The 72,089-nt window shown below is 45.7% G+C and overlaps 3 protein-coding genes across 4 annotated transcripts in view; 1 reads left to right on the forward strand and 2 right to left on the reverse strand.

Moving 5' to 3' along the window:
- Positions 1 to 1,921: 1,921 nt before the first annotated feature.
- Positions 1,922 to 11,647, forward strand: TRMT61B (tRNA methyltransferase 61B). Its single transcript, XM_075863451.1, has 7 exons — positions 1,922 to 3,193; positions 4,442 to 4,544; positions 5,005 to 5,195; positions 5,273 to 5,364; positions 7,346 to 7,572; positions 7,778 to 7,861; positions 10,696 to 11,647. The coding sequence occupies exons 1-7, from the start codon at positions 1,958 to 1,960 to the stop codon at positions 10,782 to 10,784; spliced, it is 2,022 nt and encodes a 673-aa protein (XP_075719566.1). The 5' UTR covers positions 1,922 to 1,957; the 3' UTR covers positions 10,785 to 11,647.
- Positions 10,596 to 50,364, reverse strand: SPDYA (speedy/RINGO cell cycle regulator family member A). 2 transcript variants are annotated; one of them, XM_075863452.1, is made up of 7 exons: positions 50,284 to 50,364; positions 39,246 to 39,457; positions 32,780 to 32,838; positions 27,973 to 28,058; positions 21,993 to 22,164; positions 16,902 to 17,208; positions 10,596 to 11,017 (listed from the first exon to the last, which is right to left on the reverse strand). In XM_075863452.1, the coding sequence occupies exons 2-7, from the start codon at positions 39,454 to 39,456 to the stop codon at positions 10,935 to 10,937; spliced, it is 918 nt and encodes a 305-aa protein (XP_075719567.1). In that variant the 5' UTR covers position 39,457; positions 50,284 to 50,364; the 3' UTR covers positions 10,596 to 10,934. The 2 variants fall into 2 exon arrangements, with proteins under 2 accessions (XP_075719567.1, XP_075719568.1); XM_075863453.1 differs by having other exon boundaries at positions 50,280 to 50,331.
- Positions 50,365 to 68,697: 18,333 nt separating this feature from the next.
- The window catches only part of PPP1CB (protein phosphatase 1 catalytic subunit beta), a 41,514-nt gene continuing 38,122 nt past the window's right edge, over positions 68,698 to 72,089 (reverse strand). Inside the window, exons 7-8 of the mRNA XM_075863454.1 lie at positions 70,541 to 70,671; positions 68,698 to 69,279 (exon numbers count right to left, since the gene is read on the reverse strand). Coding sequence (XP_075719569.1) covers positions 69,175 to 69,279; positions 70,541 to 70,671 — 236 coding nt within the window. The 3' untranslated portion in view covers positions 68,698 to 69,174. The remainder of the gene's footprint in view (positions 69,280 to 70,540; positions 70,672 to 72,089) is intronic.

Genomic DNA, 72,089 nt, shown 5'->3' on the forward strand with positions numbered 1-72,089 from the left:
AATTGAATCCAATTTATAATATTTCCTGACTCGTGAAAAAATAAAATAAAATTAGAACAATGTTTAATCACCTGCACACTAATTGTTTAACTAAAAAAATAATACATGTTTTGCTGGCAACACATTCCCTTTAAAACTATAAATAACGTTTTGGCCATTTTAATGCAATAAAATGTTTTGTGTGTTTATTTTTCCGCCCTGGGATTCACGGTCCATCACAAATCACACAATCATCAGGTCAGACATCCGCTCCTCACACAGGACAATCACCTCCCCTGTGGGGACATTTTTGCCCCAGGAGTTTTTCAAAAGGGCACCAAAAAAATGAGATCTGGCATCTGGTTGGTTGATATGGAAACTTCTTACCTTTTTCCTTTAAACCGGTTTTGAAATAAAATATATGTGATCCATTTCCTTTATAACCAGTTCAGTGCGGTTCTTAGGATTGGACTTACCCCTCTCAGACTGTCCGTCTAGATACTGAAGGAACTGGACTGTCCCACCATCAACCTGATCCTCAAGACGCCCTCCTCATCTAATCTGTCCTCCGAGTCTCGGTCACTGAAATGTATTTGAACTCCACCTTTACCTGGTTATGGACCGGGCGCTCTAGATTTACCGTCCTGGTCTCTGAATCCCGCCCTATAGCATTATTACAGCGGCGCTTCAGGGACTGTGCAAGCGATCACATGTACACAACTCTCTGCCCTGACTGTTGCCAATGGCACTGGACAGAAATCCGGGACCAATCTGTATGGTTCCTGATCATGTGATCGCTGTGAGAACTAATCACAGCGATCACATCTGTATTTGATTAGAAAACTTCTGGCAGCGAATCTTCTGCCTCTCTTCTCCTCACGCTGGAAGAGAGAATCCCTGACAGAAATACAGTGTGTCATAAAATACATTGTTTCACTTCTAATACATTTTCTTATAGATATCTTTCTATCTGATATATCTATCTTATCTCATATCCATCTATTTCATACGGTAGTGTTTTTTTTTTTTACCATACTGTATATATATTTAAAATCCCTGGACCCACATTTCTGGTGCTCCCCATGCGACATGCCGCTGCACCATTGTTCACATTGACGCCTCCTCTCATGTTATTATGTTGTCACTAACACGTCATACCACAGATGACATCATCACACCTCTGACCCCTGTTCCCCCAACCTGCTGAGAAAATCCACTGCACCAGACTATCAAATAAAAACCTTCTAGCCCAGCATTTGGGATTATACCGACATGCTGGATGAGGAGGATTTCTGGATCACTGGGTGCCAAATTAATGAAATTTAACCGTATGCATAATTTCATTGTAATTGTCCCCTTTACAAGCAGCAGTAATATAACATTAGAGGGATTTTCTGACCCCAAACAATAAACTCCAGCAAACAGAATATGATGCAGCAGGGACCGCGGTGTTGGCGCCATTTAGGCGCTAATTGGAAATTTCTTTAAACAAGGGATTTTCCGATCCCAAATAGAAAAACGGTGACTTCTGCGAAATGGCAAAAAATATCAAAGCGTCAGATACATAATCTGCGCCCCTGTCTGGTCCCTGCCGTGTCATATTCAGTTTGCTGGAGTTTATATATTAGGCTGGTGTTCCAGATGAGAATCCATTCTAACTATTTAGGATTTATAGGGAACGAGTCCTGTAATATTATATTAGGAAACTGCTCACAAAGCAATTCTATACGTCAGTGCAAATGACCAGTGTGATATTTAGGGCGATCTCTATCTTCTGTGCATATCTGAACAGCAAGCTGCCGGCTACACACCCCTGCAGCAACACCTCCTGTCAGTGCCCGGCGCAGCACATGGGGTTAGTCGCACAGCAGGAAGGACTGGCTGATCACCCACGTGTGTGCGGCTGCTGCTTCCTGCTTGTCGCCGGGTGATGACGTGCTGATTACGGATTTTGGGGAGATTTTCAAATCCCACCAGGATGTCAGCGCTGTGTGCAGGGAGCAGGCTGTGCTGTGCAGCGCTGTGGTGTCGGTCGCCCCCTGCCGTCTGTGCAACAAATCTGCTGACACGAAGAATCCCGGGGCAGGTGCAACATTGTATCAATTGCTCCTCTAATTCACGGGAAGGTCAGGGAGGCGGGGGCGAACCTGAAGCCCCCCAATCTAGCAGTCCCCTGGGTATAAGGACATGGAGGAGAAGTTCCCTGTCTCCCCTGGATAGAGTGAGTCGCCTCATCCCTCCAGAGTTTATCTCACAAGAGGTCAGAGATCTGCAAAATGTAGAACAGCTGAGACCCCCATCATCCTCCCAAGACCCCCTCAGCCCCCCAGAACTCCCATCATCCTCCCAAGACCACCTCAGCCCCCCAGAACTCCCATCATCCTCCCAAGACCACCTCAGCCCCCCAGAACTCCCATCATCCTCCCAAGACCACCTCAGCCCCCCAGAACTCCCATCATCCTCCCAAGACCGCCTCAGCCCCCCAGAACTCCCATCATCCTCCCAAGACCGCCTTAGCCCCCCAGAACTCCCATCATCCTCCCAAGATTACCTCAGCCCCCCAGAACTCCCATCATCCTCCCAAGACCGCCTTAGCCCCCCAGAACGCCCATCATCCTCCCAAGACCACCTCAGCCCCCCAGAACTCCCATCATCCTCCCAAGTAAACCTCTGCCCCCCATCATCCTCCCACGGCTACCTCAGCCCCCCAGAACACCCATCATCCCCCCAAGACCACACAGAGCATCTCAGCCCCCCATCATCCTCCCAAAACCACCTAGAGCATCCCAGACCCCCAGGACCACAATCATCCCTCCAAGAGAGTGGACCTCATGGAAGCCTTAAGCAGCGTCGCTCCCCAGAACCTTCAGCATCCATTGGAACGAACAATGCCCACTCAGACCCATACATCCCCCCTGAATCCTCTCCACCGCAAAATCCTGCGTCTTTACTGGGGACCCCTTTCCAGCCTGAAGATCTGCTCATGGCGGAGTTCAAGAGGCGACACTACTCAATGTTCAGGAAGATGTTTGTCCTGAAAAAATCTGGCAAACTCGTCAGCAACTGGGGGGCCATCAACAACAAGGACATGTTGGGAAAACTGCCCGGAGAGAAAATCAGGACTTCTACCGGGCACCAGTTCCTGCTGAGAAGACCCTCGCTGGATGAATATGTCATGTACATGAAGAGGGGGCCAACCATCTCCTATCCAAAGGTTTGCATCAGACCTCTTCACATCTCTTGTGGAAATACTGGCTGATTATCCTTGTGGGGGGAAGGGTGACTATGTCTTTTACAAATCCTCTTCTACTGTAAGGCTGGGTTCACACACCCTATTTACGGACGTAATTCGGGCGTTTTAACCTCGAATTACGTCCGAAAATACGGCTCCAATGCATCGGCAAACATCTGCCCATTCATTTGAATGGGCTTTACGATGTTCTGTGCCGACGGTTATTTTTTTTACGTGCCGCTGTCAAATGACGGCGCTTAAAAAAGACGCCCGCTTCAAAGAAGTGCCTGTCACGTCTTGGGACGTAATTGGAGCCGTTTTCCATTGACTCCATAGAAAAACAGCTCCGATTACGTCCGTAATGGACGCTGCGAAAAACGCCTGCACATGCCATTACGTCTGAAATTCAGGAGCTGTTTTCTCCTGAAAACAGCTCTGTAATTTCAGGCGTATCGGACGTGTACGTGTGAACATACCCTAATGGTCTCCAACCGGTGTCTCTCCAGCTCTCCATTTGGCCACCAGTTGTAAACCACGGTCCCCCTGTAATATCTGACCGGCCCCTTGTACCGTGAATGTAATTATCAGCTGAGAATTGATTGGTCCATTGGACAAAGCAATTCATGGCCGGCGGTCCAAAGTGTCCGTTAATGGCCAGGTCTATACCCAGATTTTATGTAGTGCAACAGAGTCAAAGCAAGTACATGCTGGCACAGGTGCAGGGCTTGTTACAAGGCAGCTGATCCACTCCGTAGCTGTGTGAGCAGGATGAGTTTTACTTTTTTGGATGTTATCAAGAAGGTGCTCATTCACTGAAAGCAAGCCGAGATCTTGAAAAGGGTGAGGAATTAAAACACATAGTTTTAGACCGTTCTAGAAGTTTGTTTATGGTAGGCTGTCAGCGATCGTGGGGGGTCTAACCCCCATTGATCAGCGGAACGAGGGGGGCATTTGGGTGGATGGAGCTCAGCTGTAATAGCAGCACAGCGGCACGTATGGATGAGCTGCTATGCCTGGATAATCATTAAAGGGGTAGGGCTCTGCTGATCAATGCGGTCTCAGGCGTCAGACCCCCCACCAATCACATTGATGTCTCCCCGCTCTGTCCCCTCTATCAGCAAGAATAGAGAGCTACAATGAGAGCCTTTCCCTCCGGAGGACGTAGCTCATCCACACATTACAGGGACGGAGTTTCCCTTTAACGCTGACATTTATTCCTGTTACTTTTAGGATATTGCCTCCATGTTGGTGATGATGGATGTGAATCCTGGGGATGTGATACTAGAGGCGGGATCGGGGTCCGGAGCTCTGAGTCTCTTCTTGTCACGTGCTGGTAGGTGCCTCATTACCTTTATTTGGACTCTGATCAGGCAATATACGAGAATGCGATTATCGCCAAAAATGATGGAAATATCTGAGATGACGAGGCGCACGGACTCCACTGTGGACATGTTACAGGCCTAATCTAAATATAAACTTGAGTCACTGTGTAAGTTCCATCATGTGTTATACTCCAGTCACATCCAGAGCTGCATTCATAACTCTGTCAGCTTTCAGGCAGCGGGAATTCTGATCACAATAATGCCCCGTGCTGGTTCAGAGTCCCGTGCAAGCTGTAAGGGAAATTACATTTATTGGGGGAAAAAAATGATTGTGCCTCTACCCAATACTTCTCCTACCTTTTTTCCCTTTATCAACACCCCCATCTTCCCGTTCCCAGTTACTGTTTTTAAAATATTTGAAAAATGTTAAAAGGAAAGAAAAAAACCAAATGCGTTGCCCTTCCTTTCCAGTGGGGCCCGAGGGTCGTGTCCACAGCATCGAAGTCCGTCCGGACCATCACCTTGTATCCAAGAGAAACTTCTTAAAATGGGTAAAAGCGTGGGAAATTCGAAGCGGACGATGTTGGCCGGATAACGTGACTTTTATCAACAAGGACGTGGTGGTCGCCATGTCTGACCTCCGGTCTGTAGCGTTTGATGCAGTGAGTGACATCCGGTCTCTTGTGGCGCCGGCCGTCGCCGGGTCATGCTCCATCATCTTTCTCTATGTGTTTTACAGGTGGCTTTGGATATGTTGAACCCACAAGTTGCGTTGCCAGCGATAATTGGGAATCTAAAACGGGGGGCTGTATGTGCCGTGTACATAACTAAGTAAGTGGGCGAGATCCAGCAGCAAATACCGATGATCACTTCATCTTAAATCCATAGTTCGGCTATGTTCATGCAACACGTATACACTGCGTAAAAGCACACAGAATATCCGCCCTGGGCACCGCAGGGAATTCCGGCTGAAAAACCGTACCCAAATTGTGGCACAGTTTTCAGGCCAGAATGTCCGCTGCGGAAATCAGTTCATAAAAAGAAAACAAACTTTTTATACTTACGTAGACATGGCGACTCGTCCCTCTGCAGGCCGGCCTCCTGGGATGAAGTTTCATCCCGTGTGACCGCTCAGCCCGTGATTGGCTGCAGCGGTCACATGGGATGAAACATCATCCCAGGAGGCCGGCCCGGATGAAGAAGCAGATAATTCTGGGTAAGCATAAGATTTATTTCTTTTTTTAGTTGCGATTTTTACGACGGAATCGTATCTTTTATGCTGCAAAAATCACAATATCTGCTGTTTGTTGCGGGTTTTACCTCCGCATTGAATTCAATGGGGAAAACCCGCAGTATTTACGTTACATGTGAACTTACCCTTACACTGTGACTCATCCGTTTTGTTAAGTTCATGCAAGCAATATATAGGTATGTGCCGTATACAGTGCCTAATAATTCTTCCCTATTGCATTCAGTGAGGAAAGTACAGACACATTTCCTCCAGTTCCAATCTCCCAACCGATCCAACATGGGGCGTGTAGAGACGCTAGTGCCCGCAAGGCGTACAATGCCTGGAGAATAACGTGCACGGGTCCGATCAATGATACTCGCGTACGCAGGATAATTGAGCTGGTGACATGCTGGAGTGATAATAACTTATTTCCTGTCAAAGTACTTGGCAGTAAGGCCCCATGCACCCGAACAAGTCTGCGGGTGAATTGTGGCCCCATTCATTTCAATGGGCCCATGCACATGGCCCATGATTTGCGGGCAGCCCGCGGGTGACACTCCGCGGTTGTCCGAGCCGAAAATCACGGCTGTGCACACCACTATGGTCGTATGCATGAGGCCTAAAGGTTGTAGTTGCAACATGGTTCCTATACTTGGGAAACCCAAAGACCTGCGTCTGCTACAGCAGCGCTATAAGTGGGTCATACCGGGGAGAGATAATGTTGGGGGAAATGTATCAAAACTGGTGCAAAGGGAACTGGTTTTGGACCCTTATCTCTTGGTCAGAGTGGAGAGCGGTTACATAGAGCGTCTCTCTTTAGAGGACCTGTCCCATCCTGTATTACACACACAAGACATTGATATGAATGCACACTGTGTAATACTTAATTTCTCCTGTGGTGGCGCTGCAGGTAAACTGAACACTTACTGCCAAGTTTCCCCACAGGTTACCGCTGATCATTGGGGGTCCCAGCAGGAGGAAACTTTGTGATCAGCTTATTGTCAAGGAATCTTTCCAACAAGTAGGGGTTGTCCAAAGCGGAGAACCCCTTTAATGACGCTATATACCATTAGTAGAGGTTTTGTACCAAAGCGTAGAACCTTTTAAAGTGTAGCTAAATGTTTGACAAACTTCTGACATGTCAGAGTGACGTTAGAAGTTTTAATTGGTGGGGGTCCCAGCACGGAGACCCCCACCAATCGGCTAGAACGAAGCCGCTGAAGCGCTAGTGTGAGCGCCCAGCCGCTTCGTGTCTATTCGGCTTTTTCCGGAAAACCGATGTATCGGAGGACGGGCTCATAGACTTTCTATTGAGTCCGTACACCGATACATTTATTTCCGGAAAAAGCCGAAAAGATACGAAACGGCTGAGCGATCACACGAGTGCTTCAGCTGCTTCGTTCTAGCGATTGGTGGGGGTCTCAGTGCTCGGACCCCCACCAATCCAAACTTCTGACATGTCACTATGACGTGTCAGAAGTTTGTCAAACGTTTAGCTACACTTTAAGCAACTCCCCTGCAGTGAAGTTTCTTGTCATTGCTTTATGTTTCTAATATAAGAAACTTCTTTACCTTCTATAGTATCACGCAGGTGATTGATCTACTTGAGGGGATTCGTTGTTGTGCGCTTCCCCTGTTATGTGAAAAGGTTATGGAGATCGGCGTTACGGATTGGCTGGTGGCCCCCTCCCTACGTAAGGATGGCAGAATCTCCAAGAGGGTTGAACCTCAGTGGAATTGGACTTCTGAAAACCAAACTCAAGAACAAGCAAATGATGACGATGACGACGATGAGAGTCAGACAGATGGTAAGACGTTATTTTCTAGGTTGCAGCTGAGGTCGCTGCTGGACAATAACTCCTGAGAAGCATTGTCATGAGCCGGGGAGTCTGTACAGGAAATACTCCCCCTGCTGGTCAGTGTGTGGCTGCAGAGCTTCACATTTTCTTGGATGTAAATTCCATTTGGTGATCTAGAAAACTGACATGATATTTCATCTACAATTATTTTTAGATGATGAGTTTGTGATCGGATCTCAGCCTTTTGGGAAGGTGCCTTATATTGCACGGCCGATGCCTTGGCAGATCGGACATACAGGTAAATATGGCGTCTTCTTTGTCCTGTTCTGCACCAGCATGGGATTGGATTTACTGATCTGGGACCTAATTTATCCACAATATTTTATCTCTTAAAGGGGTTTTCAGACAATCAAACAAATCTCTAAAGAAACCACCAAAAAGAACTTCGAGTAAGGCCTCACGCACACGTTTACAGTCTGTATATACTGCACGGACGGGCCGCGGAGTGTCACCTGTATTTGTAGACTGTGCTCACATTAAAAAGTATAGGAGCACGGTCCGTAAATGCAAAAAATAGGACGTCTTGTTCTTTGCGGGTCAATTCTACGTGCCGGACGCACACCCGTAAATACGGGAAGTTGTCCGTGGCCGATAGAAATTTATGGATCAGTGTTTTTATCCGCAATTACGGATAAAAATTACGGTCGTGTGCATGAGGCCTTACTAAACTTTCAAAAATGTTTTGCTATTTCATAGTGATATGTCAGAAGTTATGATCAGTAGGAATCTGAGAAATGAGACCCCCACCAATCACTAATACGAAGCGGAAGTGCTCGGCTGAGCGCTGTGCCACTTTGTTTCTGTTCAGCTTTCCTCGGAAAGACAAGCGAGTGGTGTACGGACTCAGACTTTCTATTGAGCCCATAGACCGCTGAGGAAAGCCGATCAGTAACAAAGCGGCACAGCGGTTATCCGAGCGCTTCTGCCGCTTTGTTTTAGCGATTGGTGGGGGTCTCAGTGCTCGGACCCCCACCAATCATAACTTCTGGCATGTCACTATGACATATCAAAAGATTTGTAAAAGTTTAGTTACCTTTTAACAGAAAAATTCCTCTTCCCCATTGGCTCCCGCTGCTCCAGTTTTATGATCTTGACACAATTGTGTATTGTCCATAACTACATCACATCATGTAACTGCAGCGGCCGACCACGGTGACATTACGTCCATTGTGGCGTAAGGTTCCACGGCAGTGGTTTACGTGCTGTGGTCACATGACGTCATTATGGATGGCAAACGATGGTGTCAAAATAATAACACTGTAGCAGTGGGGATCCACAGAGGTGGAGGAACGCAAACGAATATGAATTTTTTTTTGTCTGCAAAAGCTTAAAGTTTTTTGGGATTTGTTGAAAAGCCCCTTTAATTCTGTGTCCCAGTGTAAGATTTGTAGCCATACACAGACATGAGCATTGAACCGTAAAAAGCAGTAAAACTAGGACTGCTGAGGTCCCGTATAATCATAAATTGGATGAGTTTATATCTATTTACCTCTTCAGCAGTAATGGATCTGCATGATATCCTTGGCGACAGAAGCCACATTTTTAAGGGGACTCTGGCAATGCTGTGCGTGCGATGATGATACAGATGAGTGCCGGCAAAAACATGCCATTGTCAGAGCCTTCAGTTTAACACCAGTTTAGACAATTTGGAGCCCCTGAAGAGGTGAACCCCAGTACTAGGTATACGCTTTGGACTTGACACTGAGGGCCTGAAGTCCCAAACTATCTTCATTCTTTTTTCTGAATTATCGATGTTTCCTGACCAACATGTGCCAAACTGACGGCCGTTCAGGCCCCATGCACACGACTGTAAAAAAATTCTAATTGTGGACCGGCCGGTTCTATTGGCCTCGGACACCTTTCCGTACCGCTATGGATAGGTGTCCGTGCCGTAGAACCGTACCGGGAATTATGGAGCATGTCCTACTTTTCTATTTTTACGGGCTATGCTCCCATACTTTTGTATGGGAGCACGGCCTGAAAATGCGGCCCATGGCCATCGGCGGCCGGCTGTGCTCTCAATCATGGGCCGTGATAACGGGCACGGCCGTGGGCATGAGGCCTTGCGGTACTGTCAAATTATACGTTAACTCGCAAACAACCGTTCAGCCTGGGGAGAGGATGCAGCTGTAGTGTTAAATGAGATGAGTGACGGGAAGTGCTGAAATCTCCCTGCCCCCAATGATGACTACTTGGTGACACATCTCCATTACATATACAGTATAGGGATATGTAACATTATTGGAACTTTTTAAAAGCTGTCGCCTTCCGCATTTGTACTTTAATATTTCCCCAAGGGTACAAACACACAGCGCGTTCAGGGCGGATACGCCGCGTCAAGCTGCGCAGCGCATCCACCCTGAACACCGCAGGGAATGTCGTCTGAAAAATCGCACCAAGTTGTGGTACATACTTACCCCTCCCACTTCTGCACGCGCGGTCTGGCATCCTGGGATGATGTTGCAGGCCATGTTTCCGCTGCAGCGGTCGCATTGCATGATACGTCATCCCAGGAGGCCAGACTGGAGAAGAAGCAGGGAACTCTGGGTAAGTCTAACTTTTTTTTTTTTTCTGCGTTTTTTTTTTTTTTTTTTATCGATGTGATTCCGCCGCAAATGTTGCAACACACACCACTTTGCAACAGAAGAGCTGTGATTCCGCAGCATTAATTGACCTGCTGCGGTTGAGGAGAGCGCACCGCAGGTCCGTTTATGTGCCTTTATTTTCCGATTTGTTTCTAATCTCACCCACCCTGCTGCTACTGTAATACGCTGCAAATTTTCCGCAATGAATCCATTGTGGAAAATCCGCAGTGTTTACGCCCTGTGTGTTCGTACCCTAATATTGTTTGGCAATTGGCGCTTCATATTTTAAAGTCGTCCATAACCGACTGAGCTTATGCTTCGGGCATGTGGAGATTTTTCTCAGGAATATACAAACCAGAACTTGGCGAAAAAGCAGAACATCAGTCATAGGAGAAAAGACTAATTGTTTAATATTAGGAATACTTGGTTCTTCACGTGGCGCCGGCTCGTTATAAGATTGTCATTTACAAGTGTTTCTTACTTCTAGCTTTTCTCGTGCAGCTGAGGAAATTCAGTCCAGCAGCAGATCATACAGAACCAGGCGAGCGCAGCGGATGCCGAGGACATCACATATAATATCTTTCTGTATACAGCCGTGCTTATTGCCTGGTTTATATGTTTGATGTTATACACATTGATCTAAATTATGTCAAATATTATTTTCTCCAAACGTTCAACTTTTTACAGATAAAACTGTTGTAAATATTTGAGGCGCCTATAGCGACCTTACTCATCGTTGCTTGTGAACCACTCCATGGACTTGTCCTGGAGCCGAGAGCTTCGTCTTGTCTCGCCATTTGCTTGGTTATCTGAAGGAGGAGAGAGTAGAAAACAGTTTAGGCCTCCTTCACACTGACTTTTTGTGTGGCTTTTTTAATGTAATTTTTTTAGTAAAATGATACATGCGTTTTTCCAAGCAGTGTTTGTGTCGTGTTTAATCTGGCGTTTTCCACATCGTGATTCCTATTTGCAACACATGATTTATTCAGAAAAAACGCCATGAAAACACACATTGAAACATGCATTTTTTTTTGGAGAGTGAGCAAAAAAATTATGGAGATCTACAAGTGAAAAATGCCAAACCGGGCCCTGCCGCATTTAAAAAAAAAAAACGCTGCGTGTAATTCTACCCTTTGGCCTAGTTTACACAGAGTTTTTTGCATGCGGAAAAATCTGTTTGAAGGAATTTTGAGGAAGATTTTGACCTGCCGGCAGAACACTTGCCGCGTTTTTTGGCCGCGGCCAATGAGTGCAACGGGCAAAAACAGCAGAGAGAAACGCTTTCTCTGCCTCCCATTGATGTCGATGGGAGGTCAGAGACGGAAACATCTGAAAACAGGATGTGACGCTTTTTTTTTTTCCCGCGGTGAGCTCAAGGGAAAAAGTCTCCACCTCCCCCTGAAATCAATGAGAGGCAATTTCGACCCTTTTTTTTTTTTTTTTTTGGTGCGGTTTCCGAGTCAAAAAACTCAAGTGTGAACTCCCCCCTAAGGCTGGATTTACACAAGCGTTTCGGTCCAGGGAAATACTGCCGACATACGGTCCATATATCACGGACCTGACACGCTCGTGTGAATCCGGCCTTAGAGTGTAAATCAGAAAGCCGTTACGGTTTTTTTCACAGCAGATACAGATAGTGAGGTTTTGACTTCTTTGAACTGCGAAGTGGAGGACTAGATGTATGAGGTTCAGACCTGAAAATATAAAAGCTTGTAGAAGGAAATTAAATCATTTTCATTTTGATGAATTATGGAAGGATCTGATTTTTCTTCCAGCCGCTGACTTCACTGGAGAGAAAAATACCCACGATAAAAACCTCAAACAAGAGTTTACTCGCGGTTTTCACAAACACAGTTGTTAGAACGCTATTGGAAAACGTAACTTTTTCCCACTTCCAGACCCAATATGACATCACATGATGACTGCAAAGCCCCAGTCCTGACATGCCCTTACATCAAGACTGTCACGCCTATCGCATAGCAAGTACGTCAAAGGCATCAATGTTACATGATAGCGTGACATAGCAGTGTTAGGCCTTGTTCACACAGTGCGGATTTTGCATGCATTTCTCAAAACTAAGGGTTGTGCATTGCTACAGAAATGTGTAAAAACTGCATCATGGGAATCTATCCCAAAACACAATTTCAATGAGTTCTTGCAAAACGATCTAAAAAAAAAAAGCCTAACTCTAAATTCACACATTCCGTTTTCGGTGCAGATTTTAAAAACCAAAACTGGGAGTGAATAAAAAAAAAAAAAGGGGAAAAATATACAGGAAAGACTTAGGCGATGTTCACACACAAACTCAAAAACGTCTGAAAATACGGAGCTGTTTTCAAGGGAAAACAGCCCCTGATTTTCAGAAGTTTTTTTAAGCCCCTTGCGATTTTCGCTGCGTTTTTTACGGCCGAGTCAATGAAAAACGGCTCCAAAAACGTCCCAAGAAGTGCCCTGCACTTCTTTTTCACAGCCGGTCGGAACAGACCGCCGTTTTTCCCATTGAAATCAATGGGCAGATGTTTGGAGGCGCTCTGCTTTCAATTTTTCGGGCGTTTACATGCCGAAAATAGGGCGTGTAAACATACCCTTATACGTCTCCTCTCTTGTGTATCCACTTCTGACTTTGATCTAAAGGGAACGTGTCATGGTAAAATGCAGACTGTGTGAGAAAAGATTCAGTATAAGGGGGGATTCACACGAGCGTGTATTCGGTCCGTGCGGGCCGCGTGGTTTTCACGCGGCACGCATGGACCAATACAAGTCTATGGGGCAGTACAGACAGTCCGTGCTTTTTGCGCAGCGTTTGTCTGCTGCGCAAAAAGCGCGACAGGTTCAATAACTCTGCGTATTTCGCGCATCACGCACCCATTGAAGTCAATGGGTGCGTGAAAATCACGCGCACCACACGGAAGCACTTCCGTGGGACGAGCGTGATTCGCGCAACAGCAGTGAAAAGGATGAATGAAAACCGAAAAGCACCACGTGCTTTTCTGTTTCCGAACATCCAAACGGAGTGTCTTTGCGATGAGCGAAGCCGGACAAGCGTACCGAACTTCACCGGGTTCGGCCAAACTCGTTTTGGCCGATCCCGGCAAAAAAATTATCGGTACGCGACGTCAGGAGATAGTCACTGTCCATGGTGCTGAAAGAGTTAATCTGTTTCAGCACCATGGACAGTGACTTGCGATCCCAAAATACATTAACCTGTAAAAAAAAAACGAAGTTCTAACTTACCGATTACTCCTGTCTCCTTCCTGCAGTCCGACCTCCCGGGATGACACTTCAGTTCAAGTGACAGCTCCAGCCAATCACAGGCCAATCACAGGCTGCAGCGGTCACTTGGACTGCTGCGTCATCCAGGGAGGTGGGGCCCGATGTCAAGAGAGGCGCGTCACCAAGGACGCGTCACCAAGGACGCGTCACCAAGGCAACGGCCGGGAAGTTCTCGGTAAGTAGGAACTTTATCTTTTTTTTTTTACAGGTTTTTCGCTGTTGTGTTCGGCATTCACTGTCGAGGGTGCTGAAAGATTTAGCTCTTTCAGCACCTTGGACAGTGACGGGCGTTGACAAGCCTCATCTCTATGATGCCGGCTGCGCGAAAATCACGCAGCCGCGCATCAGACACGCATGACACACGCAGCTGTCAAATGGTTTTTGCGCTCGCAAAACGCTGCGTTGTTTGCGCGCGCAAAAACGCAACGTTCGTGTGAATCTGCCCTAACTTGCATTTTATTCATTTAAATATCTGCTATTTCTGGGATTAGGAGTCCAGTGGGTGGTCCTAATGAATGATTGACAGCTGTCTCTATGTATACTAATATGGGGAAAGCTGTCAATCACTGAGGTCTGAGTAGTACCTCCCACTGGACTCCGTATCATACAAAGAGCAGGGATATAAATGAATAAAATACAAGTTAGGCCTCATGCACACGACCGTAGCCGTGTGCACGGCCGTGATTTTCGGGTCGGCCGGCTGCGGACTGTCAGCCGCAGGCCGCCCGCAAATCGTGGGACATGCACATGGCCGCGGTCGTGTGCACGGCCCCATAGAAAAGAATGGGGCCGCAATTCTCCCGTGGATTTTAGGGGGAATTGCGGCCGCAAAAACACGGTCGTGTGCATGAGGCCTTATACTGAATATTTTCCCACAAAATGATATATTCATCTGTTCAGCTCCTCCTGCTCTATAACATGCTGCCTGTAGATTGGACAGCATTTAAGGTGACAGATTCGCTTAAAAAAAGAACCGCATCAAAGCTGAATGTGTGAAGCCGGCCTAAGGCAAAATTCACACTTGCGTATTTGAACAGCATTTGCATCTGTTTTTTTTGGGGTTTTTTTTAAGCCAAAAAGGTAGGACTGGATGCCAAAAAGAGAAGTAGAAATGTTTGCATTTTATTTTTAGGGTATATTCACACGGCTTATTTTTAGCGCTTTTTCGGGGTGTAAACAGTCCGAAAAACGGAAGCTGAACGACCTCCAAACATGTCCATTGATTTTAATTGGAAAAACAGCGTTTCGTTCCGACGCGGTGTTTTTATACGCGGGCGTTTGAAAAAACAGTGCGCAAAAAATGCCCCGTAAAAAATAAGTGCATGTCTTGAGCTGTTTTTCATTGTCTCAATAGAACGCTTGATGCTTTAAAAATGGCTGAAAATCAGAGGCTCCGTATTTTACAGCCGTTTTTAGTTTGCCGTGTGAACATAGCCTTACCTAGGATCTGGTTTTGGCTTTAAAAAACGGATGCAAAATACTGATCGAATACGCTGGTGTGAATGAGACGAATACAAAAATATGTACGCTTATGTTTATGTTCAGCATGTGATGAATCTAAAAAAAAATGTATATGTAGAAAATATTATATGACTCAGGCCTTATTCAGATGAACATAAAATACGTCCGTGTGACGGCCGTTAAAACAACAGCCGTCGCAGGGACGCATGTATTTCAATGGGGCCGTTCACACGGCTGTTGTTTCAATGGACCAGGTAAAGGGTTTGTTGAAAAATAGAACGTCCTATTTTGTTCCGTTTTCACTCATCCCTAGACCCAAGCTTATGTGGAATCTGTGACAACGGGACCTGCACGGGGGCAACGCTGCGTGAAAAACGGCAGTTATTCACATCAGAGTTTCCCCACGTTCGTCTGAATAAGCGCTAATGAAAAAACGGAAGCTTGAGGGTATTTAGTGAGTGAAAAATGCTGCCAAGGGATGTGATCATAGACAAATCATCTAAAACATGAGCGGTACAAATCTCTCTATTATATGTTTTCTCTGTTTATGTCCCACTCCTGGATTTGGCTTCTGAACACCGATTCAAAATACTGACCAGAATAGAGCAGTGTAAACGTGACATGTGAGGACATGCGTAGCCATGTGGCCAAAATCTATGCCCAGCTGCGATGTGTGCGGATTACAAACGATAAGTTAATGCCCCCACGATTTTGCAGGTAATAACGCAGTTTAACGTGCAAAACAGAGCAATCGCAACAAAACCGTGCCATTTACGATTACGGCAAAAAACTTCACAAAGAACGACTCATGTGGACATGCACTTAGGCCTTATTCACACAATTCAGGTTCGGCGCAGTCTTTTATGTGGAGTTTTTGAAGCCACAAAGAAGAGGATCGGGAAGGGAAGTATATAGGAAAGATTCCACTGCTCTTTTTTTGAATCCACTCCTGGTTGTGGCTTCAAACACTGCACCAAAACCGCCCTGTGAGAATAAACCCCTAGGCTGGTATCGCCCACTGTAGCTGAGGGCTACCCGCCTGACCTCACCCGTTTCAGCTGACCACTTCCAGTGTCTGTGACATCATAACATGGTAACGGCTCGTATTGATGAGGTCACCATCGGTCGGCTATTTAAAATGTGTTTAGGGTCCTCACTTCAGCATTGTTTCCCGTGTCTGTTTTAAGCCTCTGCTTTCTGATACTTGGTTTGCATGTGGTGAATTCTCAGTTCTATTGTGGAACATCTGATTTTATAAATGAATATAACTAAATTTCCACGGGCGGGCGCTGTACTGTTGCAATATTTTCCTGGTCCGGTAACGTCTGACATCCATCCTCGTTTAACCACTTACAGCATCTACCCTAGTGGTTGAGTGGTGCACATATGGTACGTAACACAATGGGACTGATCAGGACTTAAGATGGTATTACAGTTTCAGCAAAAGGTTATTGTGTAATCAATTTTACAATATACTGTTTGTATAAATTCCTCAGTTTTTAAGATCTCTGCTTGCAGTCATTCAATATGAACCTTCTTTGTTTACTTTCAGTGGATAAAAATCTGTCCTGTTCATGTGATAATTACAGCGGTGAACGGGTCATTACAGGTACTGTGCGCTTATCAGAGATCTGTCTTGTAACAAGCCCTTTCATGTGTTTTTATGGAATGACCGCAAGCAGAGATCTTGAACGAAGGAATTTATAAACAATGTATATTAGAAAATTGTATCACTTTTCATTATACAATGAATCTGCTTTATTTGCTGAAACCATTGCTTCTCTCTTAATTAAGAAAATGAGTCTATATGACAGGTTTGGGATTAGGAAATCTTGCTGCAAAGTCATATGGCTCGCTTATGGGTTCGTTTTTCCATTCCCTGAATTAGCATAGTGCAATATATACAGGTTTGAGTAGCCGTATGTATGTGTGTATATATAAAGTTTCACAGAAACAAACCTTGGGCGTTGTGATAAAACGGTGGAGGATCGATCAGCATTTTGTCCCCGGGTGATTCTGGAGTATTGTCTTTTGCTCTCTGCTCTCTTGTGCTCAATGTGCTGTTAGATGAAGATGATGATGAAGAGTCGGATAGACCCAGACCCAAGAACTGTCCTTTCTTGCCACAGAGGGAGCAGTCTTGTGGTGTGGCACAAGGCCCGCGTGGGATCCTGAATTCATCACTACTGTAGGTCCTCAGGGCACCGCTGTGGTGTTCGGATCGTTCACGCTGCCAGATGTAGTGTGCCGGGGCTATCGCCATGACCTGCAAGTAAAATACTATTTAATAAAAAATTATTTTCGTGAAAGGTTTCCTAGAATTCTCCTTTCTCTAAGCCTATCTTAGCATCGGAGGGGATATTATTGCCATTATGCAATGTAGATACAACAGGCAGATGTAGGGTACATCACAGTATAGAGAGGCCCCGCTAAGGTCATTGTCAGAATAATCCGTCTACTAAGCCACAAACCTGTGAAACGTTAATCATCCGGTAAGATCTGAACCATGTTCACCAGTACATAATACGCTGTGATTGCGGGATATGCCCAATTTAAGTAATGGAGCGCCTTAGCTGCATTAACTTCTGTTGTCAAGAATTGCAAAACTCCTGGTACCCCAGTGCAGCATTTTCCAGTAGTCTGTAGTCAGGCAATGCTGTAAAAGTCATTGTGGTAGCAGAGGTCTTGGAATTTTGAATATCTTCAACATAGGGGTGGACACCTGGCCAGTCCCAGATCCCCTCGGGCTGCCACATCAAGCCGGGACCTTGTAGGCGCCGCGTGCAGACATTGGACAGGGCCTGATGTGGCAGCCCGAGGGTATCCGGGACAGGCCTCTTCTAATCCGGGGTCTGGTCGCACCCCCTGCAACCGTAATCCTTAGGCTGGATTCACACTAGGTCATTACGTCCGTAATTGACGGACATATTTCGGCCGCAAGTCCCGGACCGAACACAGTGCAGGGAGCCGGGCTCCTAGCATCATACTTATGTACGACGCTAGGAGTCCCTGCCTCTCCGTGGAACTACTGTCCCGTACTGAAAACATGATTACAGTACGGGACAGTTGTCCTGCAGAGAGGCAGGGACTCCTAGCATTGTACATAACTATGAAGCTAGGAGCCCGGCTCCCTGCACTGTGTTCGGTCTGGGACTTGCGGCCGAAATACGTTCCGTCCATTACGGACCGAACATGCTCGTGTGAATCCAGCCTTACGCCTATGCCTATATGAGCTTGTTGGACATCCCATTCCAAAACAATGGGTGTTAACCCCTTCCCAACAACCACCTTACATGTGCTGCCGGCTGAGCCTGCTGTGTACCATGTGGGTGTGAGATGTATATTACAGCTGACGCTCTGCTCTAATGGCCGGGATCAGAAATAACTTTGATCCCGATCATTTAAGGCCTTCACACAGAGAATTTTTCTGCTGTTTTAAACCATGAAAAATACCAAAATGTTAAAACGCCAGCACTTTGTAAAATGTAAGGCTAAGTTCACACAGGGCAGATACGCTGCGTAAAAGCACACACCATATCTGCCCTGTGTGCCACAGGGAATTCCGGGCGAAGAGCCGCACCAAACTGTGGTGCAGTTTTACGCTCGGAATCTCCGCTGTAGATTAGATTAGCAGGCCGGCTGCCTGGGAGACCTCTGCAGCCTGTGATTGGCTGCAGTGGCGGTCACATGGGATGAAGCCTCATCCCAGGAGGCTGGCCTGGGGGAAGAACACAGAATTCTGGGTAAGTATAAGTTTTTTTGTTTTTATCTAGGTTGTGGTTTTTTTTGCGGCGGAATCGCTGCGAACCCGCCGCAAAAAAAAAATGCAGCAACTGCTCTTTGTTGCGGGTTTTACCTCCCCATTGAATTTAATGAGGAAAACCCACAACAAATAAGCAGCGTTTATGCAAATACAATTGAAATGCTGCGGAATAAAATTCCGCTCAGTATTTACGCAGCGTGTGGAGGAGACTTGTTTTATCTCATCCACTTTGCTGCTACTGTATTTGCTGCGGATTTTCCGCAACGACTTTCAGTTTCGGAAAATCTGCAGTATTTACGCAACATGAACTGGCCCTAACAGCGGTTTTTATTTAGCGTCATTTTGGACATGCTTTTTTTCTGGCGTTTTTGAAGTCCTATAAAGAAGCCTATAAGAGTAATGCCAGAAAAAACTCCACACCCAGAGCAGGCCGTGCTTTAAAAAAAGGCCACTGAGCATAAGACCGCAACAAAAACGCCACAAACCAAAATGCAGTCGTATGTGGTGCCTTTTATATTTCACTGCAGAATTAAATGTAATAACTTTCTGCACTAAAAAAAAACCTGTTAAAAACGCCACAAAAAAATGCACAAACGCAGCAAAATGCTTTTTAGAATTCCAGCCTAATCGTTTCAATGCCGTGGTCAATAGCGACCACGGCATCTAAGCTGTTAGACGAGGGGGGGGGGTGTTGATGGGTTGTCACGGCAGCGAGGGGCCTAGTGAAGAACCATGTATTGTGTAAGCAATCTAAGGCTATGTTCACACAGCATATTTTCAGGCATATTTCGCCGTGTAAAACGCATGTATTACCTGACAAAATACCCTTGAAATAAGCCTGCAAACAGCTTTCCATCGACTTAAATGGGAAATACACTGTGCAGTTCATACGAGGCGTACGTTTACAATGCTCAATCAAAAAACGCCGTGTAAAAATACACCGTAAAAAGGAAGTGACATTCAATTCTAAAAGCGTATTACGAGCTGAGTTTTTCCCATTAGTCTTCACCGTTGACGCTTCAAAATACGCTCCGAAAAATACACTTTAAATAGACTTGCAAAATTGTAAAAACACTTAAAAATCAGCTGGTGAACGTAGCATTATGATCGCATGCTCATGTGCCCGGGTGGAACAAAAAAAAATGTAAACATGAATTCAAGTTTTTAGAAATATAAAAAAAAAAAATCTGTAAAAGTTAACATTTTTTTTTTTTTACCAATGTTTCCATTAAAGTAATGTAAAGAATAAAAAAAATCACATAATAGGTATCGCCGTGTCTGTAAAGTCTGATCATAATATAACGTTATTTATCCCACAGGGTGAATGCTGCAAAAAAATGCATAAATCACGACAGAAATGCAGTTTTTTGGTCACCTTGCCTCCAAAAAACAAAATGGAATAAGCAGTGATAAAAGAAAAAAAGTCACATGTACCCCAAATAGTATTAATAAAAATTACAGCTTGCCCCAAATAAGCTCTAACATCGCTCAATCGCCAGAAAAAGAAAAAAGTTATGGGTCTCAGAATACGGCGACACAGAACATTTTTTTTTTCTTTAAGGCATATTGTTTTTATTTTGTAAAAGTAGTAAAACATAAGAATATATATATAAATTTTGCATCGCCGTAATCGTATTGACCCGCAGAATACCTTTAACGTGTTATTTTTACAAGTAGGTGAACACAATAAAAGCAAAGCCCAAAAAACAATGGAGGAATTGATATTTTTCTTCAATTCAAGCCCACAAAATAGATCTAGCAGATAATAACAATAACCGCACTTACAGGTGACGGGCACATCTAGAACATCAGACATTTTGTTATATGTAATTTTATAGTTCAGAGCTGCATTCACAATTCTGCTAGTTGTTACTGGAAAGTCAGCTAGCTTGTTGTCAGACACATCCCTGACAGCTTAGCTTCTATAATGCAGGTGGACAGTTAGTTTATCCTATATCAGAATATTGTACAGTGACCAGTATAAAGAAGATAAATAGACAGAGCTCTGTGCAGACACTGAACAAGCAGGGCAGAGTTTTAGCTCTGAAGCTTTCAGAATAGTGAGTGCAGCTCTGGAGTATAATACAGGATGTAACTCAGGATCAGTACAGGATAAGTAATGTAATGTATGTACACAGTGACTCCACCAGCAGAATAGTGAGTGCAGCTCTGGAGTATAATACAGGATGTAACTCAGGATCAGTACAGGATAAGTAATGTAATGTATGTACACAGTGACTCCACCAGCAGAATAGTGAGTGCAGCTCTAGAGTATAATACAGGATGTAACTCAGGATCAGTACAGGATAAGTAATGTAATGTATGTACACAGTGACTCCACCAGCAGAATAGTGAGTGCAGCTCTGGAGTATAATACAGGAAGTAACTCAGGATCAGTACAGGATAAGTAATATAATGTATGTACACAGTGACTCCACCAGCAGAATAGTGAGTGCAGCTCTGGAGTATAATACAGGATGTAACACAGGATTAGTACAGGATAAGTAATGTAATGTACACAGTGACTCCACCAGCAGAATAGTGAGTGCAGCTCTGGAGTATAATACAGGATATAACTCAGGATCAGTACAGGATAAGTAATGTAATGTACACAGTGACTCCACCAGCAGAATAGTGAGTGCAGCTCTGGAGTATAATACAGGATATAACTCAGGATCAGTACAGGATAAGTAATGTAATGTACACAGTGACTCCACCAGCAGAATAGTGAGTGCAGCTCTGGGGTATAATACAGGATGTAACTCAGGATCAGTACAGGAGAAGTAATGTAATGTTTGTACACACTGACTCCACCAGCAGAATAGTGAGTGCAGCTCTGGAGTATAATACAGGATGTAACTCAGGATCAGTACAGGATAAGTAATGTAATGTATGTACACAGTGACTCCACCAGCAGAATAGTGAGTGCAGCTCTGGAGTATAATACAGGATATAACTCAGGATCAGTACAGGATAAGTAATGTTATGTATGTACACAGTGACTCCACCAGCAGAATAGTGAGTGCTGCTATGGAGTATAATACAGGATGTAACTCAGGATCAGTACAGGATAAGTAATGTAATGTATGTACACAGTGACTCCACCAGCAGAATAGTGAGTGCAGCTCTGGAGTAAAAGAAAAATCAGTAAAACGTATGCCAACTGTATATTTTTTTTAACTTCAGTCCAAAAAGTAAACAGTGGGTATACATTTTTTTTGTTGTAATGTCTGACGTAGGGCATAGACGTGGTGTGATCATGAAAAGTTTTGCAGAGAATAACTAGCCTCATCACAGCATCGTCTGCTCACGGCTGCCCTGAAGTGTACTCTAGACCATAAGTGATCTCTTGATTTCAGAAAACCTGTGACGAGCTTGCGCCAGTTCCTTCCTAAAGCCCAGGGAAAGATTTCATACTTGGCTTCTTCATAATCCTCTTCCATTGTATTTGCTAGATATCTGTAAAATAAACACAGTATATACATCTTTCTGGCAATATGGAAGTAAATCTAAATTTTAGAGCAACATAAACTCGACATATGAAACAGAGCAGAACTTTTCATTAAACTGTTTCTTTTCCACTTTCTCACAGTTAATATAGATCACAGCTTTGGAAAACCATAGAAAACATATCTTGATATCGCAGAACACGATGTCAAATGACAAACTCAGCTCTGTTACATTTGTGTAGAGGTCTAAAAGAGAAGAGATAATAAATGGATGTTGATTCGCTGTGATGAAGGGGTCTGATCCCCTATATGTGTTATTGTATAGACTTGCAATTTTATTCCCAATAAATCATATCCTTCACTGAATATATTTGGGTCTCATCCAGTTATTTTCATCGGGTATCACAAAAGATTGCTGTATTTTTGCCAAGAATAACCGTGTACACTACTCCCAGCTTGGACTTGTCTAAGAAAATAAATGGATCTTTTGTACCATAAAATCCTTTTCTTGTTGGACTCATTGGGGACACGGTACGGTGGGTATAGCTCCCTGCGACTAGGAAACTGACTCTAGATATGGGTTGGCTCCTCCGATAGAGTCTATTTCCCTCCCGCAGGCACTAGGCTAATCATTTTGCAGAAGTAGTAGAAGGAGAAGAAAAAAAAGACACGGGGAAGCAACAGAAAATAAACATATCCTGGTCCTGTGGAAAACTGAACCAATCAACCATAAATCCCGAGTCCAGATAAAATCACAACAACGGTGGAATCTATTTCCCCCAATGAATCAAACGAGAAAAATATTTTATAGTGAGCACAAAAATGTATTTTTCTCATTAATATCATCGGAGGGGACGGGACGACAGTACTGTGGGACGTTCTTATGCAGTCCGAGAGGGTGGGAAAATGAAAAGACCTGCATGAGACCCGCCGAGTGCACAGCAGTTTGGAGTATCTTGCGGCCCAGGATGGCATCAGAGGATGCCATGGTATGAACCTGAAACCTTTTGTTGAACGTATTTACCAAAGACCAGGTGGCAGCCTTGTGCACACCCGAGAAGCTGATGCAAAGCCGCCCAGGATGCACTGACAGCACACGTGGAGTTGGCAGTCATCCAGAAGGGAGGAACCTTGCCATTGGACCAGTAGGTTTCCGGGATCACAGACAGACAGAATACAAACAATGGTAGATTTTGGAGCCTGTAGATCTTTGAGTAAACTCTCAGGAATGACTAAGAAAGATTTTAACCGAAGGAAATATTAAGTAGGAGCAAGGTAGATGCACAAGGCCCCAACCACGTCAAAAGTGTGGAGTGAACGCTCACAAAGAGACTAGCTTTGGGACGAAGGAAAGAAAAGGCTGTAACACTATTTTATCCTTGCAATGATTGGGTACGCTGTAGGGGCTTACAAGCCTTCACTCTAGTCTGGGGAAGTAGAGCGCTCTTCCCTCCAGTAGCTCCACAAATTATTTTGTCCAGACGTTTCCTGAACAATTCACCTCCAGAAAAGAGAAACCAGAAGCAAAGACCGGGTGGAGAAAAGATGCGGCTGCCACAAAAGCTGACTTAGAGAGTGAGTCCAGCGGCTTGACTAAGGGTTCTCTAAAGGACGCTGCCTCTGATAGAGAGTGGTACTCCCGGAGAGTCGTGACACTGTCGTTCCGTGGCTGGGAGACTGACCACTTATTTACCAGATACTTTGCAATTGGGAACAGTATATCTGTTCTTTTAGATATGAATGGACAACGGTCAGGGTTCCTCTATTCCTGAAATCCCGCATTGTTGGAGAAGACTACACGCCGATGCCAATAGCGGCGAAAATATATTCCCTGCTGAGTAGGAGAGAAGGCTTCCTCCTTTAGCGTGGTGAGTATCACAGACCGCACAGATCAAATCCTAAATGGCGGAAGCCGGTTTTGTATCCTGCTCAGAATCCGAGTCATAAGACCTGAGTAGGCGGATTGGTCCTGGTCATCAGTGATCGTCCTGATAGTTCAGGAGATCCTATAGATGAATAAGATCTGTCTAGAGAATTTCTAACTCTCTTATGTGGTCTACCGATCAGGGCAGAATGCATTTTCCCTTCAGGGGATTCTGTGGAGGAATTCATTAGCCTAAGCTATTGCTGAGATGGCAGACATTAGGTCGCAACCATAGACTGTGATAGTCCGGATTGGTCTCCTTTGGCCTTGGATAGGGAGCCGGCCCAATCAGGTGGTACCACATCCTGACTGACGGCATCAGGAGAGAAATGGGTTGGCCGCAGGAGAATTTTTTGTTACAGTGAGCACTAGCAAAGTGCGTGACTACCTCTGCGGGGCTTGGTTTTTGTCAGGAAACCTCCCGGGAGGAGGACATGTTGGAAGAAGAAAAGAAAAAGTTACTGGCTGAGAGAGAAAATATAGGTGCTAGACCTGTGGTAAGCAAAATAGGGATTAGAGCAAGCAGGGCTTACCTTCCAGACCGTGGTACTGTGTGTCCTAATCCTTGTCCTGTCAGATGAGGGGAGCTGGCGGAGTGCTGTGAGCTGCTGCCCGCTACTCAGGGGGGGTTAAGGACCTCCCCAATGGAAAACCCGCACAGAGAGGCGATAGGCTGATGAAAAGTCCCGTCCCCTGAATGTTCATACCTGGAGAAGCGCCTCCTGTTGCGTCCCACCCATGTGGCAAAAAAAGTGGGCAGAATCTAAGTTGCAGACTGGGCCGAGAAAAAGATGTGGCCTAAAATTTGGAATGGCTGTTTCTGGCCTGAGGTGATGAGTGCGGAGGATGCACCCCCAGAGGGGACGCAACCGAACCTTAAGGGGAGACCAACCCATGGAGGAAATAGTTAGCCACTGAGAGAGGGGACAAGGGATGGAGATTCCTGGTAGCAGGTGAGAGGAGACTTGCTGCGGGAGATATAGGAAAGGCCAGCCAGTAAATGACAGATGCCGGGATAGAGAAAAACACTCTCCGGAGACAGAAGAAAAAGACATGGGCAGAGGAGCTCCAATCATATCAATGAGTAATCTTCTGTTTTGATCTCAGAGACCACGGCTGCAGGTAAAGCTTATGACTGGGAATGTCTGTTCTATGTGGATGAGATAAGAGAGAGACCTGCATGAGAAGCGCTGTACATATGCCATATGCTGTAAACATCCCGAAAAACGTCTGAAAAATCGGAAGCAGAACGCTTCCAAACATCTGCCCATTGATTTCAATGGGAAGTACAGTGTTCTGTTCCGACGGGGCGTTTTTTTACACTTCGTTTTAAAAAAACAGCACGTAAAAATACGCCTGTGAAAAAGAAGTGCATGTCACTTCTTGGGACGTTTTTGGAGCTGTTTTTCATTGACAGCTCCAAAAACGGCTGTCAAAAACGCCACGAAAAACGCAACTTTGATTAAAAAACGCCTGAAAATAAGGAGCTGTTTTCCCTTGAAAACAGCTCCGTATTTTCAGACGTTTTTGGTTAAGCGTGTGAACATACCCTAAAAGAAAAAAACAGTGATCTACCTGTGGCAAAACATTTTTGTAGCCCTGGCCACAACATGAAGATACCAGTATTAAAAGGAAATTTAAAATCTCAGAGACAGGAGAGTCTGGGAGTACAAACTTATGACAATCTTTGACACACTCCGAACTGGAATAAATGTGTCGCATGGATTAATGTCTTTCTATATCACTAAAGAAATGTGCCCCTCATACCTTGTGGGGGCATCACAACCATGTACCCGATCTGAATCTGAGGACCATAAAACATTCGCGCTCCTTACCTATGAATTGCTATAAGGGTATGTGCACACACACTAATTACGTCCGTAATTGACGGACGTATTTCGGCCGCAAGTACCGGACCGAACACAGTGCAGGGAGCCGGGCTCCTAGCATCATACTTATGTACGATGCTAGGAGTCCCTGCCTCGCTGCAGGACAACTGTCCCGTACTGTAATCATGTTTTCAGTACGGGACAGTTGTCCTGCAGCGAGGCAGGGACTCCTAGCGTCGTACATAACTATGATGCTAGGAGCCCGGCTCCCTGCACTGTGTTCGGTCCGGTACTTGCGGCCGAAATACGTCCGTCACTTACGGACGTAATTAGTGTGTGTGCACATAGCCTAACTGTTTGCTCCTCCACTCATATTGATTATTCTGCTTTACATCACTTGTCTCAATTCCTTGTCCTTTGTGTATTAATATGTCACTTACGTTAAACCATGCCTCATGTTGTCAGTTAGGCCCCATGCACACGACCATATTTTCATCCATCAGTAAATACGGATCCGTAGTCATTCGCAATTTATCCACATATACGGAACAGTATCCGCAAATACGGTCCGTAGTGCATCTGTGCATACGGATCCACAAAAAGAAGAAAACCACAAATGATGTGCCACAACTGCAAACCTGGCGTCGCCTAGCAACACTACCGTAGTTACGGACAGCTACCAGTGCACATCCGTAGCCGTCCGTAATTACGGAAGCGCCAATAGACTTCTATGGGGAGTCCGTGCCGTAATTACGGACGAGAATAGGACATGTTCTATATTTTATGGATCATTTCTACGGAACGGACACCCATCCGTAAAAATACGGAAAGGTGACAGAAGCCCATTGAAAAGTGTCCGTAGCCCATTGAAAAGTGTCCGTAGCCCATTGAAATTAATAGGTCTGTAATTACGGATGAAAAATATGGTCGTGTGCATGGGGCTTTAGGCCCCATGCACACGGCCGTGCCTGTAATCACGGCCGGCCTGGACACCCACTCGCATTTTCGGCCCGTGCTCCCACACAAAGTATGGTAGCACGGCCCGTAAAAAGCGAAAGAACGGACATGTTCCATAATTTGCGGTACACTTCTACGGCCCGGACACCTTCCCACAAATATACAGGAAGGGGTCTGTGGTCAATAGCAGTGAATGGGTCTCGATCAGCCAACAGAAATTCCTCCCAACTCCCCCATACACACCTACTCTGGGCCATATAAAGTGATTAATAAGAGATAAGATCAATAATGATCATTTTGTTTGCATTTGGGTTTATATTTATGTTTGTGTTTTGTTATTTTCGCTCTGAGTTGTTTGTGTTTTTCATCCTTATTTTCATCTGTAGTTATCAGTGCTTTTTCCCCTTATGGCCTTTAAAAATAGTGAGACGTAAAAAGGATGTAAAACACGGATCCATATTGAGGATGCGTCTTTTTCAAAATTCATTGACTTCTGTGGGGAGAATAGAGCAATCGTTTGCATTTGAGGGGGATGCGGAGTATTAAGACATAAATAATGTGTGTAGAAATACTTCAGTGTAGATATAGGATGGTGTGAACAGCTCCATAGAATAACAATGGTTTGGGACCTCTTCCACATGGGGAGGTCTTAGGGTATGTTCACACGCACTAATTACGGACGTAATTCGGGCGTTTTTGCCCCGAATTACGTCCGAAAATAGCGCCGAAGATAGCGTTGACAAACATCTGCCCATTGAAAGCAATGGGCAGACGTTTGTCTGTTCACACGAGGCGTATATTTACGCGCCGCTGTCAAATGACGGCGCGTAAATAGACGCCCGCGTCAAAGAAGTGACCTGTCTCATTGACTCCAATGAATAGCAGCGCCAATTACGTCCGTAATGGACGCGGCGTTCAAGCGCCTGCACATGCCGTTACGGCTGAAATTACGGGGATGTTTTCAGGCGGAAACATCCCCGTAATTTCAGCCGTTACGGACGCCCTCGTGTGAACATACCCTTATACTGAACCCAAGAAGAGACAAGACCTCACATGCAAGTATCTGCTTATATCTCTAATAAATGAACAGGATGCATCAGATACTCACAAAGCCACAAAGAAATTGTCTCTGGTGTACTCATTCACATTGAATCCAGCTCTCTTGAAATAAACGAAGGTCATCGCTAAAAGATACTGTGCAAATAAATACATAAATGAGATGTCATCTGATAACATACCTAGAACACTGGACACATGGTAATTAAAGTGTTTTTTCATCAATAGGCTTGGTAAAGCGCAGATTCTGTTTTGGATTTTGTCCAAAACTGCTTCATTCCTTACCAAGAGCAGAGCCAGAATCAGCGCCAGAATCAGCGCCAGAATCCGCGCCAGAGACGTGAATGGGCTCTGTTGCAATAACCCAAACACTGCTGGTTGGGAGAGGCCCTGATTAGGAAGAAGCTGAAGATGCTGTAACAGCTTTAGACCTTATTCACACGAACGTGTATTACGTCCGTGATACGCGCGTGAAAATCACACGCGTCGCACGGACCTATGTTAGTCAATGGGTCCGTTCAGACATTCCGTCATTTTCACGCAGCGTGTGTCCGCTGCGTAAAACTCACGACATGTCCTATACTTGGCCTTTTTTCACGCATCATGCACCCATTGACTACCGTGTGTCGCGCGTGATTCGCGCAACAGTAGATAAAGAAATGGAAGAAAAAATAAAACCACTTCCTTCATTTCATTTTCTAAACTTCAAAACCGTGTGTCATAAGGAAGGCATATGCGTGAAAATCACGCAGCACATACTGATGACACACGGAACTCCAACGCACAAAGAATGCAGCGTTTTTTGTGTGTGCAAAACGCACACGTTCGTGTGAATAATGCCTTAAGGTATGGCCACACGGGGCGGCCCTGACACGGTTGCGACGTGGCCAGCAACCGTGCTGGCACCATGTTTGGCGCGGCTGTCAAATACCCTGTTAATGGCCGCGTGTTTATGCGGGTAAAACGGACGTTTATCTGCAAAATCATGCGGCCATTAATTAATATACCCAATTTTGCAGGTAAAGGGCCGTTTTACCTGCAATAACGCGCGGCCATTGACAGGGTAATTGGCATCCGCGCCAAACATAGTGCCGACGCCATTGTTGGACGCATCGCGACCGCTCTGTGTGGCCTTACCCTCATAAGCATAAGGCCACACACAGAGTTTTCATGCAGTTTTTGGCTCCGTTTTTTTGAGCTAAACGCAGGAGTGGACACCAAAGAATGGAGAATACATCAATGTTTTCTATACAGCTTTTCTATCCTTTAGATCCACTTCTGGCTTCGGTTAAAAAAAACTGCACCAAAAAACTGCATCAAAACTCTGTGTGTGATTTTACCCTAAGGAGGGACCCCAGTAATCAGACATTGATGACATATCTGATCAATAATGGCATCAATACTTATGTGGGAAAATCCATTATATAACTGTGCAATTATCGATCATTACATTTTCTTTTACTATGACTTTGCTTGTACGTACCGATCACCTGATGGTTAGTCATGTTCATTTGTCCAATTAGGGGACTAAATATGGCTATAATAATAAGGCAACACGTATCAGCCACTGGGCAGCCGAAATACCGAGCTGACATGTGGTTTTACCACAAATCGGCGCACTGTTAAAATAATTGTTAATATCTGCATGTTTTTTCAAATAAGCAACAGTTTATCCTGCAAAAAAATGAGTAATTTAACAATCATTCAAACACTGCGCCGATTTGTGGTAAAACCACATGTCGGTTCAGTGTTTAGGCCAATACGTGTAGCCTTACCGTTAAAACGTCTCCTGATTCGACCAATGTTCCAATTTTGCTTTTCCGCCAGCACGATGATGGTGTAGTGATAGGATGTGCCCCAAGTATCTCTTCCTTAGGCCTTATTCAGACGAACGGGAAATACGTCCGTGCAACGCGCGTGATTTGCACGCGCGTTGCACGGACCTATATTAGTCTATGGGGCCGTGCAGACATGTCCGTGATTTTTACGCTGCGTGAGTCCGCTGGAAACGGAGTGTCATAATGATGGCGGCTGCGCGAAAATCACGCAGCCGTGCATCATACGGGGCTGACACACGGAGCTGTGTGTGAAAATCACAGACAGCACGCGGACGCACATTCCTGTGCTGTCCATGATTCACGCACCAGTTGTTAAAGAAATGATGAGAAAAAGAAAAACACCTCCTTCAGTTTTTTTTGCTGATGTAAAAAACGCGTGAGATATGGATCAAATACGCGCATAAAAAACGCAGGCACGCACCGCACACGGATGTCACACAGAACTGCAACGTGCGCAAAAATGTTGTTTTTTACGCGTGCAAAACGGACACGCTCGTGTAAATAAGGGCTAACAATGAACTTTACAGAAAAGCAGGGACCTGTTATATGAAAAACTGAGGCCTTATTCACACAAGCGTGTCCGTTTTGCGCGCGTAAACATGCAACATTTTGCGCGTGCTGCAGTTCCGTGTGACATCTGTGTACGGTGTCCGTCTGCATTTTTTACGCGCGTATGTCATCCGTATGCACGTCAGCAAAAAAAAACTGGAGGAGGTGTTTTTCTTTTTCTCATCATTTCTTTAGCAACTGTTGCGTGAATCACGGACAGCACACGAATGTGCGTCCGTGTGCTTTCCGTGATTTTAACACACCCATTGACTTCAATGGGCGCGTGATGCGCAAAAAACACAGAAGAATAGGACATGCAGTGAGTTTCACGCAGCGGACACACTGAATGTCTGAATGGCCCTATTGAATTGCATAGGTCCGTGTGACGTCCGTTGTTTTAACGCGCGTAACACAGACGTGAAATACGCTCGTGTGAATAAGGCCTAGGGTCGCAGTCACACACGGCAGATGAATGGAACTGATTTTTAGGCATCATTTACACGAGCGTAATATACGCGCGTGCGACGCGCGTGCTTTTCACGCGTGTCGTATGCACCTATATTTGTCTATGGGGCAGTGCAGACAGTCCGTGAGTTTTGCGCAGCGTGAGTCCGCTGCGTAAAACTCATGACATGTTCTATATTTCGCCGTTTTTCACGCATCACGCACCCATTGAAGTCAATGGGTGCGTGAAAACCACGCATGCCGCACGGAAGCACCTCCGTGGGACCCGTGTGATTCACGCAACAGTTGTCAAACTCTGAATGTAAACAGAAAAGCACCACGTGCTTTTCTGTTTACAAACATCCAAATGGAGTGTCATAATGATGGCGGCTGCGCGAAAATCACGCAGCCGCGCATCATACACTGATGACACACGGAGCTGTTAAGTGCCTTTTGCGCACACAAAACGCTGTGTTTTTTGCGTGCGCAAAACGCACACGCTCGTGTAAATCAGGCCTTAGTCCCAGATAATTTCTGCAACAAAATCTGCCACTTGTAGCAGAACGCCTCATGCACACCAAGCCATATTATGGCTGTGTTGTACACGGAGAAGGCTTTTTACATATTACATCACATAGGCCAAAAATATCCTTTAAACATTTTGCATCATTTGTGAGATGTAGCTTCTATGCATCCACTTTGCTTAGAAGATGCGTCTCGGCGCTTAAAGAGGCTCTGTCACCAGATTTTGCAGCCCCTATCTGCTATTGCATGTGATCGGCGCTGCAATGTAGATTACAGTAACGTTTTTATTTTTAAAAAACGAGCATTTTTGGCCAAGTTATGACCATTTTCGTATTTATGCAAATGAGGCTTGCAAAAGTACAACTGGGCGTGTTGAAAAGTAAAAGTACAACTGGGCGTGTATTATGTGCGTACATCGGGGCGTTTTTACTTCTTTTACTAGCTGGGCGTTCTGATGAGAAGTATCATCCACTTCTCTTCAGAACGCTCAGCTTCTGGCAGTGCAGACACAGCCGTGTTCTCGAGAGATCATACAGTCCAATTTGAAATGCGCGCCGTCCGGCGCCATTTTCCTGTGGACCGGAAGTCGCGGCCGGACAGTAAGATTACTACTTCCGGTCGCGGCTTCCGGACTTGTGCACTTGGACCAGCGGCAGCAGACGGAGCGGACGGACCGGAGGGAGCCGCGGCGGCAGGAGCAGGTAAGAGATTTCTATGTATGTTCGTGTTTGTGTGTGTTTACTAGTGTATGTAAACCTACTACACTGTGTGTTAGCTCAAAAAATGGCGACACACAGTGTAGGAGGTTAGACCGTTCAAACCCCTCGTTTATCCCGGCACTAGCCAGGATAAAGGAGGGGGGGGATGCTGAGAGCTCACTAGAGCGAGGGATTTTTCCCCAATTTTGCAGCAAAAAGCAATGTGGTTGCTTTACCACATGCAATGCTGCAATTTTGGGAATAGCTCCATCTAGTGACCAGCACTGGGAAATATTATAAATTAGAATCTAATTTATAATATTTCCTGACTCGTGAAAAAAATAAAAAAAATTTGAACAATGTTTAATCACCCACACACTAAATGTTTAACTAAACATTCCCTTTAACTAAAAACAGCCGCCAAATACGGGGCTTTTCAAGGGAAAACAGCCTCTGTTTTTCAGGCGTTTTTTTACGGCCGTTTTTGTAGCTGCTTTTCTATTGAGACAATGAAAAACGGCTCAAGAAGTGACATGCACTTTTTTTTTACAGGACGCTTTTTCATGCGCCTTTTTCACAAAGGGACGCGTAAAAAACGCCCTGTGGGAATGAAACACCGTTTTTTCCATTGAAATCAATGGGCAGATGTTTGGAGGCGTTTAGCCCCCACGTTTACGGCCCGAAAAACGGCTGAAAATAGGCTGTGTGAACATACCCTCAAGGTTTATATAGGTTTATTACATTCTATTCTCACACAAATGTCTGCAAAGAATATTCTGTACTTACGCTATGAATATCAAATTACCTTATCTGCTATTTTGCAACAACAATCCATCCACAAGAAATCTTGAATTAAATCGTCATCTGTAATAAACATTTTCAAAAATACTTTTAAATTAAAGTTTCACACTAAATTAAATGTTTCAAAATAATGCAATTTTATATTTCAGACTTTTAACAATAATTTTTTTTCCATTTCAGACTGCATTTTTTTTTTACTTAAATGTACCGGTTCAATCACATCATATATATCAACCTTACCAGTATGGCCACCGTAACAATTGCCACAAAGGGAGGCAAAATGTAGCAAAATGAAAGTAGGGGATGCACAACTTTGCATTAGGCCTTATTCACACCTGCATTACGTCCCTGATACGAGCGTGAAAATCACGCGCTTCGCACGGACCTATGTTAGTCAATGGGGCCGTTCTAACTGTCAGTGAATTTCGCGCAGTGTATGTGCGCTGCGTAAAACTCACGACATGTCCTATATTTGCCCGTTTTTCGCGCATCACGCACCCATTGAAGTCAATAGGTGCATGAAAAGCGCGCACGGCACACGGACGCACTTTAGTGTGCCGCGTGTGATGCGCGCTACAGTAGTCAAAACTATGAATGAAAACAGAAAAGCACCACGTGCTACAATCATACAAACAGGGTGTCATAATGAAGGCGGCTGCGCGAAAATCACGCAGCCGCGCACCATATGCTGAGGACACACGGAGCTGTTATGGACCTTTTGCGTGTGCAAAACGCACACGCTGGTGTGAATCCGGCCTAACTGTGGAATGGTTTTACTTATCCAAGTGATTCTGAGACTGTTTTTCCAAAACACATTGTTCTTTATGTTAGTGGTAAATTTTGGTCGATTATGTTTACTCCTTATTTATTAAAAAAAAAATCTAAAATGTAAAGAAAAGTTTTCATTTTCACAAGGAATACAGGAAAAAAGGTACCCCAAAATGTGTTGCGCAATTTCTCCTGAGCAAGGAAATACCCCATATGTGATCATAAACTGCTGTTTGGGCACACTGCCAGCCTCGGAAGAAGCGCCATTTGGCTTTTGGGGAGCAGATTTTGCTTGGTAGTAGTTTTGTTTAGGGTTTTACTGGTATTTCAGTTTATAATGTGGGGGGCATGGGTACGTTTAGTGGAGTATATCAGCATACAGTAAGGTGGTATAGTAATGGGGGATATAAATAATAAAATTAATTATCAATGAATATATTGACGTATGTTTTGAACCAAACCTATATACACAGGCCAGGTTTTTTGGGCAGGTGTCGCACTTTTAAAGGGTGTTCCCCTTTTGGCACAGATTCCGCACCTTTTTTTTTTTATAAATTATTTTATTTGTCATTTTGTTATTTTAGATCACAAATCGTACAGAATATACACAACATAGTGCGGAAAAATGGCAGTGAAAAACATTCAACGGATCACAGGTCAGTTATCGGCCTCACATAAGTACATGGGGTCACCTGAGAGTACCATGTCGCTGAAAACAGTTAATTAGGGAATCTCCGATATGCACCCTGAACCCGCAGCCGTGCATGGTATATTCTGAGTGCGCATATGAGCATTAAAAGGAGAAGAGAGATGCAGAGACAGTAAGAAGGAAAAGCAAAATAGTGAGGAAAGAAAGAAAAGGAAAATGGGGGGGGGGACGACAAAAAAGAGGGGGGGGGAGCTGACCTGACATACCGGGTCTAGACGGGAATTCACGAGGCCATGATGGTTTTATATTCCTCGGTCGTTTGGAAACTAATCCATTCACGCCATGTTTTTAGGAAGGAGGCATGAGTCCCCTTCATTGATGCCGTGAGGTCCTCCATTCTCATGATCTCCTGGATCTTGCCGAACCACATACCCACCGTTGGAGGACAGGACTGTTTCCACAGTGCAGGAACACATGCCCTAGCCGCGTTTACCAGGTGTCGAACTACCGGACATCTATAAGAGAGCAGTGGGACCTCGCACAAATGAAGCAGGAAGAGGCCCGGGGATCGCGGGAGAGGATAATCCGTGAATTTTGAGGAGATGCGCCACACCTCGGACCAGAACCCAGTCAGGAGTGGGCAGTCCCAGAAAATATGCATGATTGTACCCACTTGGTCCCCACATCTCCAGCATAATGGCGAGGCCGCCGGGATCATTGCATGCAATCTGGAAGGCACCCTATACCAACGGGACAATATCTTAAACCCTGCCTCTTGGAATCTACTGGCCATGGAGGACTTATGCGTCATAGTGAACAGGCGGTCTCGTTGTTCAGGTGTAAATGTTTCGCCCAAATCCCTCTCCCAGCTACGCAAGCACGGAGGTGGTGGCAAATTGGAGGGCGAGATTAAAAACCCATAGATTCTGGACAAAGCATGTCGGATCGCGCCTGTGCCTGTACACAGGAGTTCAAACGCGGAGCAGTCCCGTAGTTGCGCTCCAGGATGTTCTAGGGACGCCAGGAAATGTCGCAACTGGGTAACCTGCCACGCCGAGAAAGGGACCGGATCCGACAGAGCTCGTATTTGATCGCTCGTCATCCATCTCCCCTCCTGCTGAAATTGTATAGCCTGCCCCTTACCCGCCCGCAACCATACTTGAAATGGGCCACTATCCAGTCCAGGTGGAAATGCAGGGTTGCCTAAAATCGGAAATAGCGGGGAGGGGGACGGAGAGAACTCTGCCCGAGGAAACACCCGCGCTGCGACTGCTAGGGTGGGGCCGATTGTCGGGTGTGACCGCACGACCCTGGGAACATGTCTGCCCAACCACGGCAGGGCCTGCAGTGGGATAGATATAAACGCCTGTTCCATAGACACCCATTCTTTCATCCCGCCGTGCCGGAACCAATCCAAGATTCGTGTCAAGTAGGAGGCGTGATGATAGGAGACAAAGTCCGGAAGACGACTCCGCACCTTTTTGATCCAGATACAATAAGGCAGCGTCGCTTTCAGCGGAAATAATGATGTTTTGGGGCTGATGTGCTTGATCCCTCCCGGGGTCCCTAATGTTAGGGCCTTGAAACTAAAGAAATGTTCCCAACAGGCCTGTACTTTGGGATAGCACGTAAACGTTATACAATGCTATCTGTACAATATGAATGGCCAGATTTTTGTACCACGGGACATGACTATATGTAAATCCGTGGTATTGTACAAAATATCCGCACTCCAGTATTGCCTAATCTTTGACTTCTTCACTGGCCCCATATGCAGCACAAGGCCCTAAAACGTCATCGTCTCCACTGCATCCACGAGGTCCACATGTTGGGCAAAGCAAAATGATGACATGAGTTTATGGGTGAAAAACTGCTGGACATTTAAATTAGTCTGGGCCGTCGTTTTGCATCATTGCGTTCTGAGAGTCATAACTTTTTTTTATTTTTCTGTTGGCGGTGCTGTGTGAGGGTTTTCATGGGATGAACTGTCATTTTTATTCGTACCATTTTGGGATACATTAGATTTTTTTGTGTCGTTTTTATTACATTTTTTATGAGGTGAAGAGACCAAATTCTGTGACTGTTTTTTATAAAAAACAAAATGACGGTGCTCATCGTGCAGTATAAACAACATGTTAACATTATTCTGAAGTTCGATATGATTACGGGGATACCAAATTTATATAGTTTTTAAATGTTTTACTACTTTTCCACAATAAAAACATTTTTTCTAAACAAAATAATATTTTAGTGTCGCCATATTCTGAGAGCCATTAGAGCCTATTCACACGAGCGTGAACCTCGTCCGTGTGCTGCGCACGGAAATAACGCACAGCACACGGACTCATTGATTTCAATGGGGCTGTTCACACATGTGTGAGTTTACACGCAGCGGGAGTCCACTCCGTGAAACTCACTGCATGTCCTATATTGGTGCATTTTCACGCACTTACGTGCCCATTGAAGTCAATGGGTGCGTGAAAAGCACGCACTGCACACGGATGCACATCCGTGTGCGGTGCGTAATTTGCGCATCAATTTCATTTAAATAAAAAAGTTCTTTGCGAGTGCGTGAAAAACGCATGCCACTCGCAAAGCACACTGATGCATAACGCAACACACATAGACCAGACTTACGTGCGTTTTTCATGCGCCTGAATCTGACACGCTCGTGTGGATGTAGTCTTACTTTTTTATTTTTTTGTCAACGGAGCGGTGTGAGGGCTTGTTTGTTGTGTGATAAACTGTAGTTTTTATTGGGACCATTTTGGGTTTCTCGTGCCTTTTTGATCCCTTTTTATTCCATTGTTTAGAACATAAGGTGACCAAAAAACCGGAGATTCTGCCAGTGTTTTTTATTGTATTTTTTTACAGGGTTCACCAAGTGGGATAAATAATGATATTTTTATAGTTCAGGCCGATATGAACACGGCAATACCTATTATGTATAGTATGTATTTTTTTTCTTTTATTTTTTTAAATTATAAAGCACTTGATCAGGATACAGGGCGATTTTTTTTTATACACTCACTTGGGGACTTGAAGACCTGATCTTCTGTAATATACACTGCACTACTTATGTAGTGCAGTGTACTGTAACTATCATTTTTCAACTGACAGATAGTCTATTAGGTCCTGCCTTTGCCAGGGCCTAATAGGCTACCATATATGGCAGACCAGGAAGCCATCGTTAGGTTTCCTGGTTGCCATAGCAACCATGGGCACCCCGAGAGGGGCCGATGGGGTACAGAGGGAGCCCCCTCCATCTGTCAACCACTTAGATGCCATAGTCGCTATTGACTGCGGCATCTAAGGGGTTAAACAGTACCGGGGATGCAAAGGGATGTCGGCTGTATATTACTGCCCGCTTCATCTTCAGGGTGTAACTCTACATCTATTTGCGTTAAGGTATAACTTTGTAATTGGTTTTAATTTTAAAAAAAAAATTCTTCTTGAGATACAGCTTCTATGTATCCTGTATGAACTTTTCCTCATGCACACCACCGTGTTCGGTCCGTGATATACGGACCGCATGTCGTCCGCATTTCCCAAATCGAACACAGTTCAGGGAGCCGGGCACCTAGCATCATAGTTATGTATGACGCTGGGGGTCACTGCCTCCCCGCGGGAATACTGTCCCGTCCTGAAAACATGTAGATGTGATCACAGGTGGATCCTGCGTGTCAGAGAGTGGGGTGGATTAGAACAAAAATACAGCGATTCATCCATTGGTTTTTGGATTTAATTTTTACGGTGTTCACAATGCGATAAAAACATCATAACTATATTCTGCGTGTCAATACGATTCCAGTGATATCAAATTTATATACATTTTATTTTTATTTGTTACTTTTACAAAGGAAAAACTATTTGTAAAAATGTTTATGTGTCACCATATTCTGAAAACTATTACTTCTTTCTTTTTTCGTCAATAGAGCAGTATGAAGGCTTGTTTTTTACGGTGCGAGCTTTAGTTTTTAATGGTGCATATGACTTTTTGATCACTTTTTACTCAAATTGTTTGGGGAGCTAAGGTGACCAAAAACAGAAATTCTGGCGTTTTTTTTTTCCTCTTTTACAGCGTTCACCCTGTGGGCTAAATATCGATATATTGTAATCGTTTGGACTAGTACCGATGTGTTGATACCAATTATGGTTTTAGGTCTTGTTTTTTACATGACTTTAGGGGGAAAACGTGGAAAGGGGTATTTTTGAGCGTTTAATAATTTTTGTACATTACTAATAACTATTTTTTACATTTTTCTAGTCCCCCTAGGCGACTTGAACAAGCGATTGTTAGATTACAATTTATTGTGGTTTTTACTGCCTCCTATTAAGACCTGCCTCTGGAGGGGTTATCTGAAGAAAGTAACTCTCATGTAAAGTAGAATATATTTATGGTATGTTCACACGCTTAGCAAAAAATGTCTGAAAATACGGAGCTGTTTTCAAGGGAAAACCGCTTCTGATTTTCAGCCGTTTTTTAATCATACTCGCGTTTTTTCGTGGCGTTTTTTATGGCTTTTATGGAGCTGTTTTTCTATAGAGTCAATGAAAAACGGTTCCAAAAACGTCTCAAGAAGTGGCATGCATTTATTTTTTGAAAAACGCCCCATCGGAACAGAACACCCTATTTCTCATTGAAATCAATGGGCAGATGTCTGTAGGCGTTCTGTTTCCGTTTTTTTCAGCCGTATTTCGAGGCATAAATGCCCCGAAATACGCATGAAAACACCACGTGTGCACATACCCTTATTAGGCTATGTTCACACTGCCATCGGAGGCTTCTTTTGGATCAGATTTGACAGCAAGAATAGTGCAGCATGCAGCTCTATTCTTGTTGTGAAAATGACAGGCCCCAGAAGAAACAGCAACAGTCTCCATTGTGTCAATGGGGTCTGTCAGGCTCTTCTCGGATCCGGAATGTGACAGATCCAGCAGTCTATTGGCTTCCGTTATGAACGCAAGCCAGTACACAGATGTGAACAGAGCCCAAACAAACAAAAAGAGAATTCTGGTGACAGACTATTGAGATCGGTACTTGGCTACCTACCAAATAACTTGAAGAAAGCTGCCATCTCTTGTCGTTGGATGATCAGGCACGGTGTTTTCAGCCGTTTTGAGGCATAGTTGTCAAACACTTCATTTCCTTTATGAAGTTGACGCTTTAGCCTAAATTTGCTTCCCTGGAGAGACCTGGAGCCAGATTTGACGTGAACTGTGACTGTTTTAGGTGTCTGATAACAAGCCTGATTGTGCCTCATACTGAAAGAATCCAAAATTAGTAGATTACATTACTTGTACTCTTGTAAAAACAAATAATTCAGCTATAACCCTAGGCTGATTTAAGGGTCCATTTACATATGAACGCTCGTTCAGCGGCTAATTTCATCTTTTATGCCACCCTGAAAATCATCATTGTCGGCAGTGCATCTCCACATGTAAACAGAGTATGTGCTGCCGACATTATGTAAACTCTATGGGGACTGTACGATCATATTAACAATCATTTGTCACCATACAGTTTATATTGGGCCATGTAAAGGCTATGTAAATGTCTGAAAGTGTTGTTGTTTTTTTAGTAAAAATATGTATTCGTGTGGGTTAATAAACTTTGTAAATACATTTTATTAAAAATTATTTTTTCTTTTTAAGATACAGCTACTCTGTATTCTCTATACAGAGCAGCTGTATCTAGCACTATTCACTGAATCCGTCAGTCCTGTGGACCTGACAGGTTCAGTGAGCAGGATTCACCTGTAAACTATCGCATCTAAGTTATTATATTATGTGGGCGCTGTATGGTGGTATTATTTGGGCAGTATTATGTGGGCGCTGTATGGTGGTATTATGGCAGTATAATGTGGGCGTTGTATGGTGGTCTTATATTATGTGGGCACTGTATGGTGGTGTTATGTGGGCGCTGTATGGCAGTATTATGTGGGCGCTGTATGGCGGTATTATGTGGGCGCTGTATGGTGGCATTATATGGGCGATGTATGGCAGTATTATGTGGGCGCTGTATGGCGGTATTATGTGGGTGCTGTATGGCGGTATTATGTGGGCGTTGTATGGTAGTATTATGTGGGCACTGTATGGTGGTGTTATGTGGGCACTGTATGGTGGTGTTATGTGGGCACTGTATTGTGGTGTTATGTGGGCGCTGTATGGCAGTATTATGTGGGCGCTGTATGGCTGTTTTATGTGTGTGCTGTATGGTGGCATTATATGGGGGCTGTATGGCAGTATTATGTGGGCACTGTATGGCGGTATTATGTGGGCGCTGTATGGCGGTATTATGTGGGTGCTGTATGGCGGTATTATGTGGGCGCTGTATGGCGGTATTATATGGGCGCTGTATGGCGGTATTATGTGGGCGCTGTATGGCGGTATTATGTGGGCGCTGTATGGTGGTATTATGTGGGTGCTGTATGGTGGTATTATGTGGGCGCTGTATGGTGGTATTATGTGGGTTCTGTATGGTGGTATTATGTGGGCGCTGTATGGTAGTATTATGTGGGTGCTGTATGGCAGTATTATGTGGGCGCTGTATGGCGGTATTATGTGGGCGCAGTATGGTGGCATTATATGGGCGATGTATGGCAGTATTATGTGGGCGCTGTATGGCGGTATTATGTGGGTGCTGTATGGCGTTATTATGTGGGCGTTGTATGGTAGTATTATGTGGGCACTGTATGGTGGTGTTATGTGGGCACTGTATGGTGGTGTTATGTGGGCGCTGTATGGCAGTATTATGTGGGCGCTGTATGGCTGTTTTATGTGTGTGCTGTATGGTGGCATTATATGGGGGATGTATGGCAGTATTATGTGGGCACTGTATGGTGGTATTATGTGGGTGCTGTATGGTGGTATTATGTGGGTGCTGTATGGTGGTATTATGTGGGTGCTGTATGGCGGTATTGTATGGGTGCTGTATGGTGGTATTATGTGGGTGCTGTATGGTGGTATTATGTGGGCGCTGTATGGTGGTATTATGTGGGTGCTGTATGGTGGTATTATGTGGGTGCTGTATGGTGGTATTATGTGGGTGCTGTATGGCGGTATTATGTGGGTGCTGTATGGTGGTATTATGTGGGTGCTGTATGGTGGTATTATATGGGTGCTGTATGGTGGTATTATGTGGGTGCTGTATGGCGGTATTATGTGGGCGCTGTATGGTGGTATTATATGGGTGCTGTATGGTGGTATTATATGGGTGCTGTATGGCAGTATTATGTGGGCACTTTATGGTGGTATTATGTGGGTGCTGTATGGTGGTATTATGTGGGTGCTGTATGGTGGTATTATGTGGGTGCTGTATGGTGGTATTATATGGGTGCTGTATGGTGGTATTATGTGGGTGCTGTATGGTGGTATTATGTGGGTGCTGTATGGCAGTATTATGTGGGCACTGTATGGTGGTATTTTGTGGGTGCTGTATGGTGGTATTATGTGGGTGCTGTATGGTGGTATTATGTGGGTGCTGTATGGTGGTATTATGTGGGTGCTGTATGGTGGTATTATGTGGGTGCTGTATGGTGGTATTATGTGGGTGCTGTATGGTGGTATTATGTGGGTGCTGTATGGTGGTATTATGTGGGTTCTGTATGGTGGTATTATGTGTGTGCTGTATGGTGGCATTATATGGGGGCTGTATGGCAGTATTATGTGGGCACTGTATGGTGGTATTATGTGGGTGCTGTATGGTGGTATTATTTGGGTGCTGTATGGTGGTATTATGTGGGTGCTGTATGGTGGTATTATATGGGTGCTGTATGGTGGTATTATGTGGGTGCTGTATGGTGGTATTATGTGGGTGCTGTATGGTGGTATTATGTGGGTGCTGTATGGTGGTATTATGTGGGTGCTGTATGGTGGTATTATGTGGGTGCTGTATGGTGGTATTATGTGGGTGCTGTATGGTGGTATTATGTGGGTTCTGTATGGTGGTATTATGTGGGCGCTGTATGGTGGTATTATTTGGGTGCTGTATGGCGGTATTGTATGGGTGCTGTATGGCGGTATTATGTGGGTGCTGTATGGTGGTATTATGTGGGTGCTGTATGGTGGTATTATGTGGGTGCTGTATGGTAGTATTATGTGGGTGCTGTATGGTAGTATTATGTGGGTGCTGTATGGTGGTATTATGTGGGTGCTGTATGGTGGTATTATGTGGGCGCTGTATGGTGGTATTATGTGGGTGCTGTATGGTGGTATTATGTGGGTGCTGTATGGTGGTATTATGTGGGCGCTGTATGGTGGTATTATGTGGGCGCTGTATGGTGGTATTATGTGGGCGCTGTATGGTGGTATTATGTGGGTGCTGTATGGTAGTATTATGTGGGTGCTGTATGGTGGTATTATGTGGGTGCTGTATGGCGGTATTGTATGGGTGCTGTATGGTGGTATTATATGGGTGCTGTATGGTGGTATTATGTGGGTGCTGTATGGTGGTATTATGTGGGCGCTGTATGGTGGTATTATGTGGGTGCTGTATGGTGGTATTATGTGGGTGCTGTATGGTGGTATTATGTGGGCGCTGTATGGAGGTATTTATATGGGTGCTGTATGGTGGTATCATGTGGGTGCTGTATGGCTGTATTATGTGGGCGCTGTATGGTGGTATTATGTGGGCGCTGTATGGCTGTATTATGTGGGCGCTGTATGGTGGTATTATGTGGGTGCTGTATGGTGGTATTATGTGGGCGCTGTATGGTGGTATTATGTGGGCGCTGTATGGCTGTATTATGTGGGCGCTGTATGGTGGTATTATGTGGGTGCTGTATGGTGGTATTATGTGGGCGCTGTATGGTGGTATTATATGGGTGCTGTATGGCGGTATTATGTGGGTGCTGTATGGTGGTATTATATGGGTGCTGTATGGCGGTATTATGTGGGTGCTGTATGGTGGTATTATATGGGTGCTGTATGGTGGTATTATGTGGGTGCTGTATGGTGGTATTATATGGGTGCTGTATGGTGGTATTATGTGGGTGCTGTATGGTGGTATTATGTGGGCGCTGTATGGTGGTATTATGTGGGTGCTGTATGGCGGTATTATGTGGGTGCTGTATGGTGGTATTATATGGGTGCTGTATGGTGGTATTATGTGGGTGCTGTATGGCGGTATTGTATGGGTGCTGTATGGTGGTATTATGTGGGCGCTGTATGGTGGTATTATGTGGGTGCTGTATGGTGGTATTATATGGGTGCTGTATGGTGGTATTATATGGGTGCTGTATGGTGGTATTATGTGGGTGCTGTATGGTGGTATTATATGGGTGCTGTATGGTGGTATTATATGGGTGCTGTATGGCGGTATTATGTGGGTGCTGTATGGTGGTATTATGTGGGTGCTGTATGGTGGTATTATGTGGGCGCTGTATGGTGGTATTATGTGGGCGCTGTATGGTGGTATTATGTGGGCGCTGTATGGTGGTATTATGTGGGTGCTGTATGGTGGTATTATGTGGCTGCTGTATGGTGGTATTATATGGGTGCTGTATGGTGGTATTATGTGGGCGCTGTATGGCGGTATTATGTGGGTGCTGTATGGTGGTATTATGTGGGTGCTGTATGGTGGTATTATGTGGGCGCTGTATGGTGGTATTATGTGGGTGCTGTATGGTGGTATTATGTGGGTGCTGTATGGTGGTATTATGTGGGCGCTGTATGGTGGTATTATGTGGGCGCTGTATGGTGGTATTATATGGGCGCTGTATGGTGGTATTATGTGGGCGCTGTATGGTGGTATTATGTGGGCGCTGTATGGTGGTATTATGTGGGCGCTGTATGGTGGTATTATGTGGGCGCTGTATGGTGGTATTATATGGGTGCTGTATGGTGGTATTATGTGGGCGCTGTATGGTGGTATTATGTGGGTGCTGTATGGTGGTATTATGTGGTCGCTGTATGGTGGTATTATGTGGGCGCTGTATGGTGGTATTATGTGGGCGCTGTATGGTGGTATTATATGGGTGCTGTATGGTGGTATTATGTGGGTGCTGTATGGTGGTATTATGTGGGTGCTGTATGGTGGTATTATGTGGGTGCTGTATGGTGGTATTATATGGGTGCTGTATGGTGGTATTATGTGGGCGCTGTATGGTGGTATTATGTGGGCGCTGTATGGTGGTATTATGTGGGTTCTGTATGGTGGTATTATGTGGGTGCTGTATGGTGGTATTATGTGGCTGCTGTATGGTGGTATTGTATGGGTGCTGTATGGTGGTATTATCTGGGCGCTGTATGGTGGTATTATATGGGTGCTGTATGGTGGTATTATGTGGGTGCTGTATGGTGGTATTATGTGGGTGCTGTATGGTGGTATTATGTGGGTGCTGTATGGTGGTATTATATGGGTGCTGTATGGTGGTATTATGTGGGTGCTGTATGGCGGTATTATGTGGGTGCTGTATGGTGGTATTATGTGGGCGCTGTATGGTGGTATTATGTGGGCGCTGTATGGTGGTATTATGTGGGTGCTGTATGGCGGTATTATATGGGCGATGTATGGTGGTATTATATGGGTGCTGTATGGTGGTATTATGTGGGTGCTGTATGGTGGTATTATGTGGGTGCTGTATGGTGGTATGTGGGTGCTGTATGGTGGTATTATATGGGTGCTGTATGGTGGTATTATGTGGGTGCTGTATGGTAGTATTATGTGGGCGATGTATGGTGGTATTATATGGGTGCTGTATGGTGGTATTATGTGGGTGCTGTATGGTGGTATTATGTGGGTGCTGTATGGTGGTATTATGTGGGTGCTGTATGGTGGTATTATATGGGTGCTGTATGGTGGTATTATGTGGGTGCTGTATGGTGGTATTATGTGGGTGCTGTATGGTGGTATTATGTGGGTGCTGTATGGTGGTATTATGTGGGTGCTGTATGGTGGTATTATGTGGGTGCTGTATGGTGGTATTATGTGGGTGCTGTATGGTGGTATTATGTGGGTGCTGTATGGTGGTATTATGTGGGTGCTGTATGGTGGTATTATGTGGGTGCTGTATGGTGGTATTATGTGTGTGCTGTATGGTGGCATTATGTGGGTGCTGTATGGTGGTATTATGTGGGTGCTGTATGGTGGTATTATGTGGGTGCTGTATGGTGGTATTATGTGGGTGCTGTATGGTGGTATTATGTGGGTGCTGTATGGTGGTATTATGTGGGTGCTGTATGGTGGTATTATGTGGGTGCTGTATGGTGGTATTATGTGGGTGCTGTATGGTGGTATTATATGGGTGCTGTATGGTGGTATTATGTGGGTGCTGTATGGTGGTATTATGTGGGTGCTGTATGGTGGTATTATGTGGGTGCTGTATGGTGGTATTATATGGGTGCTGTATGGTGGTATTATGTGGGCGCTGTATGGTGGTATTATGTGGGCGCTGTATGGTGGTATTATGTGGGTTCTGTATGGTGGTATTATGTGGGTGCTGTATGGTGGTATTATGTGGCTGCTGTATGGTGGTATTGTATGGGTGTTGTATGGTGGTATTATCTGGGCACTGTATGGTGGTATTATATGGGTTCTGTATGGTGGTATTATATGGGTGCTGTATGGTGGTATTATATGGGTGCTGTATGGTGGTATTATGTGGGTGCTGTATGGTGGTATTATATGGGTGCTGTATGGTGGTATTATATGGGCGATGTATGGTGGTATTATATGGGTGCTGTATGGTGGTATTATGTGGGCACTGTATGGTGGTATTATGTGGGTGCTGTATGGTGGTATTATATGGGTGCTGTATGGTGGTATTATATGGGTGCTGTATGGTGGTATTATGTGGGTGCTGTATGGTGGTATTATATGGGTGCTGTATGGTGGTATTATGTGGGTGCTGTATGGTGGTATTATGTGGGTGCTGTATGGTGGTATTATGTGGGTGCTGTATGGTGGTATTATGTGGGTGCTGTATGGTGGTATTATGTGGGTGCTGTATGGTGGTATTATGTGGGTGCTGTATGGTGGTATTATGTGGGTGCTGTATGGTGGTATTATGTGGGTGCTGTATGGTGGTATTATGTGGGTGCTGTATGGTGGTATTATGTGGGTGCTGTATGGTGGTATTATGTGGGTGCTGTATGGTGGTATTATGTGGGTGCTGTATGGTGGTATTATGTGGGTGCTGTATGGTGGTATTATATGGGTGCTGTATGGTGGTATTATGTGGGTGCTGTATGGTGGTATTATGTGGGTGCTGTATGGTGGTATTATGAGGGTGCTGTATGGTGGTATTATGTGGGTGCTGTATGGTGGTATTATGTGGGTGCTGTATGGTGGTATTATGTGGGTGCTGTATGGTGGTATTATGTGGGTGCTGTATGGTGGTATTATGTGGGTGCTGTATGGTGGTATTATGTGGGTGCTGTATGGTGGTATTATGTGGGTGCTGTATGGTGGTATTATGTGGGTGCTGTATGGTGGTATTATGTGGGCGCTGTATGGCGGTATTATATGGGTGCTGTATGGTGGTATTATGTGGGTGCTGTATGGCGGTATTATATGGGCGCTGTATGGCGGTATTATGTGGGCGCTGTATGGTGGTATTATGTGGGTGCTGTATGGTGGTATTATGTGGGTGCTGTATGGTGGTATTATGTGGGTGCTGTATGGTGGTATTATGTGGGTGCTGTATGGTGGTATTATGTGGGTGCTGTATGGTGGTATTATATGGGTGCTGTATGGTGGTATTATGTGGGCGCTGTATGGTGGTATTATGTGGGCGCTGTATGGTGGTATTATGTGGGTTCTGTATGGTGGTATTATGTGGGTGCTGTATGGTGGTATTATGTGGCTGCTGTATGGTGGTATTGTATGGGTGTTGTATGGTGGTATTATCTGGGCACTGTATGGTGGTATTATATGGGTGCTGTATGGTGGTATTATATGGGTGCTGTATGGTGGTATTATATGGGTGCTGTATGGTGGTATTATGTGGGTGCTGTATGGTGGTATTATATGGGTGCTGTATGGTGGTATTATATGGGCGATGTATGGTGGTATTATATGGGTGCTGTATGGTGGTATTATGTGGGCACTGTATGGTGGTATTATGTGGGTGCTGTATGGTGGTATTATATGGGTGCTGTATGGTGGTATTATATGGGTGCTGTATGGTGGTATTATGTGGGTGCTGTATGGTGGTATTATATGGGTGCTGTATGGTGGTATTATGTGGGTGCTGTATGGTGGTATTATGTGGGTGCTGTATGGTGGTATTATGTGGGTGCTGTATGGTGGTATTATGTGGGTGCTGTATGGTGGTATTATGTGGGTGCTGTATGGTGGTATTATGTGGGTGCTGTATGGTGGTATTATGTGGGTGCTGTATGGTGGTATTATGTGGGTGCTGTATGGTGGTATTATGTGGGTGCTGTATGGTGGTATTATGTGGGTGCTGTATGGTGGTATTATGTGGGTGCTGTATGGTGGTATTATGTGGGTGCTGTATGGTGGTATTATGTGGGTGCTGTATGGTGGTATTATATGGGTGCTGTATGGTGGTATTATGTGGGTGCTGTATGGTGGTATTATGTGGGTGCTGTATGGTGGTATTATGAGGGTGCTGTATGGTGGTATTATGTGGGTGCTGTATGGTGGTATTATGTGGGTGCTGTATGGTGGTATTATGTGGGTGCTGTATGGTGGTATTATGTGGGTGCTGTATGGTGGTATTATGTGGGTGCTGTATGGTGGTATTATGTGGGTGCTGTATGGTGGTATTATGTGGGTGCTGTATGGTGGTATTATGTGGGTGCTGTATGGTGGTATTATGTGGGCGCTGTATGGCGGTATTATATGGGTGCTGTATGGTGGTATTATGTGGGTGCTGTATGGCGGTATTATATGGGCGCTGTATGGCGGTATTATGTGGGCGCTGTATGGTGGTATTATGTGGGTGCTGTATGGTGGTATTATGTGGGTGCTGTATGGTGGTATTATGTGGGTGCTGTATGGTGGTATTATGTGGGCGCTGTATGGTGGTATTATGTGGGTGCTGTATGGTGGTATTATGTGGGCGCTGTATGGTGGTATTATGTGGGTGCTGTATGGTGGTATTATGTGGGTGCTGTATGGTGGTATTATGTGGGCGCTGTATGGTGGTATTATGTGGGTGCTGTATGGTGGTATTATGTGGGCGCTGTATGGTGGTATTATGTGGGTGCTGTATGGTGGTATTATGTGGGTGCTGTATGGTGGTATTATGTGGGCGCTGTATGGTGGTATTATGTGGGTGCTGTATGGTGGTATTATGTGGGTGCTGTATGGTGGTATTATGTGGGCGCTGTATGGTGGTATTATGTGGGTGCTGTATGGTGGTATTATGTGGGCGCTGTATGGTGGTATTATGTGGGTGCTGTATGGTGGTATTATGTGGGTGCTGTATGGTGGTATTATATGGGTGCTGTATGGCGGTATTATATGGGCGCTGTATGGTGGTATTATGTGGGTGCTGTATGGTGGTATTATGTGGGTGCTGTATGGTGGTATTATGTGGGCGCTGTATGGTGGTATTATGTGGGCGCTGTATGGTGGTATTATGTGGGTGCTGTATGGTGGTATTATGTGGGTGCTGTATGGTGGTATTATGTGGGTGCTGTATGGTGGTATTATGTGGGTGATGTATGGTGGTATTATGTGGGTGCTGTATGGTGGTATTATGTGGGTGCTGTATGGTGGTATTATATGGGTGCAGTATGGTGGTATTATGTGGGCGCTGTATGGTGGTATTATGTGGGTGCTGTATGGTGGTATTATGTGGGTGCTGTATGGTGGTATTATGTGGGTGCTGTATGGTGGTATTATGTGGGTGCTGTATGGTGGTATTATGTGGGTGCTGTATGGTGGTATTATGTGGGTGCTGTATGGTGGTATTATGTGGGTGCTGTATGGTGGTATTATGTGGGTGCTGTATGGTGGTATTATGTGGGTGCTGTATGGTGGTATTATATGGGTGCTGTATGGTGGTATTATGTGGGTGCTGTATGGTGGTATTATATGGGTGCTGTATGGTGGTATTATATGGGCGCTGTATGGTGGTATTATGTGGGTGCTGTATGGTGGTATTATGTGGGTGCTGTATGGTGGTATTATGTGGGCGCTGTATGGTGGTATTATGTGGGTGCTGTATGGTGGTATTATATGGGTGCTGTATGGTGGTATTATGTGGGTGCTGTATGGTGGTATTATATGGGTGCTGTATGGTGGTATTATGTGGGTGCTGTATGGTGGTATTATATGGGTGCTGTATGGTGGTATTATGTGGGTGCTGTATGGCGGTATTATATGGGCGCTGTATGGCGGTATTATATGGGCGCTGTATGGTGGTATTATGGCAGTATTAAACCTTCTTAAAATAACTAGATTGGGGACCCCCATAACGTGTTTTGCTCAGGGGCCCCCCAGACCTCTTTCCAGCCATTATCTACCCTATATCTAGACTTCCAATAGGAATGTGCGGCTCCTGAACGTGCCGGATTATCGGAATCTTATTATCACGTTCCGCTCGTTTTCTAGAATATTTCCCACTTTTCTGTCACGTTGTTGAGAATCCTATGCAGTGGTTTCTGAGGTTTGGTAAAGCTGGGTGACAACCATTATACCCGCTATGAGATGATCACAGTGGTGGCCACACCCACACAGCTTTACCAGGCTCCTGAGTGGCGAGTCTGTCTAGTTCTGCAGCCATACTAGAGATGCACAGCTCAGCAGATTTATTATTCAGATACTTGGTAAAGCTGCCAGCTCCTGTGTATTTGTAATGGCGGCCATATTGTTTCACCCAGCTTTCCCAGATACAGAGAAACTAAAAACCTCCTGAACAGACTTAGCAGCATGACAGACAATGACAGTCATTGAGTTTTCATGGATTTTTGGTGGAAATTTTCATCCATAAATCCTGTTACATGTTCACCCCTTTTTTTTTTTTTTACATGGTAGTCTCCGACTGAAATTCAGCCTATGTCGCGACATAAATTCCCCTTCATACAGTATTTACAGGATCTCTGGTGTTTTATATATGTGCAAAAGGTGTTTCCATCACTGGTTATGTCGCGATACAGACTCCGAACATACATACTCTACAATGGTCCTCCTACTATTCCGCCGACAGAATGGTGCTCACGAAACAGGGCTACACGCGCAGTTGTATCCACCAATCACAATCCAGGTTTGGCAATGCAACCAATTAGCTGCGGCTAAGCGCCGACTGTTAGCCAATCAGGGTCGCGGGATTTTCAGCCCGCCCAGTGGCTTCCTGAAATGAGCCGCTGTGAAGGTTTTCGAGCGAAAGAGGCGGGAAAGTGCGGCGCTTGTGTGGCGGGCTGGCAGCCATATTGTTTTATGACTGGATGGACGAGTCTTCTTACTTTTAATAGGGGTACATAGATGAAAAAGAGTTCAAAGAGTCATAAAGCATTTTAAAATGGCACTTGAAGTGAAGCTGTGTTAAAATGAACATGGGGGCTGTTCTGTTAAATTTCTATTTGATATTTTAGTCAAAAAAATTCAGAAAGTCGATGAACTGCTTTGTCCCGGCAGCCATCTTCTTCCCTCGGCAGCCATGATCAGAGTTTATTTTGACACTTAGTAACACGTGCGACCAACCATTCTACTAGATCAGATCCTCCAAGTGTAGCCATTATGAGGGTAAAGCATAGAATTTGTGAAAAACACGAACTTAATATTACACGTCAGTGAATCTTAAAAGGGTTGTCTGAGATTTGGGCAAATACTTAAAATAGTCTGTAATAAAAAACAATAAAGGTTTTGTGACACCCCACGGCAGCCATTGGACACGTAACAAACGTGACCGTCCGCAAAACATTGCTGAGGCCCAGTATATACAATATGCATATATATATTGAGCCCTCAAAAGGAGCATTAGAAATAGACGATGAAACTGATCCGATTAAAATGGATGCTGTTAATGAGACAGTAGATGAAAATGTCCGATATCTATTCAGACATCCATTTTATCTATCCCTGGTCTCATTGTCTACTGTGTTAGGCATCATTAAATGCATCTACTGTACGGTGGCAACTAAGGGGGCATTATACTGTATAGGGGCAGCTATGGGGGCATTATACTGTATAGGGGTAGCTGTGGAGGCATTATACTGTATAGGGGCAGCTATGGGGGCATTATACTGTATAGGGGTAGCTGTGGAGGCATTATACTGTATAGGGGCAGTAATGGGGGCATTATACTGTATAGGGGTAGCTGTGGAGGCATTATACTGTATAGGGGAAGCTATGGGGGCATTATACTGTATAGGGTCAGCTATGGGGGCATTATACTGTATTGGGGAAGCTGTGGGGGCATTATACTGTATAGGGGCAGCTAAGGGGGCATTATACTGTATAGGGGCAGCTATGGGGGCATTATACTGTATAGGGGCAGCTATGGGGACATTATACTGTATAGGGGCAGCTATGGGGGCATTATACTGTATTGGGGCAGCTATGGGGACATTATACTGTATAGGGGCAGCTATGGGGGCATTATACAGTATAGGGGCAGCTATGGGGGCATTATGCTGTATAGGGGCAGCTATGGGGGCATTATACTGTATAGGGGCAGCTATGGGGGCATTATACTGTATAGGGGTAGCTATGGGGGCATTATACAGTATAGGGGCAGCTATGGGGGCATTATACTGTATAGGGGCAGCTATGGGGGCATTATACTGCATGGTGCAAGCTATAGGGGCATTATACTATATGGGAAAATCAGTGGGAGCATTATACTGTATGGTGGTAGCTAAGGGGGCATTATACTGTGTGGGCATTATACTATATGGGGAAGCTGTGGGGGCATTATACTGTGTGGGGCAGCTATTGGGGCATTATACTGTATGGGGCATCTGTGTGGGCATTATACTGTAAGGGGACAGCTATAGGGCCATTATACTGTATGGGGCAGCTGTGGGGCATTATATTGTATAAGGGCAGCTGTGGGGACTTTATACTGTATGGGGGCAGCTATGGGGGTATTATACTCTATGGGAGCAATGTGCTGTATGGTATAAGCTATGGGGCATTATGCTCTATGGGGGAATTTGGGCATTATACTGTATGGGGCATCTGTGTGGGCATTATACTGTATGGGGCATTATACTGTATGGTGGCAGCTAGAGGGCATTATACTGCATGGGGCATCTGTGTGGGCATTATACTGCATGGGGCATCTGTGTGGGCATTATACTGTTTGGGGCATCTGTGTGTGCATTATACTGTATGGTGGCAGCTAGAGGGCATTCTACTGTGTGGGGCAGTTATTTGGCATTCTACTGTGTGGGCTGAAATGGGCAGGGATTGGGGGGTATCAAAGGCGTGGCTTAAAAGGAAAAAAAATTGCTGCGCCGTCGGTTGTCCCCCTTTGTGATACTTGAAAGTTGTTAGATTTGCATTAGGCAGCAAGTATACAGTCCGTTCTTCAAGTTGATGTTGGAAGCAGGAAAATTGAGAAATGTAAAGATCTGAGCGACCGTGACAAGGACCAAATTGTGATGATTAGATGACTGGGTCAGATCATCCCCAGAACGGCCGGTTTTGTGGGGTGTCCCTGATGTGCAGTGTTTAGTACCAACCAGAAGGAAGGACAACCAGTGACCGGCAACAGCAGTGGCGGACACAGACTGCAAAAGGCCCCTGTGCAGATAATGTGCCAGGGCCCCCCCGCCCCCCCCCCCAATACCGACAAAGTTACCTAAACATATATATGCATATAAAAATAAACCTTACTAATAAAAATTATGAAGGAAGATTTATATTGTACATTTTATTACCAGTTTAGAACACAAGTAACACATTTTTTTCCGGGTTAAATTCTTATCTAAACTAAGTCCCTAAATGTGGGCAAAGAAAATGAAAAACCTATACTCACCTCCTCCGGCGCCTCCGTTCCCCCTCCGCAGCCCCTATCCCTTTCTGTGTTTACAAAGCTGCTGTGGTGACGCGCGGTCGATGGCACATGACCGCTGCAGCCAATCAATGCCCTCAACAGCGATTTGCTGTGGAACTACTGTCCTCAGCAGCACACCAATGAGGAGTTATTGGCAGCAGCGGTCACGTGCCATCGGCAGCGCGTCACCAGTGCAGCCTTGTACACTTGTAACACAGACCGAGACAGGAGGATGGGGGCTGCGGCGGGTGAACGGAGGCGAGGGAGGAGGTGAGTATAGTTTTTTTATTTTCTTTGCCCACATTTAGAGACTTAGGTTAAATTGAATCATTGAATATAACACAAAGCACTCATGCAACTGAGATGCAATAATTTAGATGATCTTATCATGCTTAGCTTACTGCACTGTTACCTATCAAGCAGGACTGAATCTCAAGATATCTACAGAGGGGGCTGTATGGCGTTATCTACAGGGGGGACTGTATGGCGCTATCAACAGAGGGGGCTGTATGGCGTTATCTACAGGGGGGACTGTATGGCGCTATCAACAGAGGGGGCTGTATGGCGTTATCTACAGGGGGGACTGTATGGCGCTATCTACAGAGGGGTCTGTATGGCGTTATCTACAGAGGGGTCTGTATGGCGCTATCTACAGGGGGGTCTGTATGGCGCTATCTACAGGGGGGACTGTATGGCGCTATCTACAGGGGGGACTGTATGGCGCTATCTACAGGGGGGACTGTATGGCGCTATCTACAGGGGGGACTGTATGGCGCTATCTACAGGGGGGACTGTATGGCGCTATCTACAGAGGGGTCTGTATGGCGCTATCTACAGGGGGGTCTGTATGGCGCTATCTACAGGGGGGACTGTATGGCGCTATCTACAGGGGGGACTGTATGGCGCTATCTACAGGGGGGACTGTATGGCGCTATCTACAGGGGGGACTGTATGGCGCTATCTACAGGGGGGACTGTATGGCGCTATCTACAGAGGGGGCTGTATGGCGTTATCTACAGGGGGGCTGTATGGCGTTATCTACAGGGGGCTGTATGGTGTTATCTACAGGGGGGACTTTATGGCGTTATCTACAGTGGGGTCTGTATGGCGTTATCTACAGGGGTTCTGTATGGCGTTCCCTACAGGGGGGGTCTGTAGGGAAAGTCATACAGCCCCCCCCTGTAGGGAACGCCATACAGACCCCCCTTTAGGGAACGCCATACAGACCCCCCTGTAGGGAACGCTATACAGCCCCCCCTGTAGGGAACGCTATACAGCCCCCCCTGTAGGGAACGCCTTACAGCCCCCCCCTGTAGGGAACGCTATACAGCCCCCCCCCTGTAGGGAACGCCATACACCCCCAATCACTCAAAAAAATGCGACCTACAGTGTGAAAAGACAAAAGACATGTATCCCCTATCCACAGGATAGGGGATACATGTGTGATCGCTGGCATTGATAGGGAGAGCGGGGGACCGAAAGTCCCCCGAAGTTCTCCATCACTCACCTCTGACTTCCGGTGTCTGCGCAGCTCAAGTGTGACCGGCGCTCCATTCATTTCTACGGAGCTGCCGACACAGACCCCGGAAGTCCGAGGTTTGTGATGGAGAACTTCAGGGGACTTTCGGTCCCCCGTTCTCCCTATCAATGCCAGCGATCACACACGTATCCCCTATCCTGTGGATAGGGGATACATGTCTTATGTTTAATGGCAGAGCGGGGAGATACTCCCTGCTCTGCCGTAGTGTTCCGTGGCATCGCGCTGTAGCAGCCATAGCGGCAGCTAGCGGAGATTCCGGCCAAGGTGGGGGCCCGTGCCGGCAGGTGACGCGGGCCCCCTCATGCCGCGGCCCCGTAGCAGCCGCTACGGCTGCTATAGCAGTAGTTACGCCCCTGTGTTAGGGGGAGTTCACACTGAGGTTTTTTTCGCGAAAAACGTCAGAAAGTGCCTCCCATTGAAATCCATGAAATTTTTCCTGCGAGCAGTAAAAACCGCATGCGGGAAAAAGAAGCGCAATGCCCTTTCTTCGGGCGTTTCTGTCTCTGACTTCCCATTGACAACAATGGCAGGCAGAAAATGCGTTTTTTGCTGCGTTTCCCTGCCCACGGCCCGATGGCCGAAAAACGCCACAAAAAAACGCAATGAAAAACGCGGGAAGTGTTCTACCGGCAGGTCAAAATATGCCTCAAAATTCCGGAAGGAATTATGAGGCAGATTTTTCTACATAAAAACTTCTCCCTTCTGACATGAACTTTTTAACTTCATCTACCTGTCCTCTGCAGTCTGCACGTCCTCCACTCGTCCTGTGTCTGTCCTCCGCTCATCCTATGAGTTCTCCGGCAGTCCTGACTGTACTGTCCAGCCGCCCGAAGTCTTACGTCGCACCGCCCCCTGTCCTCTCCCCTGCCTGAGCGCTCCTCCTACCACCAGCATCGCCGTCCTGTCCTATTCATCTGTGCCAGATTGGCAGTGCAGTGTAGCGGCTATCACCGGGCCCGGGCACCCGCCCCCTCCCTCCCGATTGGTAGTGCAGTGTGGCGGCTATCACCGGGCCCCCGCCCCCTCCCTCCCCTCATGCCTAGTGTTGTGATGCTACTAGGCATGAGGGGGCCCGTGCCGCCAGGCCTGGTACATAAAATGTAATGTGCCTGTCAGGGCGACACGGGCCCCCCCATGCCGCGGGCCCCGTAGCAGCTGCTACGGCTGCTACTGTGGTAGTTACGCCACTGAACGGGCCCCCTTCCCACGCGGGGCCCTTGTGCAGCTGCAGCGGCTGCACATGCGGTATGTCCGCCCCTGGGCAACAGGTCCAATGCTGATTGATGCGTGTGGGCTGTGAAAACCAGCCTGTCTGCTCCGATCCCATCCCTCCTGTCACACAAAGTACTGAAAAAGTTACTGCCGGCTCTGATAGGAAGGTGTCAGAACACGCAGAGCATCGCAGCTTGCTGTATATGAAGCTGCATAGCCACAGACCGGTCAGAGCGCCCATGCTGACCCCTCTCCACTGCCGAAAGCGCCTAGAAGGGCACGTGGGCATCAGAATGGTAGCAATGAAAGAAGGTGGTCTGGCCTGATGAATCATGTTTGACATCATGTGGACAGCCGGGTGCTTACCTGGGGGAAGAGATGGCACCAGGATGCATTTTGGGAAGTAGACCAGCTTGCGGAGGCTGTGTGATGTTTTGGGCAATGTTTTGCTGGGATCCTTGGGTCCTGGCATTCATATGGATGTAACACGTACCACTGACCTAAACATTGCTGTAGACCCCTCTCATGGCAGCGGTATTTCCTAATGGCAGTGCCCTCTTTCAGCAGGATAATGCCCCCGCCACACTGCAGGATAATGCCCCCGCCACACTGCAGGATAATGCCCCCACCACACTGCAGGATAACGCCCCCGCCACACAGCAGGATAATGCCCCCGCCACACTGCAGGATAATGCCCCCGCCACACTGCAGGATAATGCCCCCACCACACTGCAGGATAATGCCCCCGCCACACAGCAGGATATTGCCCCCGCCACACAGCAGGATAATGCCCCCGCCACACTGCAGGATAACGCCACCGCCACACTGCAGGATAATGCCCCCGCCACACTGCAGGATAATGCCCCCGCCACACTGCAGGATAACGCCCCCGCCACACAGCAGGATAATGCCCCCGCCACACAGCAGGATAATGCCCCCGCCACACTGCAGGATAACGCCACCGCCACACTGCAGGAAAACGCCCCCGCCACACTGCAGGATAACGCCCCCGCCACACTGCAGGATAACGCCCCCGCCACACTGCAGGATAATGCCCCCGCCACACTGCAGGATAACGCCCCCGCCACACCGCAGGATAATGCCCCCGCCAAACTGCAGGATAACGCCCCCGCCACACAGCAGGATAACGCCACCGCCACACTGCAGGATGACGCCCCCGCCACACAGCAGGATAATGCCCCCGCCACACAGCAGGATAATGCCCCCGCCACACAGCAGGATAATGCCCCCGCCACACAGCAGGATAATGCCCCCGCCACACAGCAGGATAATGCCCCTGCCACACTGCAGGATAACGCCCCCGCCACACTGCAGGATAACGCCCCCGCCACACTGCAGGATAACGCCCCCGCCACACAGCAGACATTTTCCAGGAATGATGAGGAATATGACAAAGACTTTCAGGTGTCTCCAAATTCCCCAGATCTCAATCCGATCGATCATCTGTGGGATGTGCTGGAAAAACAAGTCCGATCCCTGGAGGCCGCACCTCACACCTTACAGGATCTGATGCTGACGTCTTGGGCTAGAGACCACAGGAACCTTCAGAGGTCCATGCCTCGAGGAGAAAATACACAATATGTGGCAGGTGGTTTTAATTTTATGGCTGACTGTGTCATAGTTGCCAACATTTGAATTTTTTTCCAGGGACAAAGGGTGTGGCTTCTTTGGTGGGTGTGTCTTATAAGGATGTGGCTTGTCTGGTGGGTGTGGCTAACAAAAATGTCTGCACTAGTTTGGCTGACAACTACTATGGTGGCCGGTACTTCTCTCTGGTTATCCGGGTGTTTAGAGGCAAGTGATGTCTCACTTTATCACTAGGCCTGGGTGATATGTGCTGACCACTACTGGTAGCATAAAAACCAGTGTAGATAGTGCCACACTCAGTGCCTATTGTAAATGGTGCTCCACACTGCCCCCAGAAGATAGTGCCACACATTGCTCCCTGTAAATATTGCCACACTGCTTCCTGTAGATATTTCCACAGTACCCCCTGTAGATAGTGCCATATGGCCCCCCTGTAGATAGTGTCACACACCCCCTTTTTAGATAATGCCACAGTGGCCTTTAGAGATAGTGCCACACCCCACCTCTAGATAGAGCCATACAGTCATACAGCCCCCACTGCCACAGTGCCTTCTGTAGTTAATTCCACAGTGCCCTCTGTAGATGTAGATAGTGCCACAGTGCCCTCTGTAGATGTAGATAGTGCCACAGTGCCCTTTGTAGATAGTGCCACACATCCCCCTATAGATAGTGCCACACAGCTCCCTGTAGATAATGCCACAGTGCCCTCTGTAACTAGTGCCACCATGCCCTCTATAGATAATGCCAGTGCCCTATGTAGATAGAGCCATATACCCCCCTATAGCTAATGCGACAGTGCCCTCTGTAGATAATGCCACACCACCACCTGTAGATAGTGCCACACAGTCTCCTGTAGATAGTGCCACCTCCTCCATGTAGATAACCCCATTGGGGCTCCCTCTAGAAGTGGAATCCCCAACCAGAGCGTTGCCGATGTTCTGGCCAGGGATTCCTCTTCTGGAGGAGCCCCTGACGTCAATGTCCATATATGTATAGTGACGTCAGGGGCCTCTCCAGAAACGGAATTCCTGGCCAGAACATCGGCAACGCTCTGTCCGGGGATTCCGCTCCAGGATGACAGAACAGAGAGCGGATGGTTTCCTGCTCTGAAATAGTATTCAATTGTATCTGCGTCCGGAGGACGCAGATACTATTGAATATGGCAGTTGCCGTGACACGTCCGGGACAGTAATTTGCCGGGACTGTCTCTGTAATTTCGGGATAGTCCCACCAAATTCGAGACTGTTGGCAACTACGCTGTGTGTGTTATATACTTTATGTATACAGTTTAAAGATGTAATGTTAGCTTTGACATTCTCGTTCTTAATTGCCCACATCACTGGTGCCAGCAGATGGCGCCAAATCCCTTCTAATATTTAGTTCTATCTGTACAGGACTCTTGTAGCTCGAGAGACATCTGCAGAATGACTGGTAGGTGCTGATGGTGTGAGGCTTCGTTCACATCTGCGTCGGGGCTCCGTTCAATGGTTCCGTCTGAGCTTTCCGTCAGGGGAACCCATGAACACAATCCAAACTTAAAGAAACGGAAACCATAGGTTTCCGTTTGCATCACCAGTGATTTCAATGGTGACGGATCCGGTGCAAATAGTTTCTGTTTGTTACTGTTGTGTAAGGGTTCCGTAGTTTTGATGGAACGAATAGCGCAGTCGACTATGGTATTGATTTTGTCAAAACGACGAAATCCTTGACAAACGGAAACAATTTGCACCGGATCCGCCACCATTGAAATCAATGGTGATGCAAACGGAAACCTATGCTTTCCGTTTCTTTCAGTTTAGATTCCGTTCACAGGTTCCCCTGACGGAAAGGTCTGACAGAACCCATGACCGGAGCCCCGACGCAGATGTGAATGAAGCCTCACACACTGGATTTTCCTCATGGTTTTGTCTCTGCAGTATTTTATTTAAGAGGCCGGATTTCCAATGTCAGTGAAAGAAAATGTGTAAATACCTGACCACGGCATCCTCTAGATGTGATATTTGGTGGTGTTTTTGTAGTAATGTATTTCCCCCACTGACTTCAATAAGAGAAAAATGCATAATAAGGGAACCAAATATGCACTTTCAATAGGAAGTAGTTCTAGGAGTATTTTCATAGCCACGGCAAGACGGATACCAGGGCGGTCCACTGATATGATATGTTAATGATATGCAAATCATAAAAAATGGAAACAAAATATTCCAAACATCTTGATTTATTCAGTATGGAGTATGAGCGCCACGCACAGAAATCCACGCACTTCCACGCCTTGCCATGCTATCCATGAGGTTATTAATGGCTGTCTGAGCAATGTTCTGCCACGCTGAATGCACTTGGCCACGCAAACCATCAAGATTGGCTGCTGGCAGGTCCTTTGCAATTGCCGATCAATGACGCCCCAGATGTGCTCGATGGGAGACAAGTCTGGAGGTGCTGAAGGTCGTAGTAGCAGGTTTAGGCCACGCAGGCTGCTCAAGGTAGCACGAGGAACATGCGGCCTGTTGAAAAATGGCTTCTGGGGCATTTTTGAGAAATGGCCGTACCACTGGTTCCACGACCAAATCAATGTAACGCCGATCTGTTAGTGAACCTGAAATGAAGACTAGAGGGGTCTGGCGACCGTACGTTATGCCACCCATACCATAATCCTGGGAGTAGGACCGGTGTGACGTTCCCTTGTGATGGCCTATTCATTGCATTGTCCACGTGGTCTCTAGACCAATCTCCGACTATCATTGAGACAAACGCAGGACTCATCGCTGAAGATGGCATCAATTGCCGTCTTGCTGTTCACCACGATAGCCTTTGAGAGCGGTGGCGTGTGGTCAATGGAACACCTGAGCTGGACATCTGGCTCCTAGCCCAATGTTGCGCAAACGCCTTCTGATGGTTTGTGGCGACACTGGTTGCCGCCCTAGGCTTGGGATGTGAAGTCAAATTTCACTTGCAATACAGAATGGATCACTACGCGCCAATTTTCCCATCAGATGATCCGTTCGTGCAGAGGTTCACCTCCGCGCACTTCTTGCTGTCATTCCCGTTCATTGTTGTTCTCCCAACCAATGGGACAGGCGACGTTGAACAGTTCTCGGCCTAGGCGCGTAGCGATCTGCCGGAGTGATAAACCAAGGTCTCTCAGTTCAAGGATTCTGTTCCTCCGAGTTTGCGACAAGTGGCGATAACTGGCACGTCGATGAATGGGAGGCATCGCACAATCATCCCACACCACGCGATCCGATTTTTGTGGTTTCATGTGGCTAAAAAACTTTGCTTTCAATCTGATTTTTGCTTCCCACATGCCACAGATTGGAGCGAGGTGCTTGAAAATGTAAACCTTTGCAGATTTTAGCGACACCTGCGACTTCCTCGATTTTCAGAATCGTGCGGCTTGTCCTTCTTGGTGTTGCAAATTCAATGTTGTGGACTGTATAACCAGAGCTTTCACTTGTGTCACTATAATCCTAGGTGCAGCTGTAAAAACATTCTGGAAAATCACCTACAGTAGAACTAGAACACATGTCAATGCAATTAAAGAAGCACTCAATTAAAAACATTCTTTTCTCTTATGTCTTAAGGATAGGCCATCAATGTGTAGTTGGCGGAGGTCCCACCACTGAGACCCCCCCCCCCCCCCACCATACAGCAGGACGAAGCAGTAGGCAGTACACAGGAAGTGTTGCTTTGTTAAAAACTGCAGAGCTCCTGTTTTCTGCTGATCGGTGTGGATCCCGGGGTTCAAACTCTGACTGATCACAATCAATGGCCTAACCTAGGGATATGACACCAATATTAAAACCTGAAAAAGCCTTTTATATTGTTTTAATGTTGTAGTTACTTACTGGATGCACAATGACTTCACACCAGATAATCCCGCCCACTTATAGTGACATCACCAGCCCTACTTATAGTGACATCACCAGCCCTACTTATAGTGACATCACCAGTCCTACTTATAGTGACATCACCAGCCCTACTTATAGTGACATCACCAGTCCTACTTATAGTGACATCACCAGCCCTACTTATAGTGACATCACCAGTCCTCCCCAGATAACCCGCTTCCTCACTGTGATCAGTGCCTGTTGACTTTTTGTGTGTTATCTATGGTAGTACAATAGAGCTGTCATTCTGTCATTAATCACCTGGCCACTTAGGCTCTGTTCACACGCAGTGAGCCAAAACGTCTGAAAATACGGAGCTTTTTTCAGGTGAAAACAGCTCCTGATTTTCAGACGTTTTTTAAACAACTCGCGTTTTTCACGGCTGTTTTTGGAGCTGTTTTTCAATGGAGTCAATGAAAAACGCCTCCAAAAACATCCCAAGTGTCCTGCACTTCTTTTGACGAGCCGTCCTTTTACGCTCCGTATTTTGACAGCGACGCGTAAAATAAAGGCTCGTGGGAAAAGAACATCATAATTCCCATTGAAAGCAATGGGCAGATGTTTGTAGGTGTATTAGGGGCGTTTTTTCTGCCGTAATTCGAGGCGTAAACGCCCGAATTACGTCTGAAACCACTGCGTGTGAACATGCCCTAATAAGTATGCTGTAAAAAACTTTTTCAATGTCTGCAGTTTGACAAATAGATATTTGCTTCATAACATATTTTTACGTGAATAGAAATGACATGAAATATTCACGAAAGAAATCATGTTTAGAAATGTATATTTTTTGTGTGAAGACAGCGTCCCTGTAAGGCCAGGGCAACATTGCAACTATTTTCAGTGATGTCACATAAAAATGCCCTGGGGGGGGTTGATCTTATCTCTGGGATGGACGACGACGCTGCAAGTCACAAGTCGTATACGATGGGTAGAACTAGCAGAGTAGCAGGTATAGCAGTTGCTACGCGGCCCAACAATTATCTCTACAAGGTGCAGTTAGTGACCCCCACGGATAATGAAATAGAAAACTTGTTGCAGCCCTGCTGTATCCATTATCTATCTGCTCCAGCGTTACCTTTTGCATTATTCCTGTAGTGTGACATCATTGCATGCATCATACCTGTCATGGTGACATCATCTATGTTTTTCCTGTCCTGTAAAATCGCTATGTCACATTTTTGTGTGTGTTATCACTATGTGCATTTTTCCCATAATATGACATCACTTTTTATTATAATTTCACTGCTGCAATTTTACTGAGTAGATTATCCCGTGTGTCATCACTATGTGAATTATCTATGATGTCATCACTTTTTTTTTTTATAAATCCACTGCTGTAAATATCCTTACTCTGTGACATCACTATGTGACGTAACTATGTGCATTAGGTAAAGACACAAGACAAAGGGTGAAGCTCAAAATAATCTTGCACTTCATGTTGTAAACTCGCTAATGAAGGTGGCCATGTTAGAGTTGAGCCCAATGGTTCCTTGTTATGCCCCTGACCCTAACCGATTATCAAATTGTGATACAGCAAAATCGGGCGATGTATAACCGTCACTGAGGGTAAAACATAACCGGGTATGAGGATCATGTCATACTATACAATACAGGACTGAATTTTGAACCTAAAGGAAGTATGTGCCCCCTGTACTGATGGATTTTGCCTTCTAATATTCCTGTATTTTACATTAGAAGGTGATATGATGGTGTGGGTAGCTTACAGCTGATAAGGGGCGCCCGCTCGCCACACATCCCACTGCTCTTCTGCCTGATTCCAGGCTCTGGGAACATTCTTTACATAACTTCTCCCCAGAGACTCCTCTGTCACACTAGGAACGAGACACAGCAACTACATACACAGAGCAGAACTACAAATTCCAGACTGCCCCCATCAACCCTAGATCAAAGGAGCCATATTCAGCCGTTTATATTCGGGGTAAGGTACACTGTTAACACATTTCACTGACTAGTTATGGAATACATTAAAGCGGACGTACATCTTTCTCCTGGATAACTGGCATGGGAGCAGGAGAGTCACAAAAAGCTGGCCAGACCGACCAAGTGGAATAAAACACTTTAGTCTCAACATTTTGAACAAGACATTTTTATATCTCTGTACCAGGAAAGCTTCAGGTTGCTCTTCTGTATGTTATTGGCTGATTTTCGTATTTCTTCATTTATTCTTGTGTGACCCGCTTTCTTTGGCATGTCTGCTTGTCGAGCTGCAGGTTCAGAGCTCAGTGGGCGTTCCCCGCCTGTCTCAATGCTAAGGCTGGGTTCACACATCCTGAAAATATTGCGCTGTTGAGCCGGTCTACAAATCTGCATGCATTTGTGTTACATGCGGATTCCGCTGAGATATAGCTAAAGATTTAACTTGTTTCATTGCAATGCGATATGCGAACCCTGCCTAAGTGTGAAGGCCCACTATAAGGCGGGATTCACACAACCGGGTCCCGCCCGAGCCCGAATATCGGCCATTTTGCATAAAGTTTTGCATCCGTTCCGGGCCGGGCAGATCTGGATTCCCCTTCAGGAGTTGCCGCTGATGTCACTGCCCAGATATGGACAGAGACATCAAGCGCTCTGTCCAGGAGCGGAATCCCCGAAAACACGGGGATTCCGCTCCTTCAAGGAGCTAAAGTGTGGCTAGCACATAGCAGAGTGGGGAGATACCTCCCTGCTCTGGTGGCGTCGCTACAGTAGTAGCAGCCGCAGCAGCTGCTAGCGGCGCCATGGAAGGTGTCGCCGGGCCAGGGCGCTTTTAACAAGCAGGGGAAGGGAGACAGCGCAGCGCTCCCTCCACCTGCTGTACACCCCGGCCCTACCACACAGTGTACAGCGCACAGCCATTCGTCCGAATGGCATCAACTCCTCCTCCTCCTCACATGCACTCTGCGCTGTGAGGTGATAGAGCGCAAGCCACGGAAAACCCGGCCATCACTCGGGACACATTCCGGTGATGGCCGTGTATTACCCGGCCGAAAATAGAGCATGTCCTATTTTTTGACGGCCGGTTTTCCCGGCCGTCAAAAAAATCGGTCGTGTGAATAGCCCCATTAGGGGTCTATTATTCCTAATGCAGCCGGGTGCCGGCCGATTTATGAATGGCCGGCACCCGGCCGGGAAAACCTGTCGTGTGAATGAGGCCTAAGGGTATGTTCACACGCTAAAGTAAAAACGGCTGTAAAATAGAGCTGTTTTCAAGGGAAAAAGCCTCTGATTTTCAGCCGTTTTGAAAGCATTAAGCGTTTTTTTTACGGGCGTTTTTGGAGCTGTTTTTCTATTGACACAATGAAAACCGGCTCCAAAAAAAACAGCTCAAGAACGGACAAGCACTTCTGCTTACACGGCGTTTTTTCAAACGGTCGCGTAAAAAAAAGCCCTGTCGGAATGAAACGCTGTTTTTCCCATTGAAATCAATGGGCAGATATTTGGAGGTGTTGAGCTTGTTTTTTCAGTCGTTTTTTTTTGGCCGTTTACGGCTGAAAATAAGCCGTGTGAACATACCCTAACATGACGTGATCCAATCAAGGCTTTGGCGTTACATATATACGGTTCCATATTACAGCTCCTGGAATGCAGCTTTACACTACATCCCATTGCTGCAGAAATATTATTGGAAAGTAAATAATGGCACTTTACACAAACTAGCTCAGGATTTATTGGGGCAGCAGTTAGGCCAGGGCTACATCTAGACTTTTTTGTGTTGCTACTGATAGATTTTAACTATTGAGCTACAGCTGCAGTCCAAATCTATACATTGAGTTTCATGCAATCTTGTGGACTGCAGCTGTCAACTCGAGAGTTGAAATCAATCTACAAAAAGTTTCAGTGTAGCCCGGGCCTTAACTAGTTATCCAAGATTTTAAAATTGATAGCCTATCCTTAGGATAGGCCATCAATATTAAATAGTTGGGGGTCTGACTGTCGGCACAAGTGCCAATCAGCTGTTAAACGGGGCCTCATACAAACGCTGCAGCCTCTTTGTTTACATCGGTTTAATTTCGGTCCGTACTTGCACGTCAATATTTTCGTATCAGTATTAGTGTTGCCCCATACTGGCCATAGCTCAATTCCCAAGAGGTTTTTTCTCCAGCATATTCCTATTACAGGCGTTATATGGGACTTGGTCTAGCCACCAGTTCATGGCTGAGGGGATGGTGATAAAAGGCGGTACATAAAATAGGGGTGCTGTACACTATTAGGGTGCCATATTCTGTGCGAGCTGCTTGGAACACTGCCTAGAATCATGTCGTCTCTCCTTGGTTTAGATGAAGATTAAAAATGCCTAATTTGGTTCAGGCAAAGAGAACACAGCAATTAAATCCAGAGAGCACAAATTAAAACACAGCAATTTCCCAAAATAGCAAAGCCAGCATGGTGGAGCAGAAGCGCTCATTAATCTAGAGGCGGCGCTCTGCAGATCTGTGCCAGGCCGAAGACCCCCTCCTGGAAATGAGAAATGCTGCAAACTAAAGTAGAGCAAGCAGAGGTGGAGAGCTACAACTCAGACCAGCGGACAACTGAATCTACCTGGGGAGGGGTGCGCTTTATAAATGATAAAGCCGGGATATACATAAAGGAGTCCCCGGGAAAGACAGCACCCCGGCTGGCTATTTCCTCCTACTTGTGAATGTTGTGGTGTGTGGCAAGGCCTCCTGGTTCACACCACCTACAAGGCAGTGTTGTGCTCCAGAGCTTCTCTATACAGGAGCAATAAAATGCAGCCATTGTCATCTATTATGGAGTTACAAAAATCAGGTTTTCTGGTCACCCAGAAACGAAAAAGCGTAAACCTACTTTGCTTTAAAGTGCAGCTAACAAATTGACAAACTTCTGATGCGTCAGTAACACGTCAGAAGTTTGGATAGGTGGGTGTTTGTTCGGCTATTTTTGGAAATCAATGTATCGGCGTACAAACTCAATAGAAAGTCTATGAACCCGTACTCCGATACATCGGCTTTCCGTAAAAAGCCGGACGCGAAGTGCTTCAGCTGCTTTGTTATAGCGATTGGTGGGGGTCTCAGTGCTCAGACCCCCACCAATCCAAAACTTCTGACATGTCACTATGGTCCAGGCTCCTGGGCTAAGAATGGACCATAGAAATGAATGGGGCCGCAACTGTCCCATGGATTTTTCAGGGGAATTGCAGCCGCAAAAGCACGTTCATGTGGATGGGGCCTAAGGCTTTAGACTAATCCAGGGTTACATACTATATCACACTCCAGAGCTGCACTCACTATTCTACAAGCTACAGAGCAGATGTATCAACATTACCTGCTTGTTCAGTGTCAGAACAGCTGGTTCTGAGTATTTGCATTCTGAAGTATCATCTTTACACCAGACAGTACAATAACAAAGGAGGGGAAAAAAAACAACTACTGCCAGCTGCATTATGAGCTTAACTCATTACAACCAGCAGCACTATCAGAAGTACTAGAATATATACAGGATACAATACAGGCTGTAACTCCAGATACGTACAGGATAAGTAATGTATGTACACAGTGACTCCACCAGCAGAATAGTGAGTGCAGCTCTGGAGTATAATACAGGATGTAACTCAGGATCAGTACAGGATAAGTAATGTAATGTATGTACACAGTGACTCCACCAGCAGAATAGTGAGTGCAGCTCTGGAGTATAATACACTAATCGTTTTTTTCAGACTGTACATCGGGGTCCAGGTTCGACACTGCGCGTGATTTTTACGCAGCGTATCCGGCCTGTGGGAACACGACTTAAAGAATTCTAAAATACTTGGCTGTGGAAATTCTTCTTGCTAGAACTCTCCAGAGGAAATGCAGGCGATTTCATTGTTTCTAAAGAAATTTTATTGAATTGAAAGAAATAAAATTCTTAAAGCAGTTAGTAGATTGCTTGTAAAGAAAACACGTTCACTGTTGATCTCGTGACTGCTGCTCGCAAACAATCTGAAGCGTCCATTCAGTGTACACCCAGTGAAAGCCGCCCAGTGTACAAGTTGCATTGGTATCCCATGGGGAGTTCAGCGTTTTTTGACGAGTTTGACGCAGAAACCGCACCAAAAAAACTGCCGACAATGCCTCCCATTGATTTTAATGGGAGGCGGAGGCGGTTTTTTCCTGTGAGCAAAAAAAACCGGCTCGCGGGAGAAAGGGACATGCCCCATCTTCAGCCGTTTACACCTGACATCAATGGGAAGCAGAGAAAGCTAATGCCGCGGAGCTTTTTGGCCGCAGGTGAAAAACGCTGCGAAAATCGGCAGGCAGAGCAAAATCTGCCTCAAAATTCCAAACAAAATTTTGAGGCAGATTTTTCCTCCTGCAAAAAAACTCAGTGTGAACCCAGCCTGAAGCTGCCAATACTTACTGTGGATGCATTACCATGTGAAGAACTACAGTTCCCATGATTCCTCTCCCCTATTGCAAGTCATTGCATATATTGACAGATGCCAGCATGCCCCTCTATTACAAGGAGTAAGGTAGTGCTGCACTTGCTCCCTGTCTGCTACTGAGACACTGCACCAAGTGCTGCCGAGCATGAGAGACACCATCCCTCCAGAGTCAGAAAAATAATTGGAGACCAAACACGTACACTACAGGGAGAGGGTAGATAATCACATGTTCAGTGTAGAGGGTGTCACACAAGCAGGTTAACACCAGGAGCATGGTCGTATGACAGCATCTCAGACTAGTTTACAGAGACCTTTCAGCTACAGACAGCACATTAGTAAGTGACTAATCTTTCTGCAGTTACACCATCTGCGCACAATATTTAAAGACCCGAAAACGTCTTTAAAACGCCACAGAATGCATCCAGAAGAAAAAGTTGCGCAAATGCAGGATGTGCCGTCGGAACGTAGAGGTGTTTCATGTGCAAACCAACATTTATTCTATACATACCATAATAGATCGCAACGGAAACAGTGGGGTTATGGTACTGGGAGGAGACGTTTGATACAAATGTCCGTTTTTAAGAAAAAAAAACAAAAAACCCCACAGGGAAACATTACAGGATAGAGACGCTGCAGTTAATAGCTTATTCTCCTTTAACAAAGCAAACTGTACACAATCCATATGTACCAAGAAAAGTCGTCTTTAATGTCAAAGCAGAAAAGAGAAAAAAAAAAAAAAAGTGGTCGTTTGTCAACAGAAACAGACGGGGGAAGGGGCAAATAAAATACACAAAAAAAACTAAAGCGTGGAAAGCTGAAAATACCACAGGGCACACACAACGGGTGAAGATTATTATGTCTTTCAGAAGTCAGAATATACAACTAATGCTATAAAAAAAAAATGCAGTGAAGTATTGAGAGACAAAGGTAAAGTGTAACCCCTTCAATGCCAGGAGGAATAGGGGGGCGGGGGGGGGGGGGGCTGCGACCTGGCCGTGGATAGAGCAACGGTGGAATATTGTTTCATTGTAAAATGTATTTAGCACAGTAAAGTCCTGCAGATCCAGCCGACATTGAAAGGGTTAATGTGACAGCCGCCGCGGCAGGACGTTGACAGAGGCAGCGGTTTGACCAGACTTGTCTGGCCGGGTCCTTGGCGGGTGGGGGAGGGACTAGCTGCATTACTAGAAACATGGACCTCTTGCAATGTTTTGGGGCTACTGAATGTGCATAATATACTGGTTTTTGGAGGGGAGGGAGTTGAAGCAGATTTGGAAGTGAACTTTTTCTGGAATCCTTTTACCCGTCTCGTGAAGGTAAACACGTGCAACATTTTAAAAGGGGTCAGAATGGCTGGGTGATGTTAACAGTGCACACTTATTATAAGGTGGAGTTTGTCTTGATGGAGGATCTAGTGCGGTCTCATCAGCAGGATATGCTCTTCACCTCTTCTTGGGTGGGTTGGCTGTCCGGGGAGGCGTCACGGGGCGTCCAGAGTTCAATCCCCCATACTGGTACTTTGCTTTCTTTTCTGAGGGTTTCAGGATCTAGGAGGGAAAAAAAATAAATCCAAAAAGGTATAAAATAATGTATGAGACATTCCAGTGTGCACAGAGGATCAGAAGTTCATGCTCAGTAAGCAATGTAAGGGGTTGTACAGGATAAGAAAAACTTGGCAGCGAAGGCAAATCAAATGCGGTTTTTTTACTACAGGATCCACGGCAGAAAACCGAGGCGGACGCCCAGATAACTGCCACAGATGTGCAGGAACCGCACAAAGACCGACCCTATTCATTAGGGCTCATCCGCCGGGTTACCTGCCAGCATAAAGTAGCATGCTGCTAATATTTGTAGGGGTTATTTTTTTCTGCGGTTCAGACAAGTCTGCGCTGATTTTTCTTTTTTTTGCACTGCAGTTGAACAGGGTTACAAAAACCTCATTTACACGCATTGAATGCGGATTGTCCCAGGATTTGATGTGGATTTCGGCACATCTGTGTACAATCCTGAATGTGTAAACAGGGTCTTAGGGAGAATTCACACGCTGTGGAAATTAAGTGGATTATGCGCCAAAAATTTCCTGCAATTAACAGAACTAGAAGTGAATGGGGGGGTTAAAAAACTCCATCCACATGTAGCAAAAAATAAAAAAGTCTATTGAATTGAGGGCAGGCTGCAAATCCACATTTCAATTCTGCTCAGGATTTGTTGTGGATTTTCAAAGGGTAACACCCCGGGATCTACAGCCATATACGAGAGATTCTGGACGACTGAAAAGGCAGTACGGGACTATTTTCTGCCAATTGTCGGAGCCTTTTCGCCTCTAGAACAAGCCTGAGACCTCTGTAGAAAAGTTGGGGAAAATGGGTTTTCTAAACTAGATATCGTCTAAGGCTGGACAGAAGATCTTTCCCCCAATCAGATGAAAGCGCGGATATTACTGCAATCACAGTGATCAGGAAAGCGGAAAAACCGCACAGATGTTATAGGAACATTTTTCTATATTACATTATTTGTATCGTGGTTTTACATTATCCCACATTTTCCCGGACGAAAGCAAAATTATCTACTGCGAGCGACCAAGGAAGTCGGGGAACATAACGAAGATTCTCACTGGTCATTGGACAGAATGATTCTCTGTAACAATCATCTATTATCTGGGATTACAGGGGAACTCTGGTATTGCATCGGAGAAAGTATTCAGATATCCCCTGGATCAGTACCAGCATCTCTTACTACAGCCCAGCAGAACCCACCCTGGGCACGATACAGTCGGGGTACTCAGGGACAGGTTAGACCCTGTATTACCTGGAAGGAGCACATCAGGGTCTCATCCACGCTCATCATGCCGCCGGCATTATCAAACTCCCCGCAGTAGTTTGGAGCAGAGAACAGGGTGACCAGCTGCCGCTTTGCAAAGAACTCATAGCCGTCCTCTACTACCTGTGTTTGGGGGAGAAACGAGAAGCAATGTCAGAAAGAAGCACTAGAAGCAAACCAACGAGCCACAGAGACCAGTCATACCGCCGTGACCAGTCATACCGCCGTGACCAGTCATACCGCCGTGACCAGTCATACCGCCGTGACCAGTCATACCGCCGTGACCAGTCATACCGCCGTGACCAGTCATACCGCCGTGACCAGTCATACCGCCGCGTACCTGCATCCCAGATATAAAGAAACCAAAAGGATCAGATTCATTGTACATAGTAAGGACCACAATATGTAGCTGATACGGATCCCCTACAACATGGGACTATACTTTGTGTTTCAATTCCTCCTCATTTTAAATATTCTAGCTTGCTGTAAGTGAACGGGAACATCCAGAGGCTCAAAACATGTATAGACCATAAAATACTACTAACAGCTTGGAGTTTGTTACAATTGTATCCAGTCTCCTCTATGAGGTAAACAGCCTGGACTCCAGACTGTCTCAATGTATCAGTGCTGGTAAAACGTATCAAACTATCAGGACACACGAGAGATTTTTGCTGCTGATGTTCTTGTATCCCACCTAGACAATGCTCTGGGAGATAATGTAACAAACCCTCAGCTGTGAGAACTATTTGATCGGGGCAGGTGTTCAGCCGGTCTCCATTCATTGACAGCAGAGAACTTTTCAGAATACAGTGATTAGCCTTTAAAACACACAACCATAAAAAGGTTGTCCTTCCAGGTAGGTACAATGCTCTGCAGCCATTACTCGGTTATATCCATTTTTGGCAAATCTGGTGATCGACAACGTGACCCGTTACAGCTCATCCCCAAGAGTCATTAATACGGAGGGTATGTGGGGTAGTGGTGCCGCGCACCAATAAATTGTAGGTGCTATGTGGGAGGATTCTGCTTTCCATGTAACAGAAAGCTAATGCATGGCACGCTGTATATAGTGAGGCAAATTATTATATTTAGCACATAGAAAAAAAAAAAGAAGGAAAAAATAAAAAAAAATGCAGATACGGCTTCATAAAGGTCCTGGACAGACCGAAATGTCATTCAATACATCTAGATATAACCGTTTGTATGGAATATATATTATATATATACGCTTCAGTCTTTCCACGTGCTTAATGGAATACATTTTAATTTCATCACTATATACAGTGTGCCACGAATTAGCTTTCTTTTAACACCGAGATGGCATATCAATAGGCGGATCTAAGCAAATATGCCAAGGAGGGGTCCGGAAAAGCCAGCTGACAGCCCCCTTTAAAGGAGCGGTCTAGTTTAGAAAAATAATTTCCACACCCCATTAGGGAATTTTGAGTGGAGAGCAGCACCATAGAGCGTCCTGTCCTATATAAATGAACACTGTAATGCTTAAGTTCCCCTGTGGTGGCGCTGCAGAGAAATCGAA

Source organism: Rhinoderma darwinii, chromosome 4 (genome assembly GCF_050947455.1).
Source record: "Rhinoderma darwinii isolate aRhiDar2 chromosome 4, aRhiDar2.hap1, whole genome shotgun sequence".
NCBI lineage: Eukaryota > Metazoa > Chordata > Amphibia > Anura > Rhinodermatidae > Rhinoderma > Rhinoderma darwinii.

What these genes read in the sequence shown, in the direction of transcription:
- SPDYA (XM_075863452.1), bottom strand. Translation starts at nt 39,456, where the DNA reads ATGAGGCACAATCAGGCTTGTTATCAGACACCTAAAACAGTCACAGTT. An exon ending in AGCTTTCTTCAAGTTATTTG is followed by an intron (nt 32,839 to 39,245) that starts GTAGGTAGCCAA and finishes TGTTTATTACAG; the next exon opens with ATGACGATTTAATTCAAGAT. An exon ending in GTTGCAAAATAGCAGATAAG is followed by an intron (nt 28,059 to 32,779) that starts GTAATTTGATAT and finishes TTATTTGCACAG; the next exon opens with TATCTTTTAGCGATGACCTT.
- TRMT61B (XM_075863451.1), top strand. Translation starts at nt 1,958, where the DNA reads ATGTCAGCGCTGTGTGCAGGGAGCAGGCTGTGCTGTGCAGCGCTGTGG. An exon ending in CGATGAGAGTCAGACAGATG is followed by an intron (nt 7,573 to 7,777) that starts GTAAGACGTTAT and finishes AATTATTTTTAG; the next exon opens with ATGATGAGTTTGTGATCGGA. An exon ending in TTGGCAGATCGGACATACAG is followed by an intron (nt 7,862 to 10,695) that starts GTAAATATGGCG and finishes TCTTACTTCTAG; the next exon opens with CTTTTCTCGTGCAGCTGAGG.